Source organism: Castanea sativa, chromosome 4 (genome assembly GCF_040712315.1).
Source record: "Castanea sativa cultivar Marrone di Chiusa Pesio chromosome 4, ASM4071231v1".
Classification (NCBI taxonomy): domain Eukaryota; kingdom Viridiplantae; phylum Streptophyta; class Magnoliopsida; order Fagales; family Fagaceae; genus Castanea; species Castanea sativa.
The window spans coordinates 38,193,925-38,266,013 of record NC_134016.1 but is presented as its reverse complement, the minus strand read 5'-3'; the positions used below and the strand labels follow the sequence as shown (position 1 = coordinate 38,266,013).

At 35.5% G+C, this 72,089-nt stretch overlaps 1 protein-coding gene and 1 pseudogene across 1 annotated transcript; one reads left to right on the top strand and one right to left on the bottom strand.

Annotated features, from left to right (window-relative positions):
• Positions 1 to 36,473: 36,473 nt before the first annotated feature.
• LOC142632839 (ABC transporter A family member 7-like) lies at positions 36,474 to 46,928 on the bottom strand (annotated as a pseudogene).
• Positions 46,929 to 58,171: 11,243 nt separating this feature from the next.
• Positions 58,172 to 58,735, top strand: LOC142632837 (metalloendoproteinase 5-MMP-like). The gene has a single exon (XM_075807164.1). It carries the CDS (start codon positions 58,172 to 58,174, stop codon positions 58,733 to 58,735), a length of 564 nt encoding a protein of 187 aa, XP_075663279.1.
• Positions 58,736 to 72,089: the final 13,354 nt, after the last annotated feature.

Sequence of the window (72,089 nt, the reverse complement as noted above, 5' to 3'; positions counted from 1 at the left end):
GCTCATGAGCTAATGAATCACATCCACAGAAAAAGGAAAGGAAAGTATGGGGAGATGGCACTGAAGCTGGATATGAGCAAAGCTTACGACCGTGTGGAATGGGAATGCCTCCAACTTATCATGCGGAAACTTGGCTTTCATGAGCGGTGGATTCAGCTTGTCATGAGGTGTGTGTCGCCGGTCACCTATGCCATTCGGGTTAATGGGGTTCCTTGTGGTGCAATCAGGCCGACCAGGGGGCTGCGTCAAGGTGACCCTTTGTCGCCTTATCTCTTCATCCTCGTGGCAGAAGGATTGTCAGCTTTAATCCATAGGGCAGTCCAAAACAGAACCTTAAAGGGGCTGGCGGCATCAGCAAGGGGCCCAAAAGTGTCTCACTTGTTTTTTGCTGATGACAGCTTGATTTTCAGCCGGGCCACCACTAGGGAATGTCAGGAAATCCAAAGAATCTTGCACGTTTATGAAGTCTCATCGGGTCAGCAATTAAACCGTAGCAAAACCTCCCTGTTTTTCAGCCGGAACACTGATGACGCCACAAAAGAGTTAATCAAAACAATGTTTGGAGCCCAACTCATTAAGCCACACGAGTCCTACTTGGGTCTTCCGTCTTTGGTGGGTAGATCAAAAACGAATTCCTTTGCTCAACTAAAGGAACGGGTTGCAAACAAGCTGGTTGGGTGGAAGGAGAAACTGCTATCTAATGCTGGAAAGGAGATTTTAATTAAAGCAGTAGCACAAGCAGTACCGTCATATATAATGAGTTGCTTTCTGCTACCAAAGGCTCTGTGTAAGGAGCTTACAGGGATGGTGAGGCAATTTTGGTGGGGTCAAAAGAAAGATGAAAGGAGAATGGCATGGGTGAGTTGGGAGAGGATGTGCCTCCCGAAAGACCAAGGAGGCATGGGATTTAAGGACCTTGAGAAATTTAATCTGGCGTTGTTAGCAAAGCAGGGGTGGCGACTACAAACCAATTCTTCTTCTCTTTTCTACAGAGTCTATAAGGCAAAGTATTTTCTGAGGTGTGACTTTATGGATGCAGAAATGGGCAAAAATCCATCTTATGGGTGGAGAAGCATTATGGCTGCGCAGAACTTGATAAAAAAGGGAGTGAGGTGGCAGGTGGGAGATGGAGAGAAAATAAATATTTGGCGTGACAAGTGGCTACCCAGGCCATGCACATACACGGCCATCTCCCCAATGGGTGCGTTTCCATGTGGGTCGAGAGTGTCTGCACTAATTAATAGTGCAACCAAAGAGTGGAAGGTGGACCTCATAAAACAGTGGTTTATACCACAAGACGTGGAAGCCATTCTTAGCATCCCTCTGAGTGCACGTGAAGCTCGGGACAGGCTCATTTGGACAGGTTCAGGGAATGGCAAGTTCTCGGTTCGTAGTGCTTACCGCCTAGCTCAAACAATGCAGGAAGGAGGTGGCCAAGCGACTAGCTCTGATCAGTCTATGGTGCAGAAAATCTGGAGAGGTATTTGGAGCTTGAAGGTCCCTAACAAAGTGAAGCACTTTACGTGGAAGGCGTGTCGGAACGTCCTGGCCACAAAGGAAAATTTATGGAGAAGGAAGGTCACCCAAGATGGACTGTGCGAGGAGTGTGGAGATGCGATGGAATCGGCGCTCCATATCTTGTGGTTTTGCAAACAGGCGCAGGCTGTGTGGACTCACAGTAAGCTTGTCCTTCCTTTCACCATCTCACAGTCATGGGAGTTTATTGATTTAGTAGGCCAACTGTTGCAGTGGAAGGATGCTTACCCGGATATTATGGAAAGAGTCATGATGATATGCTGGGGGATTTGGAGGAATAGAAATGAAGTGAAGCATGGAGGGAGAAGAAAAACTGGTGAGGCGGTGGTAAAGTGTTCGTGCTACCTACTCGAGGAGTTCCAAACGGCGAATAAGGTCGGAAGCAAGCGAGAGACTCAAACTCAAGAGGGGGCACAATGGACAGCCCCGAAGCAAGGCCAATATAAGGTGAATTGCGATGCGGCGGTTTTTGCCAAGAGCAGGGAGGTGGGCTTTGGCGTAATCATCCGAGACTGTGCTGGCTTGGTCGTTGCTGCTTTGAGTAAGAAAGGTGTTGGTCTTACCGGAGTGGTGGAAGCAGAGGCAAAGGCGTTGGAAGTGGCTGTCCAGTTCGCGAAGGATGTGGGAATAAGGGAAGCGACCTTCGAAGGTGACTCTCTAATCGTGTGTAGAGCGATCCAAGGCGCTGGTGACGTTCCTGCTTCAATTCAAAACATTGTCTGCGGCATTACACAAGAATTTCGATGCTTTAGAACCGCAGAAGTGTCACATGTCAAAAGGCAGGGGAATGCCCCTGCCCATTTACTTGCCCAACATGCTGTGCATGTGGTGGACTTTTTCACATGGCTAGAGGAATGCCCTAGCTTTATTGAGCACGCGTGTGCCCATGATGTAATCCAAATTTCTACTGTTTAATTGAAATGTGTTTTCCTATCAAAAAAAAATGTGCATTTAAGTGTAGACTTATAATTTCAAAAACTTTAACAACAAACCAAAAAAAAAGAAAAAAAGGCACGACAATGGGGTCTCGAATGCAACCTCACTAAAAAAAACACCATCAAATCAACCACAAGAATAATATTTCTCCAATCCCATATATTATGATCGTAGCAGGAGGCTGGACTAATAGTGGGAGATAGTTTGACATGACCGTGGTCCTTGGATCTCTCTCTGCCATTGATAGAGAGCGCTCATGGGTTAGGGTTTTGGGGTTTTGAGAGTGGTTGAGAGAACGGCTTAGGCCATTGGGCTGCATCTAAACCCGTACAAAAAGAGAGATTCAATCTACCCTGAGAATAGGAGAGAAGAATAGCTTGCTTAGAGAAGAGGAACGTTTTATCTTTATCAGGTTTTAGAAAAGTTTAAATTGAGGAAGGAGTCCTAAAGGTGCTCATGTATTATTAGGTGTAGTCCATCAAATTTGGGTACCTGAATTCTCAATGCCCAATACCCTGAATTTCCTTATCTAGCTAGTTGGGTAAAACCCACACCCATTGAGTAGGGTTGGATTGGGTACTCATTGCTAGCAGATTTTGGTCATTTCTAAATACTACATCAATAACATTTTCACAATAATTTAATAGCAAATTTTAGATAGCAAATTGTTACTGGTTTTAATTTTGACCTACTACTAATATCATTATTTTACTCACCAACAATAGCTTGCTACATCAGATTTGTTATGAAATTTTTGTGGACATAACATATTAACATTTTTTTTTTTTGAGAATGATATTAACGTTATTCTTTAATGATAGATTCACCATTATTCTTTAATTAAAAATCAACATTGAGCCAAACCAGCTTCACTACCCCACATGAAATCCATGGCTCAAAATTACCAAAAGACCTCTACTCAAGCATCCTATAAAGACCTCTAAAGGATTTGAGGATTTTAAACATCCTTTAAATCATATTTGAGGATTTTAAACATCCATTAAAGTAGGAATGACAACAGGTCGAGTTCGGGACAGGTTTTTTTATACTCGAACCCGACCTGCGGGCCTGCACCCATGATCCGAACCCGGCTCGTTTAATAAACGGGTTTTTTTTAAACCCCAAACCCATTGCTTTTTGGAATTGAGATGGGGCATTTTTGAGTCAACTTCTGGATCTTCTGCTTCATATCTTTCTTTAAGAAGTTGCTGGGAAGACTTTTTCTTTCGTCTTTTCTGCTTTTCTTCAACAAATTCTTCTTCTTGGCAATCTGTACAGTCACAAACATCCCACCATATATGGCCAGTGGATGATTTTCCTTCATAGCAAGGTTTTCCATCTTCTCGAAATGCTTTGATTTGAAGACCTTCATATGAGACTGGTTGAATCATAGCCGTAGGAAAGACTGTCACTTCTTCTTTTCCTGGTGTGGCTGCCATAAACCTAACTTCAACATCACCAATTATGTGAGTAAAGGACGAAGACCAAACTTAAAGACGAAGAACAAACTAAAAGACTAAGAAGGAAGCTACGAGTAAAGATAAGAGAATAAGGACGAAGACACACAAACTATAAGTAATAACTAAAAGACGAACAAACTGTCTGGACAATGAGAGTGTAAGAAGATCATGGAAGCTTATTAATGGCATATATTATTAAAATACTATAGAAAATAACAGCAAAATATGGAATAGAACATAGAACAAGATACAACAAACTGAAGGATATTATTAGATTGAACAAGTTTTTTACAGGACTGAAAAACATAAACTGGGAAATATTACACAAGGTTTTCTAACTCTCTATTTCTCTCTAATTTTCTAACTCTGAAATTTTTTCAAGTCTGCTGAACTAAGGAAACAAGAGGCCTATTTATAGGCAATAATTTACAAAAAGACAAAAATATTTTACAGTAAGGAGATAAACTTGAAGATGTAAGTGCCGACTTGAGGGTGATAAAGACTGTTCCCGCATTGAGGGTGGTTTGGACAGTTTTTATAACTGCATTATGGTATTCCAAAAATCTAGAATCAAGAAGAGAAATTCTAGAAGCTATAGGGAGTCCTTTTCTGCCATGAAAAGTGAGTGCGAGTCTTACTGCACCAAAATGGAGGTGAGTGTAACCTTGTTTTTGCCATGGAATTACAAACTCTCGGGGAAGAGCAAGGGTGATAAAATTTTCTTTTTCAATAGCTGGAATGTTGAACTGGTCAAATTTAGAAGCTTGGACATATTCTTTTACACTATGTCTGGGAAGATTCCCTCGAGCCCTGCAGGCTCCACGGGCCCCATTGGGCCAGGGTACTTCAGGACCCATTCTGTGGCCCAATTAAAAAAAAAAAAGTTTGCCTGATACTGATTTTCTCAGCAACCAAACAATAGGGGAAAAAGAACACAAGAAAATTCAGATCTTAACAGATCAGAAACCAACAAAAACTATTATTTTCTCAGCAACCAACAGATTGGAACAAGAATTATATAAATAGCACTTAAACTAGAAAATACAAATTTGATTCTTTGAACAAAAAGAACAATTTTCATTGCAAAGGCTTGAGTTCACAACGAGGTAAGGGAGATGAGAGAGTTGCGGCCTTGTGAGGTGGAGGAGGGCCTGGCGAGGTGAGGGAGGAGCAGTGGCGTCTACAAGCTACGGCAAGGTGAGGGAGGCAGGGAGGAAAGACCGGCGAGGTGGAGAATGAAGCGGCGCCGGCAAGGTGAGGTATGCAAGGAGCAGCAACGCCGGCGAAGGGAGCAATAGTGGTCTTGTTCAAGTGAGAGTGAGAGTGAGGGTAAGGGGAGAATGGGAGGCAGCTTGGCAAGACAAAAAGAGGGTGAGAGTGAATGGGCCTGAGGGATTTAGGGTTGGAAAGGGAGTATTTATACTTAGGGTTTTTTTTAAATTTCTAATATTATATATACAAGTTGGGTTCGGGCCGGGTATGCCTAATACCCGAACCCAATTCGGGTTTTTTTAATTAAAACCCAGACCCGACCCTAATGTTAAACAGGCCGGGTAAAACCCGACCCATTAGGGTTGGGTCGGGTTGGGCCAGGTACCTGCAAGTCGGGTACATTTTTCCATCCCTACATTAAAGGCCTATATTCAAGCCAAGTGAGTAGAAATATTTAGGCAATTGGTACCTTCCTATGCAAAAAGTACTTGAGAGTCTAGAAAGAAAAAGACCAGAAGAGTTTAAATATGTTGTAACTATAAAAAAAAAAAAAAAAAAAAAAAAAAAAAAAAAAAAAAAAAAAAAACCCTTCATTTTTATAAATGTATATATTTCAATTCCCTTTTAAGAGTAATTTTTTACCTTATTTAAAGGGCCTCACATTAAGCTCTAAATAATTATTAGGAGAAATTTAAGGATGCAACGAAAGCACCTTAATACATAGAGTTTTCTCAACAAAAAAAAAAAGAAAGTAAAAGTAAAAAGAGGAGATAAATGTGATACATGCATGTCAAATTAGTACCTACCACCCATAGATGCAATGATTCCAAATGCACACAAATTGTGAGTTTCTACGTGGCATTAAAGTCCACATAGATATTTATGCATTAAAATCTCGAGTCCAAATATTCTGTCTCACTCTTCTTGCTCTATTATATACTCCACAAATAAAAACATAACACATGTCCATCTAATTTATTAAATGCTAAATTTATGCCTTATATTATTTCAATTACCTAAATATGATGGGTCATTTATTTATTTATTTTAAGAAATTGAAATAATAGAAGGCATAAATTTAGTATTTAATAAATTAGATGGACATGTGGCATGTTTTTATTTGTGGAGTATATAGTGGAGCAAGAAGAGTGGGATAGAAGATTTGAATTCTTAAAATCTCCACACGTGTCTATTTTCAAGTTAGATTTGGGGATGGTAATGGGAGGAGATGGATTTGAAATACATGCGCATGCAAGGCGGGTCGGGTCAGAATACATGCCTACTATAAAAAACATGTGCTCTTGTTTCTTCATCAGACAAGGCCAATACTCAAAGATTCAAAAAAAAAACTTTATTTCCCAAAATAATTTTCAATTATTGCTATTTATTAAGTGTTTTTTAAAGTATAATTCAACAAATATGGAAGTAATAATTGCAGTCGTGTGATATGTAATTTCAGATTTGATCCTTTCCATTAATTCAAATTTTGAGCATGATGTGAATAAATGTGCACATATATATGATACGTTCGTCTTAGCACTTTTTTGAAATGTACCATATAGATACGTCCTTGCATTATTTTAGAATTTCCTATAAATGTTTTCAACATTAAGTACCATGGAACTAAGATTACAAGCATATAAGACCCTTCCCCTGGGAAAATACTTAGGTGCTCCGGGAGCAATGCTCCTTCCTCTCACATGAGGGGTGGGTCCCACCATGGGACCCACCCCTCATGTGAGAGGAGGGAGCATTGCTCTTGAAGCATGTAAGAATTACCCCTTCCCCTGACCCCCTTAAAGTAGGCGAGAAAGTGGAGCAGGCTGACCCGTGTACTCAACACAAAGAGCCAAGTAGCCCCTTTGCATATTGATTCAGACCACAGAATTGAATCAGATGATGAATAAGGTGGCAAGAGGCAATGTATGGATATTTGTGAAGTTGAAGAGAAGGAAAATTTTTAAGTGGTGATTGGTCTCCAGCACCACCGCCAGCAATGAGTTGCTTAAGTTGAAACTGTCGAGGGTTTGGGAACCCTCAGACATAAGATAAACTAATTGCTTTGGTTAGCAATAAAGATACCAAATTTTTTTCTTAATGGAAACCAAAGTTGAGAAAACTTCGATGGAAAGAATAGGGTGTAGGATACGAATGACAATGGGACGGTGCGGGGCTGAAGGATGGGGTCTTCACTCCTACTCCGCTTGATTTTGTCTTGCCTCATTTGTGCCCCACCTCGCATGACGAGAAAAATTTTCATACCCCATCTTTGCCCCCCGGGGCTCTGCAAAACCCCGCCCCACCCCGTGAAACTCTACTTGTTGTTGACTTGCCAACAACTATTACAATTTTTTTTTAATGAAACATGTTTCATTGATAAAAATATACTTGAAGTTACAAATAAATTTATCCGATCAAATCAAACTAATTTTTAGCAAAAACTGAATAATATTATCCAAGTATTTTACAAGACAATATTACAATAAAAACAAAAATCTCTTAGTACAAAATCAATGATTCAATAGAATATAAATTTTTTTCTAATAAAGATGAAAGAAAATGTTAAAATTGGTACCTTATTTCCAACCTTGCTAGAGAGAAAAAAAAGGCAGAGAACCATGTTAGATAGAATAAAATAAATTGATAATATGTTTGTTTAAATAGAGGGTTTAAGGGTGTGAAAATTTTAAAATTTAACATTTATTAACTTAGGGTGGGGTAGGGATGGGGCGGGGTGGGTCTAAAAAGTCTATACCCATCCCTGCCCTGCCCAGTGATGTGAGGCTAAAATCTTGTCCCATCCCCACCCCACCACCTTTGTGAGGCAGGGAAAACCCGCATGGGGTGAAGTAGGGAGGGGCGAGTCAAGCGTGGCCGGGCAAAATTGCCATCCCCAATGTAGGATGTAGTTTAGTAATATTTTTGTGGTTCCACATGTTAACAGATGGGGAGGCCTAGCTTTGTTGTGGAGGGAGGAGATCAACTTGGATATTCAAACATATTCTAATAATCATTTTGACACATTTATAAACCATGGAATGAATGATGCCTAGCAGTTCATAGGTTTCTACAGAGATCCTAACACTGCCAGCTAGGAAAACTCTTGGTCTTTGCTTAGAGCTTTGAGTCAACGAAGTAACTATCCATGGGTGGCCATGGGGGATTTCAATGAAATATTGTTGGCAAAGGAGAAACAAGGGGGTTTGGATCAGCCAGAACTTTAGATGCAAAATTTCAGAGATGCCTTGGATTTTTGTAGGTTGAAGGACTTGGGTTTTAATGTATTTCCCTTTACATGGTGCAATAGGAGACCAGGGGATCACAATGTATAGGTTCGGCTTGACAAGGGTAATGCAACGATTGACTGGATTCTTTGCTTCCCTATAACCAAAATTCACCATTTGGATTGTTTTCATTCAAACCACAAATCGGTCCTGCTTTGCTTGGATTCTGAATTGAAAAGATTCTATAAGAAAGGGTGCCTGTTCCAGTTTAAAGCTCTGTGGCTTAAGGATAGCTCTTGTGAGAGTGTTATTCAAAATTCTTGAAAGCAATCCAAGCATTCAGGTTTGGTTTGGGGTTTTAACCGAAACATCAACTCTTTTCAAGAAGGTCTTAAGGTGTGGAACCGTAATACATTTCGGCATGTCTGAAACACTTTGTAACTTAGACTTAGAGAATTGGAGACTGCTAAGGAATCCGGTGAGTATCAAACCAATCCCGGGCAAATCCATGAGCTTCAGTCTAGAATTGAGAAGCTTAAAAAGAGGGAAGAATGCATGTGGAAGCAAAAATCTAGATCAGACTGGTTGAAAGAGAGGGATCAAAATATGAGGTATTTCCTTTGTAGGGCTTACCAACGAAATAAAAGAAATTACATTGTAGGTTTGGAGGATGACGCAGGTGCATGGTTGGAGGATGAAGGCCAAATGGGAGAGTTGATTGAGGCATATTTTGGTTTTTTGTTCTCTTCATCTCACCCATCAGGCTTTGATAATATTCTCTGTGGAATCCAACCCTCAGTCATGGAAGACATGAATGAAGTCCTTACCCGTGCGTTCACTGCTAAGGAGGTGCAACAAACTCTTAAACAAATGGCCCCCACCAATGCCCCTAGACCCGATGGTATAACTATAAAACCTTTTAAAATATTGTGGGTGATGATGTGACTAAAATTGTCCTTGATGCGCTTAATACAGGAAATTTTCATGAATCTCTTAATTCCACTTTTATTTCCCTTATCCCAAAAAAAAAAAAACCCATAAAAAAGGTTTCAGATTTTAGACCTATTAGCTTCTGTAATGTGATTTATAAATTAATTTCTAAAGTGTTGGTGAACCGTCTGAAATTAGTCTTACCCAATATTGTTTTTGATTCACAAGGTGCCTTCTTATCAGGGAGGTTGATTACGGATAATGTGCTAGTGGCTTTTGAGACGTTTCACTACCTTAAAAGAAAGACCCAAGGGAAACTAGGATATATGGTCCTAAAACTTGACATGAGTAAAGCATATGACAGGGTGGAATGAATTTTTTTGGAGAAAGTAATGAAGCATTTGGGATTTGCTAACAGTCTGGTTAAAATTGTTATGTCATGTATTTCATCTATTTCTTATGCTGTCCTTCTGAATGGTCAACCAGTGGGAAACATTAAACCCACCAAAATCCTACAACAAGGTGATCCTTTATCCCCTTACCTCTTTTTTAACTTTGTGTTCTTGGTCTACAGAGCTTGTTGAAAAAAGCTGAAGTCAATGGTGAGATTAGTGGGGTTTCCATTTGTCATAATGGTCCTAAAGTTTCCCACATGTTTTTTGCCAATGATAGTGTTTTATTTTGTTGAGCAAAGGAGGAGGAGTTTCAAACAATTATTGATTTGTTATTGTTGACACCCCATTTTGCAACCTGCATTTAACCTCACATGGAGGGTAAAAGGATAATTTTACCTTGAAAATATGCATCTTAATTCTGGCCATTCAATCCTTAATTTCATTTCACCAAAATGATCTTAATGTTGTAATGATCAAATCAACTGGTCATAAGCCCTTATCAGACCATCATATTGAAAGTTATCATTAAATTACATTTTAATGGCCGAAATGCAATATCACAAATTGAGTCTGACTATATGTGATTATAAAAAATTGATTCTAATTGGTTATAATTATAATCAATTTGAGATTAATGACGTGTCATAATTTGATTGATTAGGACTACATTTTATAGTAAGGTTGCACATAATTAATTAGATAGTCAAACATTAATTATTCAATGAGTAATTTGTGCAATTGTCTTTTTAATTAGGGTAAATTTGGAACTAATTAAGTTTGACATGGGAGTGATTGGAGCCTATTAATGTTAATTGGAAACTAATTTAGGAGCTATTAATGTTGGTTGTGCTGAAATTATTTTCTAACAAATGATCTTTGCTCACTATTTCGTTGATATCTCTTAGAATATTTTGAATTTGTGAATGAGGTTAATTTTTCTAGAAACTAGACATTTGGGGCTTCAATTTGAGTACAAAAATGAGATAATTCTAATTAGAATTGAGTAAGATATGATTTTTTGAATTTGGCTCTACAGGCTATTACAATAGCTATAGGAAAACCAATTTTGCTTGCTCCTTACTCCCACCAATCTCTACATTTAATGCACCAAATTTTTCCAAAGTCTAAAATAAGGTCTAGGTTCATGATTATTTTTGATCCTTTGTCAACCCTTATTAAATGACATTCCATTCATATATCCTCCACCACTACTATATAAATCCTCCATCTCTTCCATTCCAAAGCACACAAAAACCCCGTCACTTCTCCTCTCTTGAGTTCTAGTGAAGTAGAGTAGTCTTGTCATACCTTGGTCTTCTTGAGACTCAAGGTATTAAGTGAGACTCACTCTCCCTCTCCTATCTCTTCTTTTCCTCCACTCTTAGGACCTCCACCAAGAGTCTCCTCCCTCACCATATGGATTTTGTATGAAGGTATAATCCATTTCCCTAACTTGTTTTCTATGTTGCCATGATGAGAATTTAAGATTAAAGCATGATCGTAATTATTTAAATTCCCTTAAATATGTTTGAATGTTCTTAAATGTTCTTATGTGTTCTTCACATGTTCTTGATTGTTCATCACATGTTTATGCATAACACTAGTTTTGATCTTAAATCCCCATAAAAAATATGAAAAATATGTTTGTTTTATTATTCTTTCAAATCCTTGAATATAGGATAGCACCATCCACACACATTCCCTAGAATTTATTTTTCAATCCAAATTCAATGCTTAATAAATTGAATTAGGGCTTATCACATGCACACACATTAAATTCAACATGCAAATTGATTGACATATTGGATGATATGATATGAATGTTGACCACTATAGTCTAGAAAACCAGTTTCACTAAGTAAGGTGGGTGCCTAACACCTTCCCACCTTGTAACATAGCCTCCGAGCTTAGATCAAGGGTTATTAGATCAAATACTTATCCATGTAATTTTCAATTTCTAGATTGTAACTAAGAAATAAAGCCATGTACTTTATCTTAGATTGTATCTAGGACCAAAGTCATGTAATTTCTTATGATCAATGTAAATTCAATTTCAAATTAATTAAATGAGGAATTTTTTTTTTAAATTTTGGTTTTCTTATTTTTTCCAATAATTAAATAAGTGGCGACTCCATTATAAAACCCTTAATCTAAATGGGTAAACATAATTAATCAAAACTCCATTTTGAGAGGCAATAACACAACTCCACCCATTCACATGGGTTTGGCCCAACATCAAAAAACGGGCCGAGAGCATGGTCTCTCACAGTTATCTATTTATGAAAGAGAGTCGAGGCAGAAAATTAATAGAGACAAAACCAATATTTTCTTTAGCTCAAACACTCAACCTCAGGTTCAGACTAATATTCAGTAGCTTCTAAGTGTAGCTGCTATACGTCAATATGAAAAATACTTAGGGTTGTTTGGTTTAGTGAGGCAATCTAAGAAGCAGAGTTTCATTTACTTAAAAGAAAGGGTTTGGAGAAAGCTTCAAGAGTGGAAGGAAAAAATCCTTTCTCATGCAAGTAGAGAAGTGTTGATAAAATCAATCATCCAGGTCATTCCTACCTACACCATGAGTTGTTTCAAACTCTCCAAGGGTCTTGTAAAGGAGTTGGAGGTTTTGATAAGAAATTTTGGTGGGGGTATAATGGTGATAGCAAGAAGGTTCATTGGGAGAAGTGGGAGAAATTATGTAAGGCTAAAGAAGTAGGGTGTTTGGGATTCAAAGAGATAGATAAGTTTAATGACTCTTTATTGGCTAAGCAGGTGTGGCATATGATAAATAATCTGAATTCCATATGTCATAGTGTTTTCAAAGCTATATTTTTTCCAGACTGCTCAATCTTATAGGCAAAAGATTCAATGGTTGGTTCCTATGCTTGGAAAAGTATCCTCAGCACTAGAAATGTGATTCGAAAGGGTATGGTATGGAGGATAGGGAATGGTCAAGCAGTTAGAATTAAAGAAGACAAATGGCTACCGGTTAAGTCATATAGAAGTGCTATTTCACCCCTCACATCTATCCAAACCGAAACCAAGATGAGCTCCTTGATCAACCATGATCTTGGAGTTTGGGAAACAGAGATGGTTGAGAGGCTCTTCCTTCCCCATGAAGCTTCCATGATCCTAGGAATCCCGTTAAGTTACAGATTGCCTAAAAGTGCTTATAAGATGCTTGTAGCTCTTGATAACTCTGGTTCTGCAAATAGCTCTATTTCGAACTCCCAGCAGCAATTTTGGAAAAGGTTATGGAGCTTGAGAGTTCCTAACAAAATTCAACACTTTGCTTGGCGAGCCTGTAATAATGCCCTTCCCACAATGTCTAATCTCGCTCATTGGCATATTAGTTCCTCTGACATATGTGAGCAATGCAAGGTGGAACCCAAGGACACCCTTCATGCTTTGTGGGCATGTAGAGAGTTGGATGTAGTCTGGAGTTCATTATCCTAGGCTCATCTTGCTGCACAAGTTTGCCCACGAAGCTTTAACGATTTATTGGATTGTTTTCTAAAGGTACAAGAGGACTTCAAAAAGGAGATATTTATCATGGTGGCTCGGGCAGTTTGGAATTGTCGCAACGCTCTAAAGTTTGGCCACCTGACGCTTCCAGTGGACAACATCAGCTTAGGAGCAAGGTCGTTGCTTTAGGAGTACTTGTCGGTTCAAGATAGACCAGTCGAGGTCCCCTCCGCTGTTGTTCTTCATAAGTGGCGTCCCCCAGAGTCTCCATTCTATAAAGCCAACTTCGACATAGTGGTGTTCAAAACATGATCCTCGGCAGGTATTAGAGTGATTATCTGCAACAGTGTAGGAGAAGTAATTGGAGCTTTATCAATGCCAATCCCCTATCCACTTCAATTCTTGTTATGGAAGCATTAGCTTGTCGCAGAGTAGTTCTATTCACAAGAGAAATCGAGCTTAGAGAGGTGGTCTTCGAAGGAGACTCTGCTGTGGTTATCCAAGCAATCACCCTAGGCAATTCAGATTCACTAGAGTATGGAAACATTATTGACGACATCAGGATTTTAGTTGCTGATTTTAATTTTATCTAGTTTTGTCATGTGAAACGCAACTGTAATGTAGTTTCTGATGTTCTCACCAAGAAACCTAAAGATACTTTGAACTTAGCTGTTTGGCTAGAAGATGTGCTAGAGGATATTACTCATCTTCTTTTGTTTGATGTTCCTTAGGTAATGTTTTTTTTTTCTCGAGCCATTTTGGTCTAGATTCTCAACAAAAAAAAAAATTACAAACACACACACACACACAGATATATATATATATATATATATATATATATATATATATATATATATCATTTTATTTCACTTTATTCACATAGAGGAGAAAGGTTTATATGTGTGTGTTTCTTGGAGACAACTATAGCCATGGCTACAAATCTCTCTCTTCTATTATCAATTATACTTCTCCTTCTCGTAATACAGCCTATTAGAGGACACTCTTTCAAGTCCCTCCAACATCTTAAGGGATCTCACAAGGGCCAAACAGTGAAAGGACTGCATGAGGTCAAACACTATCTAAATTTATTCAGCTACTTAAAGTTAAACCACAACATTGGTTTAAGCAATGATCATGCTAGTGTAAAAGACAAGGATGAGTTTGATGAACATTTGGGATGCGCAATAAAATCTTTCCAAAAAAATTTTCTACTCAATGTTACGGGGAGGATCAAGTCTAGCACCCTTGATAAAATGATAACACCACGGTGTGGAGTAACTGATCATGATGACAACATGAGTCTGAATTATGCATTGTTCAATGGAAAGCCAAAATGGGAGAAGAACTATCTCACCCATACCTTTGATTCAAGTGTCAAGCCTGAGGTAATACAAAAGTTAGGACCTGCAGTGCAACAGGGTTTCAAGAATGGCTCAAAAGGACACAATTTACATTTGTGGAGGCACGACAAGGTTCCAAATCTGACATTGTGATAGGATATTATAGAGATTGCATGGAGATGACTAAGCATTTGATGGACCTGGTAAGGTTGTAGCTCAATATTTTCCACCAACTATGGGAAAAATGCACTTTGATGCCGATGAGAACTAGAGCATTGATAAACCAAATGGTGATCAAATTGACATGGTATCGGTGGCCACACACGAAATTGGACACATTCTTGGACTTCAACATAGTACATATGTAAATGTTGTTATGTACCCTTTTCTAAATTTTGGAATGACAAAAATAGAATTGAGCCATGATGATATTGATGGCATGCTTGCTTTGTATGGCACACTTTAAAGGTTGAATGGGAAAAGGGGTACCATGAGAAAGAATATTTGCCTTTTATTACAAGTATGGTTTAAAATATGCTGGTATAACTTGTGCCACAGTGTTGATAAGGATTTCTCACGCCGCTTTGGAAATAAACTTCTCCTTCCAACCCATCACATGCTTGGTTATTTTTTCTTGGAGCTCCTTGAAAGTATTCACCTTGGATTTGCCATAAGTCATCGGTAAACCAAGGTATTTTTCATAATCAGTCATTACTCTTGCCCCTATCATCTGTTGGATGGCATTTCTCACTTTCGGCTTGGTATTCTTGCTAAAGAAGAGAGATGTTTTTTGCCTATTAATGGCTTGGCCCAAAACGGCTTCATACATCCCCAAAAGATTAAGTAATCTCTGGCATTCCTCCATAGTTGCCCGACAAAATAAGAGGCTATCATCCACGAATAAGAGATGGGAGATGCACACCTCGTGTTGGCTAGACATAATGCCTTTTATATTGTGATTTGCGTCAGCTTTCCTTAAAAGAGCAAGTAGCCCTTCAACACAAAGTAAAATCAGGTATGAGGAGTGGATCCCCCTGTTTTATCCCTCGTGATGACTTGATGAAACCTTTGGCTCCCCATTGATCAAGACCGAATATGAAGCTGTAGTTAGCGTCTCCATAGCCATGTGAACCCATCTAGGATCCAAGCCAAGCTTCAGCATTATCCTACACAAAAACTCCAACTCCACCCAGTTATAAGCTTTGCTGATGTCCAGTTTAACCACCATTTGCCCCTTCTTACCCTTTCTTTGATTCCCTATCATGTGTAGTGGCTAATACGCTACAGTTGTATTATCTATAATCAGCCGTTCAGGCACAAAAGCACTCTAAGCATTAGATATCACTTTAGGTAACACAAGCTTCAACCGGTTAGCTAAAACTTTAGAGAGAACTCTAGATACAACATTTCTAAGGCTTATGGGCCTGTAGTTTGACAGCTTCTTGGGGTCTTGTTTTTTTAGGATAAGCACAATATGAGTATAATTCATCTTATGCAACATGTGACCTAAATGTAACACTGAAAGAACTGCTTCAATAACATCAGTCCCAACAATACGCTAGAATTTTTGAAAAAAAATGGGACATACCATCAAGTCCAGGAGACTTGGAGGGATGCATTTGGAAGAGTGCTTGTCTATGTTAGGGTGATCATATGTTCCACTGAGTCCAAGACTGTCTCCATATTCACAAGATTGGTCAAGGTAAATAATTCCTGGTAGTACTACTCAGCCACTTGGGCTATTCGATTCTCACAAGTACACCAATCACCATTTTGATATTCAAATCCGAATATATGGTTCTTACGACAGAGCTGACTAGCCCTTTGGTGAAAGTACTTAGTGTTCTTGTCTCCCGCCAGTAGCCAAATGGGCCTTGACCTCTGCCTCCAGAAGGGCTCATCTTGGTGGAGCAATTTATTGATGTTCGTTTTAATGGCCTTGATTGTAGGGAGTTGTTCAGGGTCATTCAGTAGTGATAGTTCCTCTAGGATCGTTTTGTTGCTCATGTAATTCAGTTTTGAGGCTACCAAAGGTAGTTCGACTCCACTCCACCAAGCAAGCTAACACCTTTTAATTTTTCCAAAAAGCCAAAACATCAGGCTCCCAGTGCTTGTCTCACTCACCCAGGCTTGACAGACAATGTTCTCACAATCAACATGAGAAACCCATTTTTCTTCAAATCTCTTAGGTACTTTTTTCCTTCTTCTCAGTTGGTCCGGTCTTGTTATGTTGATAAGAACAGGTACGTGATTGGAATAGGAGGCTTGGATATGAGACACTTTGGCGTGAGGAAATAGCTCTCTCCACTCTACTGATGCCCATGCCCCGTCTAGCCATTCCTACACAAATGCATCTCCTGGGCGATCATTGTTCCTTATGTATATATTCCCTTGGAATCCCAAATCTACAAGCCCACAAATTAACAAGGCACTGCAGAACTCTTGCATCCACTAAATAGGCTTTGGTAAACCTCTTTGTTTCTCCCCTAAGTGTAGTATTTCGTTAAAATCCCCACAGCATAGCCAAAGGACATGTTTTTTGTGCTCCTCTAGCCACCCATAAAACCCTGTCAACCTCCATGTGGGATGGCTACCATTGAGGATGAGGGCGTCTATATAGTGTGGTGAGTAGGTTTGGATGTGCCGGTCTTCCTTCCACAGTAATGCTAGTCCACCACTTTAGCGAACACTAGGTACAACAAACATGCAACAGTATGGTAAATCAGCTTGTATCTGCCACATCTCATCCACTAATTGTTTTGTCTCCATTAGAAACAAATCCTTGGGAGCTTTTTCCCTCACAACGTAGGAGAGAATATCAATAGCACATTGGCTCCCAAGCCCCCGGTAGTTCCATCTTAGGATACTCATTGGGATCGATAGGGCTGGTCTACAGCCTCCACTGTTGAATAAGGTTCTGTTACAATAGGTACTATGCAGTTAGCTATTGGCCAGTTGGTTACTATCCTCGGTCTCCATTCCATACTCAACAAGACCCTTTTTGTTTCAACATTGATGGAAACCTTGAGAGTATTGATGGTGTGTGTAGTGGACAGGCGGTCCACTTTTGTCCATTTAGCTTCTTTCTCATTGGCTCTTTGTATTTTATTTTTTAGTGAGTTATGTGTCTCCTCACATGACAGTCCCCCTAGTGTATGTGATGCATGTTCTTCACTTACGTAGTCTACTGGAATGCTGACCAGGTTTTCTTCTAGGTTTGGATGCTCTAGTCCATTTATAATTTTTGGCCCCACATTCCTCTCATTTTCGTATTGGGTAGCATTTACTATAGGGTTGGCCGTTATCTACTTTGATGAGACAAATCCCGAAATATTTGCTTCCAATTTAGTTCGTGTTGATGACTCTGAGAAATTGACTTCCTTGGACTCTGTGCGTATCTTTCCATTACCAAGGTTGGTATGGTTTCCATTGATATCACCTGTCTGACGTGGAGTAGTGTTGTGGGCTATTTGTGGCGGACCCCTAGTGTTGTCTGGAGTTGTTTCTGACCTTGGTGGTGGGCTAGATCTCCTCTCTGACCTAAAACTTCCTCCTGATGTCTCGATATCATCCTTCTGCCGAAACCCGCCTTAAGCCACTCCCCATAAGGTGTTTCTTTCTAGTGTGGGTCCCTCAGTGTGGAACACTCCTTTGCCTTGTGATCAAACCTGCAACACTAGAAGCAGAGGTCAACTAGCCTCTCATACTTGTAGCCAATTCAGATTCTATCCCATTCGGGGTTCAAGACAGAACCACCTCGGTGAATAGGTTTATCGAGGGGAATCTCCACCTTAACTCTAATGAAACGGGCTTGATCAGATGTGAATGCCTTGGTGTCGACCTTGACCACTTGCCGCAACCCGTTCCCTATTTCCCTACCAACCACCTCTGAAAGAAGATCGAAAGGTAAACCCTAAACTTGCACCTATAATGGAAGGGGTAGAAAGGTAACCGACTTCGCTGTCATGCCCATCTCCCATCTTCGAAGGGTAACCCACAGCAACTGGCTTTTCATTGTGAATTTAAACTGAAACAATCCCTCTTCCATGTCAACAATCTTCAGGTCAAATCTGAGTTCCATACTGACCTTAACAAACTCTTGGCAGCTCTCTAATTGTAGAGCCGAGTTGTGAGAAAACACCCAAGTAGGCTCAAGGAGCATTCCTCAAGTATTTTTCCCTGTTGAAACCTCCCAACCATGACAACTTCTCCCTCATCCTTCATCAAGTTTATTCTTTGAATCCTATCGATGACGTCTGAGTCTATGGTGATATCGAAAAATAGTACAGGAACAGAGATAGCAGATCTGTGGTTGAGAAAACAAAAGGTTTTAGGTCTCACTCAAAAGCAAGTGAGAAAGGAAGGCTCACCCTACGTGAGAAAAAAAAATGTTGTGAAGAACTACTTAATTGTAGCTTTGATGGATAGAACTAACAATAGGACTATAGTATGTACATCATTTGGACACTATTATTGAATAGCTGCAACTATACTTGAGGTTGCAATAGAAGTTAAGATAATCTTGATTCACAACAAAGAAAACTCCAAAATAATCATCATTTTTTTTATTTTTATGCTTAACACTCATACCAATACCACACTACATAGTAGTCAAAAATTACAAAGAAACTGATAAATTATTATGGCTAAAACAAAATAAAAAAACACCTAACATATGGCATGAAAACAAAAGGCTATAAGTAGGTGTATATGAAGTAGCAGAAGTGCAGGAGGTGAATGGTAAGTGGAAATACGAAAATTTTTGTGCTTTGTGGAGGGAGAAAAGTTTGGAAACAATGAACCCAAGATAATAAAGAGTCTTTATGCTTTAAGTTTTAATATGGTGCTTGAGAAATGTCCTAATACAGTGAATCTAAGAAAAAAAAAGAGTCCTTATCTTTTGAATGTTAATTAGTCCTTATCTATGATGTGAGTTTTAATAAGTTCTTATCTTTTGAGGTGAAAATGTTCTCCCACATGAGTTCTATGCTTTTATATATAAATATATATTGATTGATTTGGAAGATGATGAGAATAAATATGCACATATGATATGTACGTCTTTGCATTTTTTTTTTTTTTGGAATGTCCTATGAAGATACGTCCTTATTGAATTATTTCAGAATTTCCTATAAATATTTTCAACATTAAGAGCATGTTTGGTAGACTGTAACGGTAATTACATAGAAATATGAATAGATATTACAAGGAATACAAAATGTTGTAATGTAATGCCTATTACTATTCATTTGTTTGGTGACAACACAATAATAGAATTCTAAAGACAATGGAATGAAAGCATTTTAAATCAAACATTAGATATGAAAGCTCAGATTTGTGTTAAAAACACAAGAGCTGTTTAGACCCCAAATAAAAATTACGGCTCGGTTGATTTTACTCTAACTTATCTAAGTACGGAAACAAGAGTAAATGAAGCGCAATTAACCAATACTACTCTAGTGCAAAAACAAGAACAACAAACAATAAAAGTAAAGCTCAAGAGTAAGGGAAGAGAGATGCAAACACAAGATAACAAGGCGATGTGTTATCGAAGAGAAAACCAAAGAACTCAGAGAAAAACCTCTCCGCCGCCCTACAAGCAGTAAATCGATCCACTAGACAATAAGTTGGGATACAAGAATAGCAAAAGACATTCCAAGCCTAATCTACCCAATGTACCTAAGCCTTCCAAGCTCCTACTCCAACAAGGCTTCTCGAAATCGTGTCTTGTCTAGCTTTCCGGATCCTGCAATACACCTGATTGCATTCGTCAAGCCTCACCGGCTTCTTTTGGCAAATCCCCAAAGATTCCCAAGCTCCAAAACACTCTTTACACTCTGAAAAGGTGTTGGTTGTGCTTGGGTACAAATCTCTCAAGGTATGACAAATTTCTCAAGCCTAATCTACCCAATGTACCTAAACCCTCCAAGCTCCTACTCCAACAAGGCTTCTCGAAACCGTGTCTTGTCTAGTTTTTCGGATCCCGCAATACGCCCGATTGCATCCGCCAAGCCTCACTGGCTTCTTTTGGCAAATCCCCAAAGATTCCCAAGCTCCAAAACACTCTTTACACTCTGAAAAGGTGTTGGTTGTGTTTGGATACAAATCTCTCAAAGTATGACAATGGGAGAGGGAATGAGAAGAGGCTACAATGATTTCTCACTAAGGATAGGTAGCTCTCTCTCTAAAAGATGGGTGTGTGTGTGTGTATTGTTGAAAACCTATCTAAGGTTTTTCTCTCTGAATGACCCTCTCATACTTTTGTGGGTAATGAGGGTATATATAGTATGGGTGAAGGGTAAGAAAGTCACACTTAAAAATTCTCCAGGCAGAGAGTTTCACGGGTATCTCACGGGAAGACCTTACCCGCGAGACACTCGCGAAATTGACAATCTGGCACAACTTTTTAGCTACCAGTCATGTGCTTCTCACATGCCCTTTTCGCGGGAACCCTTCTCGCGAAGTTCTCGCAAGCTAGTCGCAAAATGTACTGATCTTCAGTGGCAATGCCACGTTCAACTTAGGATGTTCCTAGGAACACCCTAACTTGAAATTTTTTTTTATATATATAATAATTAATTTTTTTTTTTTTATATTTGATCTGTATCAGGAACACCCTCAACAAAATTAGGAACACCCTCAAATTTTTTTTAAAAAAAATTATTTGTTTTACTTTCAAGCAAAAAAAAAAAAAAATTGTAACAGAGACAGAGGCAAGCTCACAGATTCTCAAAATTTAAAAAAAAAAAAAACCCACAATCACGTTGCTCGCATAGCAAACCAAACCCCAATATAGACAGAGCAGACCAAACCCCAAACCCCAATACAGAGCAAACCAAACCCTATACAGACAAAGCAAACCAAACCCCAAACCCCAATACAAAGCAAACCAAACCCAAGGTCACGTCGCTCGCAGCTCGCTCGTCGTCGTCGTAGCTCACTCGTCTTCATTTTTGTCATCGTCGCTCATTGCAGATCGCAGATTTGGATCGCAAAGCTGCTTCGGTGCTCAGTGCTCGTGCTCCATCCCTCAAGGTATTTCTCTCTCTCTCTCTCTCTCTCTCTCTCTCTCTCTGAATATGAAATGAAATAAAATTAAGGAATGAGAGTCTATCTCTTTATTCTTTAAGAGTCTAACCTCTCACTCTTTTGAAGTGTGAGTCTGTAATTGGTAGCTTTATTATTATTTTGCTTTTGGCCTTTTTTTGACTTTTTAAATTTGGCTTTATCTTATTCTTATCCATTGGTGTTGGTCAGTGTGTGTTGGTGTTGGTGTTGGTGAGATATTGATTGTCTTTTAGTGTAATGTGTATTATGATTTGTGATTGTGAAATTTTCTGATTGACAGTTGGCTATTGTGATTGGGGGCATTAAGCATGAGGCTTGTACCAATGTGCTTCTTTATTGAGTACAATGGGGGTATATGGGCACATGGAGCCGGGTTACACTTCTTTAATTATTGTGTTGCACATGAGATGTGTAATGGCTGGCTCTTTTAGTGTAATATGCATATGAGGCTAAACAATATAACAAATTAAAACTGTATAATTAATGACAAACAAATTAAAGCAATATAGTTTATTGTTACGCTAAACAACAATAATTAAAGTATTATAATTAACCAATACATTGTAAAAGACAAACAAATTAAATTATGTTAAACTAAACAACAATTAATAATTTTATAATTAATGAAACAATAATATAACAAATTATAGTTTATAAAAGACAAACAAATTAATGAAACAACTAAACAACAATAATTAATAATTTTATTAATATTTCAAATGAACTTATAGTTTATTGTTTATTCTTTTGCTAGAATTATGGACAAATATTTGATAAGAAAACTACGTACCCAAAAAAAAAAAATTCTGGGAAAAATTTTTAGGAACACCCTAGGAAAAATTCCTGAAGCTGCCACTACTAATCTTCAATTAAGCTTGAGTCTTCACCAACTTAATACTAAACCCAATACAATAAAATCCCACAAAAATACAAGGAAACAAATTTATGCAATTATAACACTTTTTGTCATGGAATAAAGCCAACATAAAACATAGTTATAAATCATAACTTTACAAGATATATTTAAGGAAATATCTTACTCATATAATTATATTTCCTATAAAATAATATTTTTGTTTAAATTTGAAAAAGAGATTCCTTCTCAAAAAAAAAAAAGAGAGATTAGTTTTTTTTTTATTTTAATTTTCATAATTGTATTTGCATATGGAAAGTATGTTTATTTAGAAATATATTAATTGTTGAAATTAATACACCTACTAAGGAATAGTTATTACATCATTTTTTTTATTATATAAAGTAGAGATTCTACTCTTTTAGAAATGGATGGTTATTCCTCATTTTAAAGAATAACTATTATAAGAAATGACTATTCCCTGTAATAAAAACATAATCAAACTACTGAATAGTTAAACCATATGAATAATTATTATATTACAGTGCCTATTACAGTCTACCACATAAACCCTAGATACCATGGAACTAAGATTATGCTTATATATATATATATATATATATATATATATATATATATATATATAGATGAGTTCAAGTTACACTTGGTGTAACTTAACAAGAGTTACACTATTTCTAGACCATAGATTTTAATTGATCTAATGATTAAAAAAATAGTATTAAATGTTAATTGATTTACATCTCATTCTCTTAATTAATAGTAATTTTGTTTCTCTCTCCTTAATTATTATTTAAAACATTTTACAGATGTTCCTTTTTTTGGCCGAATGACTTTACAAATATATTTGCAATACTCTTTTTTATTTTTGTTGTTGAGTTTTTACTACTCTTTTTTTTTCTTCTTCTTTTAAGCCGGTCATATACTCTTATAGTCTTATCAATTGTGAATATATATATATATATATTTATTTATTTATTTATTTATTTATTGTCTCCTTAAAAATAAATAAATGGTTAAGTGTTGTTTAAAGAGGTTTTAAATAATAATTCTCTAAAAAGTTTTAAATAATAAATAAGGATAGAGAAACAAAACTAATATTAATTAAGTGAATAAGGTGTAAATTAATTAGCATTTAATGCTCTATTTTTAATCATTAGATCAATTAGAAATCTGCTGTTTAAAAATAGTGTTAACTCTTGTTAAGTTACACCTGTGTAACTTTAACTCATCTCATATATATATATAGCAATCATTTTGTTTCACTTTATTCACGTAGAGGAAAAAAGTTTATGTGTGTGTTTCTTGGACACAACTATAGCCATGGCTACAAATCTCTCTCTTCTTTTATCAATTATACTTCACCTTCTCGTAATACAGCCTATTAGAGGACACTCTTTCAAGTCCCTCCAACATCTTGAGGGATCTCACAAGGGCCAAACAGTGAAAGGGCTGCATGAGATCAAACGCTATCTCAGTGCATTCGGCTACTTAAAGTTAAACCACAGCATTGGTTTAAGCAGTGATCATGCTAGTGTAAAAGACAAGGATGAGTTCGATGAACATTTGGAACGTGCAATAAAATCTTTCCAAAAGAATTTTCATCTCAATGTTACGGGGAGGCTCGACTCTAGCACCCTCGATGTAATGATGACTCCACGGTGTGGACATGAGTCCAAATATGCATTTTTCCCTGGAAAGCCAAAATGGGATAAGAAATTTCTCACCTATACCTTTGATTCAAGTGTCACGCCTGAGGTACTGGATAAGCTAAGTTTTGCAATGCAAACGGGTTTTGAAGAATGGCACAAACATACACAATTTACATTTGCAAGGGGACGACCAAGTTCCACATCTGACATTGTAATAGGAATAAGGCACATAGACGGAGGTGGTAAGGTTTTAGCGAATTCTCTTCCACCAACGTCGGGAATATTGCACTTTGATGCCGATGAGAACTGGAGCATTAATGATAAACCAAATTCTGATCAAATTGACATGGTATCGATAGCCACACATGAAATTGGACACATTATTGGACTTCGACATAGTACACATCCAGATGCTGTTATGTACCCTTTTTTTAATTTTGGAATGACAAGAAGAAAATTGAGCCAAGATGATATTGATGGTGTGTTTGCTTTGTATGGCAAACCTTAAAGGATGCATAGGAAAAGGGGGCACCGCCTGAAAGAATATTTGCCTTTTATTACAAGTATGGTTTGAAATAAGAGCTATTGTACTATGTATCTTTTTCTATACTACTAATAAGCGGACTCCTCTGTTTTGTTTTCAACTTTTAGTTTACCAAAATATTCTCATACAAATTCTGAAATAGCATACCCTTTAGTTTAATTTTATTTCTTACAAAAAAACAAAAAAGGTTAGATGAGTAATACTATCTCACGTACAAAAGAAAAAAAAAATTCAAAAATCTAATTTCTATCTTTATTTGTTATCTATTTGAATTCAAATACTTCAATTATGTTTTATAAAAAATAAAAATAATAATAAAAATTCTATTAAAGAGAAATTCACAAGAAGAACCTTTAAGGTAGAGGACAAAGGATCAAATCTGGATATAATCCATTATTGACAACTTAATTCAACCCAATTAACAGCGCAAACTACATGATGAGTAACCAAGACCTATATGTCATTTCTTTAATGGTAGTGGTGGATTTGATGTGCTTGAGGCGAAGCTTACGCGGATTAGACCGAGATATTACAGTTGTGCTTGAGCTCGACCTCTAAATAGTTCTAGAGATAAATAGATCTAAAGGAACAAAATACAAATTCTAAAGTAGATCTAGAGTGATCTAACTTCCATGATTAAGAGTGTTTCATTTTTTTTAATTCATTTTATTTTTCCTCTAAAATTGAGAAATTAAAATTTTTAATTCGAATGCTGACCTGGGTTTTTAAAATATTAATTGAAACTTTTTTATTTTAATTTTATTAGCCACATCAGCTCAAGGGTGCCAATTGTGCAATGTGTTAGCGACGTAGGCATTTTTTTTAGTGAGTTAACGATAAGGACCAAATTGACTACAAGTTGAAAATAACGGAAACCAAATTGACTATGATCCTAAAATATAATGACCAAAATAGTGTTTTTGCCTATATTTTTTTGAGAGCAAATTTCCTTATTTTTGCACATTTAATAAATTTATTTGTGTTTTAACTAATATTAAATTAATTTTGATGTCATCACAGTTTGACCTCAATTGAACCTCAGTCTGACCTTAAAAACCTTGAACCTCTTCCTTCTATTGGGGATGGCAATTTTACCCGTCCTTGCTTGACCCACCCCTCCCCGCTTCACGCCACACAAGTTTTCTCACAAAAGTGATGAGGCGAAATTTTAGCCCTGCACCATAGGGCAGGGCGATGATGAGTTTAGACTTTTTAGACCCGCCCCGCCCCATCCCTGCCCTGCTCTGCATTGATAGGGGTTAAATTGTAAATTTCTCACACCCTAAAACCCTACTATTTAAACAAACATATTATCAATTTATTTTATTCTACCTAACGTGGTTATCTACGTCTTTTTTTTTCTCTAGCAATGTTGGAAATAAGGTACCAATTTTAATGTTTTCTTTTGTCTTTATTAGAAACAAATTTATATACTATTGAATCATTGATTTTGTACTAAGAGATTTTTGTTTTTATTGTGATATTGTCTTATAAAACACTTGGATAATATTATTCAATTTTTGCTAAAACTTAGTTTGATTTGATGAATAAATTTATTTGTAATTTCAAGTATATTTTTATTAATGAATCATGTTTTATTAAAAAGATTGTAATAGTCATGGGAAAATCAACAAGAAATAGAGTTTTACAGTGTGGGGCAAGGGGCGAGGATGGGGCAAGAAAATTTTTCCCGTCATGAGGAGCGGGGCAGGATTTGGACAAGATAAAATCATGCAGGGCAAGGATGGGGCATGAAAATTTTTCCCGTCATGAGGAGCGGGACGGGGATGGGGTAAGACAAAATTATGCGGGGTGGGGGTGGAGACCCCATCCTTCAGCCCCACCCCACCCCAAGATTTCCATCCCTAACTTCTATGGTTCTTTGAACGGTCTAGGTCTAAAACCATGCAAGAAGATCTAGAAACCCTTGTTTGTCAACAAAAAAAAAAAAAAAAAAAAAAAAAAAAAAAAAAAAGACAAAATCCCTAACCGAATTTGTTACCAAAAAGGTAAGATCACTTTTTTAGTAATAACTATACTCCCTCCATCTCATATTGTTAGTACTCTATTGCATTTTGGAAAGTCCTAAAATAAAGCCTCCTAAAATTAATAAATAAAATTTCTATCTTACCCTTTATTTTATTTAAAAAGTCAATGTCATTCTTTTATATAGTTTAAATTAATGAGGGTATTTCTCTAAAAAAAAATTAAGGAGGGTAATTTTGGAAACTTATTTCTTTTTATACAGCAGATAACACAATAAATGACGGTCCTTTAAAAAGATGGATTTTTGAAACATGACGAACAAAAAATTGAGATTTTGAAATAGGATAGACAAATTGAGACAGAGAGAATATTAACCCCAACAATGTTTATAAACATCAACTCAATAATACATGAGATTGATATTAGAACTTTATCTCAAAGTTCACATTAACAAGTTTGTTTCTTTTCCAAGAGGGAGCTTCACACATATACACTTAGATTAGGTTAGAGTAAAATTCTATCTTGTATAAAAAATAAAAAAAAATTGTTTCTTTTCCCGAGCAATAGTGGATACACTAATAGTGGAACAAGCGACTAAGACGAGGAAAAAAAAAGAGTAATAGGTTAGACTAAAAAGTTACCAAGTTTCAAGCTTCCAAAACCAAATTATTAGACAATTAGCAAAGAATTCTATGGTAACAGTAAAGGAATAGCAAAAGAATACTAATAATTAAATTTAATTGCAGAGGAATTGCAACCCAAAAAATAATAACAATAGTAACAATAATAATACGGGTTGGGTTGGGTTGTGTCGGGTAATCATACCATATCCATCAAATTTGGGTACCTGAATTCTCAATGCCCAATACCCCGAATTTCCTTATCTAGCTAGTTCGGTAAAACCCACATCCATCGAGTTGGGTCGGGTTGGGTACTCATTGCTAGCGGATTTTGGCCATCTCTAAATACTACGTCAACAACATTTTCACAATAATTTAATAGCAAATTTTAAATAACAAGTTATTACTGGTTTTAATCTTGAACTACTACAAATATCATTATTTTATTCACCAATAATAACTTGCTACACCAAAATTATTGTGAAATTTTGTGGACATAACATATTAACGTTATTCCTTTTTTTTTTTTTTTAATCTTGAGAGTCATATTAACGTTATCCTTTAATGTTAGATTCACCATTATTAAATATTGCTTATTGGCATGATCTTCTAAAATCAACATCATTTAGCAAAATATCTTTAAAATTAAAAATCGGCATCAAGCCAAACCAGCTTCACTACCTCACGTGAAATCCATGGCTCAAAATTACCGAAAGACCTCCATTCAGCATCCTGTAAAGACCACTAAAGGAATATTTAGGGATTTTAAACATCATTTAAAGACCTCTATTCAAGCCAAGTGAGTGGAAACATTTAGGCAATTGGCACCATCCCAAATATTTAGGAAATTGGTGCTTTCCTATGCAAAAAGTACTTGAGAGTTGAGAGTCTAGGAGGGAAAGACCGAAAGAGTTTGAATATACTGTACCTATCTCTAAAAAGGGTGAAAACATTATTTTAGTCCGTACATTTTAGGGTCATTGTTAATTTGGTCCCTATATTTTTTTGATACAAGATAAAATTCTATTTTAACTTAATCTAAGTGTAAATATGTGTGAAACTCCCTCCTGAAGACTTGAACCCCGGCCCTTGCCCCCCACACCCTACCCTACATTTTGATAACAATTAATTTGGTCTCTGTTATTTTGAACTTGCAATTAATTTGGTCCCTACTGTTAACTCACTAATGGAAACTGCCTACGTGGCAAACTATGTGTATTGTTGGCACAATTGGAGCCTATGTAGCAACTAGAATAATAGTAAATTTTTTTTATTAACTTCAAACAAATCCATGTTAGTAATTAATTTATCTATTTCTCTATATATAAAAAGAGCCAATAGGCTCATGAACAATGTTATAAACAGTATTTTTGGTTTAGTAAGTTGCCTTTGTCCTCTCTGTTTTTTTCTTCAAATTCACCTATTTGGTTTGAGCTTTTTTTAAAAAAATTTTAAATGATCTTATATGTTTATTTTGTACTTGTAATGTAAGCTTACATTGTATACACACAAAAAGTGGCAAATATTATATACATTTGCAACAACAAAAAAAGGTACAAATTTTGCAAATGTGTACAACATTTGCCAATTTTTTATGTGTTTACAAAATAAATTTACATTGTAAGTGCAATGTATATTTCTATATATAAAAAGAGTGAATGTGATAAGTTATAGTAATTTCACTTCAATAGTTTTGGTTTGTTTAATTTTCACTGTTTTGCTAGCCTTTTTTTTTTTTTTTTTTTTTGGGAATGCATAAAGCTGTAGCAAATTTGCTATATTATTTTTGATTTCTCAAATTCACACTATTTCACATTGTAATAAATATTAACACCACAAATTGACACAATATTTTCGCAATCGTTGAGGTGTTAATTCATTATAGGTCAAAATAAAATAATAAAATATCATACTAGAACCAACCATAACTAAAAATAAAAGTATTGTGAAAAAGAAGTGCTACATCCACAATAATTTTCACAACACTTTCATAACAAATCAAATGTGGTAAATTGTTATTGGTTCTAATTTAAACTTACCAATGAAACTAATTTTTTGCCCACTAATAACAACTTGTAGTAACCTACTACTTAGGACTTGTTGTGAAATGTCACGGATATAGCATTTTTTTGTGTGAAAAATGTTAAGGCATTTTGATGTCGTCATAATATTTTTAAAACTGCTGAGCTGTCAATTCTTTACAAGATAAAATAAAATATAACAAAATTATAAAGGTATTATGAAATTGTTGCATCATTCTGTTGTGTTTTTATAAATATTTTGTTGATTTAATCAACTTTGTTGAACCAAAATTCACTATTCTACACACAATTTTTTGGGTTGACTCTTTTTTTTTTTTTTTTATACACCATTTTAAGTTAAAACACATCATTTTACACATAAAAACAAAAACAAAAACTTTGGAAAAAAAAAAAAACACCTTTCATCCTTTATGTTTGGGGTAGTTTACAATTCTTTCTTAAACTTTAAAATCAATCAATTTTTCACTTAATATTTTGGAAAAGAACAAATATGTCATATTGTCATTCTCTCACTTAAACCCTAATGAAAACTTATGATTCTTAAAATATTTTATTTTGTAATGTCTAAAATACTCTCACTAAATTTTAGCATCCCAAAAATTTTCTTTATGTATTTTGAGTTTTAAAGTGTAAAAATTCTTAGAAAGTTGGAATAATGATATAAGGTGTTTTATTTGTTATCTAAAGAACGTTGATTTCTAGGTTTAAATTTTCAAAACTTATAATTTATCTAATGAAAAATTTAATGACACATGTCTTTTGTTATCCTTTTTTTTTTTTTTTAATTTTCTTAACAAAATCCAGTTGTTTATTGTTGGAAGATGATGATATTCATTATCATTTTTAGAAGTTTTTAGAGAGTAGATATATTGTCTTTAGCAAGTAGATACTAAAAACTATAATAGTAAAATAAATATTTGTATGTTAAATATCTACTCTAACTTTGTGGTTGATTAAAATTTTTATACTAATGAGATTAACTTTTTACGACATAATTAACAAAATTCTTAAAATTAATGTCTCTTTTGATTGGAAAATTATTAGGTACACCTGGAGTACCATAAATGCGTACTCCCTCCTCTCACATGAATGGTGGGTCCCACCATGAATTTAATTAGTGAGACTCACCATTCATGTGAGAGGAAAGAATACGCATTTATAGTACTGCAAGAATACACAATAATTTTCCCTTTTGATTAATGTAAATCTCTATATACTTTAAAAATCAAATGATTTACATCTTTCATTTATGATACAAATAAAATCTAGAATTGACCTTAATTACTACCTTTTTTCCACAGCAAGCACGTACCTTGCATGTGTTGCCCTAAGTAGTATATATAAAAGGCGAAAACATCATTTTGGTCCCTATATTTTAGGGTTACAATCAATTTAGTTCCTACATTTTAATGACAATCAATTGGTCCCCATTATTTTGAACTTGCAGTCAATTTAGTCCCTACCGTTAACTCATTAATGGAAAATACCTACGTGGCAAACTATGTGCATTGTTGGCACAATTGGAGCCTATGTAGCAACTAGAATAATAATAATAATAATTTTATTAACTTCAAACAAATCTACGTCAGTAATTAATTTATCAATTTTTAAAAATAAAAATCAGATCTGAAACATGATGATTTTAAACTTAACCCAGAAAATCAAACCCAAATCAATTTTCACAGGCTCAGTTCTTCAATTCTCGCCTAAACACACCACCGTGTGGCTCAACCCTCTACAATTTCTCTTTCCTTCAATGGTTCCAATCTCTATTTCCCATCTTCCTGTAGCTATACACAGTCCAAAATCAATTATCTATAATCCACAACTAAATAAACCCCAAATCCAAAAATATTCAATCAAGTAATCAATCGAAAGGCGTGGAGAGAGAGAAACTAGCATATGCCCATTACCCACTAATCTTCTTCTCCACAATTACAGAAAACCAAAGCCTCAACGTTGAAATCTAAACTTGCCCACTACTCTTTCTTTAAGATGTTGGACGGGTGGACTAGGATGATTCAAGGCATAGGTCTAAAACCCAACACAACACTGCCAAACGAGCCTCCATATGCAATCCACTTCATTTCCCACACACCTTCTTCTATTTATATAATAAAGTTTCAACTGGGTTGGTCGGCCTAGATTCATAAAGTGAAGAGCTGAGATTTGTAAAAATTGATATGGGTTTGATTTTCTGGGCTCAGTTTAAGATTAGCGTGTTTCAGATTTGAATTCAATTATTAATTTTTTTTGTAAATTGGTAAATTAATTAATGATGTGGAATTTTTCGAAGTTAATAAAAAAATTATTATTTTAGTTGCCACATAAACTCTAAATGTGCCAACAATGCATACAATTTGCTATGTATGCATTTTCTGTTAGTGAATTAATGGTAAGGATTATATTGACTGTAAATTCAAAATAACATGTATCAAATTGACTGTTATCAAAATGTAGGGCCAAATTGACTGTGACCTTAAAATATAATGACCAAAATAGTGTTTTCACCAAAAAAAAAAAACCTTCATTTTATAAATGTGTGTATTTCGATTCCTCTAAGATTAATTTTTTACCTTATTTAAAGGGCCTCACATTAAGCTCTAAATAATTATTAGGAGAAATTTAAGGATGCAATAAAAACACCTTAATACATGGAAAATAGTTTTCTCAAAAAAAAAAAATTACATGTAAAAAGAGGAGATAAATGTGATACATGCATGGCAAATTAGTACCTACCACCTATAGATGCAATGATTCCAAATGCACACAAACTGTGACTTTCTACGTGGTATTAAAGTCTACATGGATATTTAAGCAAATTAAGAACAAAAATTTATTTTGCTCATGCAAGCATTAAAGTCTTCACACGTCTATTTTCAGGTTAGATTTGGGGATGGTAATGGGAGGAAACGGATTTGAAATACATGAGCATGCAAGGCGGGTCGGGTCAGAATACATGCGTACTGTCAATAACACATGCATCTTGTTTCTTCATCAGACAAGGTCAATAGTCAAAGATTCAAAAAAAAAAAAAAACTTTATTTCCCAAAATAATTTTCAAATATTGCTATTTTATTAAGTGTTTTTTTTAAGTATAATTCAACAAATATGGAAGTAATAAATATTGCAGCCGTGTGATGTAATTTCAGATTTGATCCTTTCCATTAATTTCAAATTTTGAGCATGATGTGAATAAACATGCAAATATGATACGTACGTTTTTGCATTTTTTGGGAATGTCCCATAAAGATACGTCCTTGCATTATTTCAGAATTTCCTATAAATATTCTCAACATTAAATATCATGGAACTAAGATTACAAGCATATATATATATATATATATATATATATATATATATATATAGCAGTCATTTTGTTTCACTTTATTCACGTAGAGGAAAAAAGTTTATATGCGTGTGTTTCTTGGACACAACTATTCTATAGCCATGGCCACAAATCTCTCTCTGTTTTTTGTCAATTATACTTCTCCTTCTCGTAATACAGCCTAATAGAGGACACTCTTTCAAGTCCCTCCAACATCTTGAGGGAACTCACAAAGGCCAAACAGTGAAAGGACTGCATGAGATCAAACACTATCTCAGTGCATTCGGCTACTTAAAGTTAAACCACAGCATTGGATTAAGCAATGATCATGCTAGTGTAAAAGATAAGGATGAGTTCGATGAACATTTGGAACGTGCAATAAAATCTTTTCGGAAGAATTTTCATCTCAACGTTACGGGGAGGCTCGACTCCAGCACTCTCGATAATATGATGACTCCACGGTGTGGAATAACTGATAACAACATGAGTCCGAATTATGCTTTTTTGATGGAAAGCCAAAATGGAATAAGAACTATCTCAACTATACCTTTGATTCAAGTGTCACGCTAGAGGTACAAGAAAAGTTAAGACCTGCAGTGCAGAAGGGTTTCCTAGAATGGTTCCAATGGACAAAATTTACATTTGAAGAGGCACCACAAGGTTCCAAATCTAACATTGTGATAGGATATTATAGGGGTTGGCATGGAGATGATCAAGCATTTGATGGACCTGGTAATGTTTTAGCTCATGCTGCTCCACCAACTATAGGAAAAATGCACTTTGATGCCGATGAGAACTGGAGCATTGATAACCCAAATGGTGATCAACTTGACTTGGTATCGGTGGCCACACACGAAATCGGGCACATTCTTGGACTTCAACATAGTACAAACGTAGATGCTATTATGTATCCTTTTATGAACCGTGGAATGACAAAAAGAGAACTGACCGATGATGATATTGATGGGATAGCAGCTATGTATGCCCCGGCTCGCAAAACATGAATGGGAAATCTCTATCCATTTTTTCTGTTCAATTTTTTATTCCACTAATCATAGTATGCTATTTAGTTGATTTTTTACTATCTTAAACTTTGGAAAAGAGGGTTAATGTTTGCTACTTACTTCAAGTGGGATTCTAAATAAGATGTTGTAAAGGTGTAACCGTGCCAGTGTTGAAATGAAAAGGACTAGCATAATAATATGTAAAGCCCAATGATGGTCTTATCTTTTTCTAGCACTATGACAGTGACATCTTTCTTAAAGAGTATGTTTCTTTCCTAATAGATCGTCTTCTCTTCCGTCCATTTTATTTTCTAAAATTGGGTACCAAAGTTCAAATTAGAGATGGCCGTGAATTGGATATGGGTTGGGTATGCCAAACTTGATTCAATAATTTTACCTATGGATATCCAATTCACTTACCCGATTAGTATTCATACCTAATTGTTATCTAGCTCTTTTATTCATGGATATCCAAACTCGACCTTAACTTCTTCTTCTTCTTTTTTCAGTGATGAATTTTAAACTGACAAAAGGGGTGGGGGGGATTCTATATTGCCAATATTTTAATAGTTATATGCTAAATTATAGTGTTGGACTAAAACCTCTATTTCCTTTTCCCTTCAATGCAAGCCATAAGATTTGTTGCTTCCCTATGCACAACAATTTGTCATTCCCAAGCAATATCCAATAAACCTCTTATGTAGAGAAAATCATTCAGCCATTAGAGATTTCACAAAATCACGTTCATGGAATTTCCCCCTCTTTTTATATTAATTCCACTCCTTGTTATTGTTTGTTGCTCCTGAATTTAGTGGTGGAGTTACCTTAATAAATATTTTAAAATATATACATAACATCATATATAACTGCTCCTGTACAGGTTTTTTTTAACTGGTCGGATTCGGGTAATACTCAAACCCAACCCAATTAACTTTATCCATAACCTCCCGGGTAATACTCTGAAGTTTTGGGTCAAGTTAGGTAGGGTACTCATTACCTATTAGATATGGGCATTCGTAATTTGAATCATCATAGAGTTCAGTAGAAAGTTTTAGTGAGCTATCATAGATTACAATTTTTTTTTAAATATTTTTTAATGAAGTGATATCCCAATGCCCCTAAAAACTCCATAGACCAACAGTATGATGGCTTTGAATCTTGAACCTTATGGTTTACGTTGCAACCCAAACTAATGAACCACTACCCAAATACCCCGTGGTGTAGTTTATTTATATGACTTTAATCATCACATGATCATAAGGCACATTGATTGTAATGTTTGTGGCTTTTCTATATTTTGCTTAGTCCTAGAATAGTGACCAAAATTATCTTCCAATTTTTTTTTGATAAGATGAACTCTTTTTTTATTTATAAGAATATAACAACTTTATTAAGAAGAAGATAAACTCATTACATCGTGAGCCAAAAATAACTCAATCATATACGGCGTTCTCTCTATCCAAGTTACAAAATTATCAATATCCTTAGCAAACTAGGCTAGGGTATGAGCTAGTCGGTTTCCCTATTGCTTCACATGTGACACTCTTACCGCTGTAAACACCTTCATCGGTTGCTGGATCCCCTCAATAACATTAGCAATAGTTACCAGCGGGGTTACGTATACCAACCTCCCGGGCAAAACGAGTACTCCTGCTGCCAAGGACATTGATAAGATAGAACCTTTTTAATTTGATTACTTATATCTCCTTATTTGTGTTTCTTTCTCTCATGTAGTTATTAGTATTTTTGCAAACACTTGAGTAGGTTTAATTGTTCCTCACAATTAGGAAATTTTATTATTTGCAAATTTGAAAGAAGCATAATAAGCTTTGTAAGGACACAATTTGAGCCCGAACTCACAGTCAAAAGGGAATGAGCCTGAAAGGCTTTTTACAATAAAATTTGTAGAGAGTGGACTTAAAATCTAGGTTCTAATAATGTTAGATAACAACAATAATGGGCTTTGATCACAAAGATATACACAAGGAACTATTTATATGAAAGAATCTTCTCCTCAGACACAAGCCAAGGATGATTTATATTACTTCTTCCTAATACAGATTACAATTATGGATAATGAGGTCTACAATGTTTTTTCTCCCTTTCTTCCAATCTCCTCTCCTCAAGATCCCTTCTCCATTTTATATCCCCTCCTTCTCCTTTTCTTCATGCTCCACATCAGGGTTAGATTGCTGGTTTAGATACTTGTCACATCCACCTCTCCTAAAGTCTTTGGAGACATGAGTCAGGTTAAACTTTGATGCTTAGGTCTCACTTCACCATTAATGCGGCCAGAATAGCAGTTGCAGAGCATTCAATGCGGGGACGATAGTAATAGCTTTATCTTAGATATTCCACCGCCCTTCTTCTTATCTTCCATATTTACCATATTTTCCCTTACCTATAGGATTTTCTAGAACATAACTTGTGGATGTTAACCAGCCTTTCTCCTACCTATAGCCGAGGACATAATCTTCCTCGGACTCTCTTCTTGGACATACTTGCTCAGACATCATCTCTTTTTTATTTAGTATTGCTTTAGGAGTTAACAGTCATACATCCTCGGATCATTCAGTATCCTCGGATTGGGCTAAAAGCCCAAAGAATACTTTTGGGTCACCCCACACATATTCCCAGGCCTAATGACCCTACAAGCTTATTTCATTTGGACTGATTTTGCATCACTTTATTTCATTTTCAATATTTCTAAAGGGGGAAAAAATCCTACTTAACAAATTAACAATTTTATGTTGTCAGCATTTTTACTATTTTACTTAAAAACAATAAATGTTTATGTAACCATAATAGGAAAAAAGATAGAGATTTTAAAATTCTTAAAAAGCTCTAATCAATGTATTAGAAACTAAAGGAGATTTAAAGCTCTATACATTTCAAACAAGTCTTTTGAGCATGTATCACGAGTGATGCGCAGGTTTTTGTCCAGGCTTTCGTTAAAATAGTGCACCACCTCCTTAGGATTCCCAATGCACTGCAAACTTCCATTAATGAGAATCCCTACGCGATCACACAAGTTCTCTACCTCTTCTGTGGAATGACCTGGAACATGACAACAAGCTTTATCAGTAAATTGATGAGAAAAATAAATGTCACTCTACTGTTATAAAATAAGACCAAGGGAAGAATCAAACCCATAACACAAGGCTAGAACTATAATATGCTACAAGGAAGATGAGAACAGATTAATTAAGAACTTAAGATAGCCTATAAAGCCTATAGGAACAAGTTACTATGAGGAATTGCACCCACTACACTAGAACTGAGAAAATTATAGAATAAGTTAGGAGTATTATAAATGTGTATCTAAACTCTCATCTCACATGAATTATGAACCCCACCATGCATTTAATTAATGAGACTTACTATTATGAGATCAACATTAACTTCAATTTCATTTAGGTATTTTGTCATAAGGTCAACCATTTTTAAGCAAACAAAAACAGTTATGGGAATAAAGGAACCCATAATTCTAGATTAAATGGTGCATTATGGAAAATTCTCTCTCTATTTTATGACAATGCATTTAGCTACTGTTTGGTAATGCAAAGACAAAACAAAACAAAACAAATATATATATATATATATATATATATATATATAGAGAGAGAGAGAGAGAGAGAGAGAGAGAGAGAGAGAGAGAGAGAGAGAGCTTACTGGTGAGAATGATTGTTCGGTCTTGCTTTACAAGCTTTACTACACTCCATAAATTACGTCTGGAAATTAGATCCAATCCAATGCTAAGCTCATCAATAAAAATAACCTTGCAAAATGCAAGCGAATTACACTATAAGCAGGGTTAATAATACTAATAAAATTCTTCCGTCTCATTTTAGGTGTTTCACTCTATTTTCCACTAATATAGTTTGCCATTTATTAATTTTTCTTCCCTCATAAAGAATCCAAAGTTTTTCATAAAAAAGAAAAAATACATAACATATTAGAATCGGTAGAATATAAAGACTAATACCCAAAGTGAGATAGAGGATTTTGTTTGTTTTTTAGGAAGAGATAGAGGATTTTGTCTTGACCCACTTCTTCAGATGTGTCTTACAAAGCAAAGTAGAACCAATTATACCTTGGGATCCCCAATAAGTGCAATGGCAACACTGAGCCTCCTCTTCATACCTTTACTATATTTACCAACTTGCTTGTCAGAAACTTTACCATAAGATAGGTTGGTAGTCTTCAAACATTTTTCCACTGCCTACAGAATGGGAATAGAAAAAGGAACTCAAAAACTGCAAATTTTGGTCAGAGTAGATCCAACAAGTGCAGTTAATGTAACATGGACCAAAACCAAAAGTTTGATTTGAAATCCTTTATCTTTCCATTGACAAGCTTACAGTTGGCTATTCTGCTATTTGTAAATTTTATAACCAGGACAATCCTTCACTACACCTTGTATTACAACAAAACTAATTTGAGGGCAGTAATTTTTCAACTATACCACTAATGTCTTGTAATTTTTTTATAAAAAAAGATGTATATAAGAGCATCAGAACTTTCAAACAACAAATTGTTCCCACAAGTTTCATTTTCTGCAAATGCTACCAGACTTTCACTAAAACAATCTCATAGTGAACATATATTGACTTACTTGTGTCAAGGGCCGACCTCTTAGCTTCCTAAGTCTGCCATAGAAGAGTAGGTGCTCCCTTCCGGTAAGAGTTTCCCAGAGCAAGCTAGTCAAACAAACAAAAGGCAATAAGAAAATATATTTAAATAGAAAATGGAAAAAAGAAATGCTTTGTTTACAACAGAATTAAAGCTTACTCATGCTGTAGGCATACACCCATGCTAGTATACATTTGGTCCATTTGAGTTCGTATATCAAGGCCATGAATAAAAGCTTTTCCAGAGGTTGGATTTGTGAGACCAGTCACCTGTTCAAAGTTACAAATAAACTCCTAATTCTTACAAAAAATATAAATAATATTCTACTTAGACAAGAAAAAAGGCTTAGACTAAAAGATTAGCACCGATGAATAAACTCTATGAATGAAACAATTGCTTGGATGTCAAAATTTGTTTACATTATTTGAAGACCCAGAAAGTACAGTATACATACCATATTAATAAAAGCAGTCTTGCCAGAATCATTAAGACCAATCATACCAAAGCACTCTCCTAGAGGCAAAGCAAGAGATAAATTTCTCACTGCAAGTTTCTCAGGGTTACCATTCTTTGCTGGATACACCTTTTTGAGGTTGTAACAGATGACAGCATTACTTTTATCTTGTTGGAGTAGCAATTGCTCAACCTTCTCCCTCTGGAATGGAGTTAAAAAGAAATCAAATTACAAAAAATTGTTGCATTTATGGATAATTGAGACACATGAGTAGAATCAAACTCATAATAAATTCAAGATAAACATCCAAAAATTTCACGACCTTATCACGATTCACAAGCAACATTGTTTCAATATATTGACTCCACTAAGAAACTTCTAATGTAGTTAATGCATATGACCCTAGTCATCTATTCCATATCATGAAGAGAAGAGAAACATCCAAAAACATATATAATTTTTTTAATTAAAAAAAAAACTACATATTTTGATAAATGACAGATTATTCAATTAGTATATAATTCAACTTAAAAATTACCAAATAAGTAAAAGATTATGCCATCCCTTGCTAGTACACTAGATAAACAAGTAGCCCCCCTCTCACATGAATATCATAACAGATCACACTATGGATTTAATTACTAAATACTATTACGTGAGAGTAGGGAGTACGAATTTATAAACTAACTATTCAGTTTACATATTAACCTATCAAAACCAAGTCGATAAATGAAGAGACCGAGTATATAATCAGAAACTAGAAAATCTTACCTCATGCCTAACTTCGGGTTCCTCCATTTGGATTTGAACATTGGATTCTTCACTTTGAAAGCTTGGTTTCTTCCAATAATTTTGCAAGAAAGACCAAGGACTTTTTCCACATATTCTTGATTTTATTTGATCTATGTAATATGAAATGATAAAAACTGCAAACTACTCAACAAGCATAATAATTAAGACCTCTCTCATCCCCTTTGTGCTATCATTCAAATCCCTCCACTCTATACCACTGGTGTTTTGTATTTGAGCAAACTCCAATAAAAAACAGTATAAGGAGAATCCAGGATATAACTCCATCACAACAATCCAAAATTCTACAACAACAGAAAATAATCTCAGAATAATAGATAGTGTTTATGTGAAGTATAAAGGAATAACATAAACAAATATTAAATACTGACAATTTAAGTTAGAATTTGGCGCACAACTTGTTGGACTTAAAGTTAGATGACTTGCTTAGATTAGATGTATATCCTATACTTGGACAAGTGAAACCAAATTATATCCAACAAGCCTGGCAAATCCATGAAACTACAGTTGATTTTAATAATTTTTTTCACTTACTGGGGAATGATGTATTTTCAACTAGAATTTGGAAAAGAGAGTATCCTAAGAATCCAGTTCCAAATAGGCATATGTATGCCACAGCTGTAACCATCAGAATTCAAACATAACATTCACTTTAGTATACGTATCTTTAGGAGAAAGGTAAAATTAATACTCACTGTGAAAATGAAATACAACAACTAAATCCAACCTGTAACAGTCTGGACATTTGTAAACATTGCAGCAACTGGAAAGGCCACTGAAATTTGGAGGTTAATATGGATGAAATAAAATACAAATTGGATGCTGTAATCATTTAGAGTGAAGAATTTTAACCCTGCAGAGAAGTAAAATTCATTATAGCAACTTGAAGCAGATAAAAATCAGAAAAGAATGAACTAATTGTATAATACCAATGAGTGAGCCAAATATCACAAGACACATAATGTAAGCACAAAATATGGAAAGAAAATAAGCGTATGAAATTATCCGATATGGCTGGTCACGAAGCCCGTGCGTCTTCATAGTGATTCGGAGTTTCTGTTCTTTCTCGTAAACCAGAGATGTCACCATGACCTACATCAAATTGCAAAATATTTAGATTAATCAAAGACCAATGATCTTGAGGCATATACAGCAGCATATGGACCATTGTCCCTAATAAGGGTTACCATGGTTACACACATTCTATCCAATTTGGAAGCTGGATTGATGTTACGGATATGATATTGTAAGTATTAGTAATGATTCAACCCAAAAGTTTAAACAATTCTGAAAGGGTACATGCTTTCTACTTTCTGAAATAAAGGCAGAATCAAGATTCATGTCACTTATGCAAAACTAAATGTTGCCAAAGCTGTGGAGGAATTGATACCGCTTAAAAAATCCTTATGATGGTTCAAAATAATTAACTAGAAGGACAATACAAAGGTAAAATTATGAATTTCTTAAAAATTAGGTTTTCAAAGAAATGTGTACTTTAATTAAGGTATAACAAGAAAATTAGGATTTTTAAATAATTGTCTATGTATATATAGATATATAAATGTTTTTAACTACTAGACCGAAATGAAAGACTATACAGACTGTTAATAAAGACAATTCAAAAAATTCTAATACAAATGAAAGACTGCACAAACTTCTTATCACAAAAAAAGAACGCGGGGACAAACTTTCAAAGAATAGTTGTAGGATGACCCAAGTAAGAAGGGGCGGAGCAAGAACAAAAGCAAATTCCGACATCCACCGAGGGGTTTCAGGTTTAGGCATTTCTTTGACAAACTCAAATAGTATTTTTGTACCAGGCCCTCGCAAATACTTAAGGTAGGCATTAGTTACCTGCGAAAATATGGATTGTCACCTGATGCAGATGATTAGCAAATTTTAGAATATTCACAAGAAGACAGATATGATAGACTAATCTAGAGCATCTTGATTCTTAAGTTAACTTTCAGTACTCTTTTGTGGGACATAAAGATTGTGACCTAAGATGGGTGGTAGAATTTCCAAAATATTTTTGAATGGAACACATATGGTGATACAACCTTACAACCATTTCACAATTGTTTATGAATATACCGAGTGAAAATTTTCCATTACCAAGCCAAATAATTATAACACAATACATTAATCACCAGCGCCATATAATGAAAAACTCAATTAGTCTCTGGGTATGTATAGTTTCATACCAGATTCACTAAGCGTGGAACCCAACCTAGTTCAAAACGACCACCACTATTATTCCCATTGGATGAATTGTACCCTATGCTCACATTGAAATTACTCTCATTTGAGTTTAAGAGATCATATGCTGTGAGGAAAAAAGAAGAAGAAAAAATTAGTCCATAAAATTATTACAATGACATCAAATTATTAAGTCAAACATAGATCCTGCAACTATCTCATTAATCTTCCCCTCTGAATTTCCCTTTAGGTACCCTTTATATAGCTCATCATTAACCTTAGAAGACCTATTGCGCCACAAAGGTAAACCTTGTACACATCTGACCACTAGATTCAAGACAAAAAATCATAATTAAAAGAAAATAAGTATGTAAATGTAATGACAGAGAAAGATGAGAACATATCACAAAACAATAACCACACAACTACAATCAGAATGCACACACAAAATGGTCCATCCAATTTGGCTCTTTAACATGTTTAACAATTATCCATATACATACATTACTCAATCCATCTGACATTATTGGTCTTCTATTCTAATTTGAGCTGACTCAAAATATGACTCTCTTTCAAAAGTCAATGGACACAATTTTAATAACTCAGCAATTTTTTATTATTTAATTTGACATCTATTATTTCTCCACCCCCAAGAGTCACTCAACCGATTCCTCAGTCTTTCTCCCTTTTTCATATGCTTTATTTGAGCCCAAATTAAAAATGATTGTTTTGACATTTGAAAAACAAATAAAATAACATGCCCTTAAAAGGTAAGAATTCTAAACACGACCAAAGCATAAAACAGGAGTAAATTATAAGCTCTAATTTGATTGAATTTTATGTCGATGAATACGATGTTAAAAAAAAAAAAAGAGAGACATTCAAAGTTCAAGGCAGACAAATAATTCAACTAGCAAAGTTTGACCAGAAAAACCTCAAACTGAACTAGCACAAGGTATACTGATCAGTTATGAGTCCATCAACAGAACATACAACTGATACAAGAGCTATAGACATAGGTCACTCACCAAATCATGCTATAGTTAATTTTGACTCCGGTCCAGCATATTTAGGCACAGACAAGGTATAGTTGCATAATGTACATGCCTGACATGAATTTTTTTTTTTTTTTTAAACCTGCTTAAGGAAGCTTGGTCTTACTTTCATAGTTTGATAATTACTGCATGGAAAATGGAGAGCAGCTTCTTCTTTGCTCTTTCTTTTCAAATTCTGTCAATTGTTAATTGAATTTTTACAATTGACTGTGTTAGAGATGTTATGACCCAAGAGACCGAAGACTCTCGTTGGCCCATATACTTGTAGAACAACCAAATTAGGACACCATAATATCTCCAACAGATTGGTTGCTTTTCCATGTTCTTAAATGTAAATGTTTACCATGTGAAAAGCAAAGTAAATGAAATCATTTGTTTTTTAAAAAATGTATCTTCACTACTGTAAATTTGACAAAAGGACTTCTATAAAGGCATGGATGCAAACACATGAAATGTGATTGCCATTTACAGTAGGCACGAAATTTCTACAGAAACGATCTCAGAAACATAAATATAAGAAATATCATTGCATCTTTTGTCATGTTATCTATTAAAAAAAACACACAAAAAAAAAAAAGAACATGTTCATATTGTGTCAAATGCATATCTATTTTTTCATCCATGCAACATAGGCTTCACCTTATATTTTATTGGACAGGATTTAAGTATTTCTAAAGAAACCAAAAGTACTAAGCTAAAAACTTATACCTTTTTGCCCCTCAAAAAAGGAAACTTGAGTGTGAACACGAGATGTAGAGTCTAAAAAGCATTGAGGTTGCACATAATATATGGGACGACGCGTAAAGAAAGCAAGGTCAAGATAGTTGGGATTTCCAGGCATTGTCTCTGTGCCCTGAAGCATTTTGAGAGTTATATTAGCAGTAAAGTTAACATGATTTTCAAGGAACAAAATAAGCAAGCATTTACTAAAAGACAATGTTGTTAATGGTGATGAAGTAAAGGTGAAAGCAAAGGGAGATGAAAAAAAATTACCAGAACAGTATCCATGACATCAGAAAAATTTACTGCTGAAGAACTTGGGAACATGGACAAAACTTAGATACAGTACCTTACATACAGTACTTTAGGTACCCTTTTTAAAATTCAGCCATCTGTCTTATTAAAATAATTTAGCTAACGGTGTTAATACCCTCCCTCTAATTCTGTTAACTATATCCCTCCATCATCTCACTCTCATCTCAAACTTGAAGATCTCTCCACCACCGGATCTCCATGGCTGCTGTCAAGGGCGGCCACAGCAGGCCACCGTTAGCCACTCTCATGGTCTCTTTTGGGTTTTCTCTTCTCGCTGAAGTCTAGCCTAGGCCCCCAAGGCTAAAAGCCTGAAACCCATGAGCTCTGCAACCATCGGAAGCACACCAGTATGCGGTGGCCGCCGATCGTCCTCCTCCTCCTCCTCTCTTTCTTTGTTTGTTCTTTAGTTTTCCTTTAATTTATCTTTTCTCCTCTCCTCGTTTGATTTTATGTGGGTTTGGGGGTTGGGTTTGTTTTGGTTGTTAGGACATGATGGTTTTGGTTGGATTCCAAACATGGGGTTTTTGGGTATGGTCGTTCATAGATCTATGATTACATGAAATTGTTTATTGTCCGTTCAAGTTCTCTGCTTCTCTAACTATGTCCCTAGCCGTAGACAAGAAGCAAAAATCCTTTAGTTGACAACGCAATGCCTGGATAGCTTTTTCCTTTTCGTCTTGTTGTTTTGTTTGGGCAAGAACAGTTTGCAACTCTGCTGCACATTCTGCAGCAAAGTTTGCTCTTACTACCAAAGGCTCTTGTTTTTTTAATTCGGCCAATCTTCCTCCCTGGCTAGCTGAAGTTTGTATGGAAGTTGGCCCATCTTGTATTTTGTTTTTAGCTTAATATATTGAAGTTTATCAAATTTAAAAATAAAAAAAAAGGTCAGCCTTTTCGTTCTTCTAAAATCTTGATTTCTTTAAAAATTTAGAAGTCTGAGAGATTGAAAAGCTAAAGAGGTTGGGTTTTGCTCATGGGTTCTCTAACATCTTGGGAAACTGAAAACAAAATTGAAAAGAAAGAGACAGATAAACGGACTCTGTTAGCACTGTTAATTGAGTTATTTAGTTTGACAGGTGGCTGAATTTTAGAAGGGGTACCTAAGGTACTGCATCTAAGGAACTGTATCTAAGTTTTGCCCTTCTTTTCATATAGTTTAAATTAATGAGAGTATTTCTCTCCAAAAAAAAATTAAGGAGAGTAATTTTGGAAACTTATAGCTTTTTATACAACAGAGAAAACAATAAATGATGTTCCCTTAAAAAGTTGGATTTTTGAAACATGACAAATATAAAGTTGGGTTTTTGAAATAGGACAAACAAATTGGGATATAGAGAGTATTAATCCCAACAATGTTTATATATATATATAAACATCAACTCAATAATACATTAGATTGATATTAGAACTTTTTCTCAAAGTTCACATTAACAAGTTTGTTTGTTTCCCTGAGCAATAGTGGATATACTAACAGTTGAACAAGCGACTAAGACGAGAAAAAAAGAAAAAAAAGAAAAAAAAAAGAAAAAAGAAAAAAAAGAGTAATAGGTTAGACTAAAAAGTTACCAAGTTTCAAGCTTCCAAAACCAAATTATTAGACAATTAACAAAGAATTCTATGGTAACTGTAAAGGAATAGCAAAAGAATACTAATAATTAAATTTAATTGTAGAGGAATTGCAACCCAAAAAATAATAATAATAGTAACAACTAGTCGCTAACCCGTGCGATGCACAAGAAAGCTATTGAGTATGACTTATTATTTAATATGAATATTTTAAAAATATAACTTTTGTAACCCCTTAGATTACACATTTAAGATTCCAATTTTAAAATTTCAATATGAAACATTAAATAACTAATGTTCTTTTTCTTTTAGCATTAACGTTTTCTTGGAAAATATCAATCAAACAAAAAATTAAATAAAGATTAGTATTCACTAATCCAATAAATGTTGCGATGTTAAATAGTTGTCTAATTTCAACTATTGGCTCCAATGTAAAATAAAGAAAGTAATTAAACATTTCATATGAAAAATTGTCAAAAATTTACACATAAAATTGTTAAAAATGAGAGACATACAGATGCTCCATGGACCATAGTACATGCTTTGTAATTTCAGTCCATTGTTGATTTTTGGTCTCCACGCATTGCAGTGAAAATTTCTGCATCATTTGCTTTACTCAAGCATGAATTCGATTGCTCCCTTGAGAGATAAAAGAGTGAACCTCTCCTGAAGTGCAGCCCATAGTCTGAAGCTCTCCCAAATCTAACAGTATGTATAACATGCCGAAAAGATAACCAAGAATAGATTACTATAGAAACAACGTAAAGAATATGTGTATTAGTATAAAGAGAAAGCAACTATTCCATTGCAATTACCATCATTAACTTCTTCAACATATTTTTATACCTTTAAATTAAAAGCAACAAAATTAAATGAAACCTTGATTATATAAGGGAGTCAAGTCTATCATTAACACGTATTCGTCATGTGTAACATTGGAACTATCAGATGACATATTCATTTACTTTTCTTTGTGCGATGGCAGAGCATATTTTGATAGCTAATTAATAGCATAAAATTTGAGTGATGAGATCTAAGTTGAAGGTAAGGAAACATGTCTATGCAATAACAGGCAACATCTGAATTTAAATTAAACTATAATTATTACATGCGCAACTTGTCCAAGTAACAGACAAACAAATGTGCATTTAAGTGTAGACTTATAATTTCAAAAACTTTAACAACAAACCAAAAAAAAAAAGGCACGACAATGGGGTCTCGAATACAACCTCACTAAAAAAAACACCATCAAATCAACCACAAGAATAATATTTCTCCAATCCCATATATTATGATCGGAGCAGGAGGCTGGACTAATAGTGGGAGATAGTTTGACATGACTGTGGTCCTTGGATCTCTGTCTGCCATTGATAGAGAGCGCTCATGGGTTAGGGTTTTGGGGTTTTGAGAGTGGTTGAGAAAACGGCTTAGGCCATTGGGCTGCATCTAAACCCGTACGAAAAGAGAGATTCAATCTACCCTGAGAATAGGAGAGAAGAATAGCTTGCTTAGAGAAGAGGAACGTTTTATCTTTATTAGGTTTTAGAAAAGTTTAAATTGAGGAAGGAGTCCTAAAGGTGCTCATGTATTATCAGGTATAGTTAGAATTTAGGTTTTTGTATTATCGGGTTTTAGAAAAAAAAAATCAGAATTTTTTTAAAAATAATGCTAACGTGGAAAATTGTGAAAGTTTCAAAGGTTTCAGTTATATATATATATATATATAATAACACGGGTTGGATTGTGTTGGGTAACCGTGCCATATCCATCAAATTTGGGTACCTGAATTCTCAATGCCCAATACCCTGAATTTCCTTATCTAGCTAGTTGGGTAAAACCCACACCCATTGAGTAGGGTTGGATTGGGTACTCATTGCTAGCAAATTTTGGTCATCTCTAAATACTACATCAACAACATTTTCACAATAATTTAATAGCAAATTTTAGATAGCAAATTGTTACTGGTTTTAATCTTGACCTACTACTAATATCATTATTTTACTCACCAACAATAGCTTGCTACATCAGATTTGTTATGAAATCTTTGTGGACATAACATATTAACATTTTTGTTTTTGAGAATGATACTAACGTTATTCTTTAATGATAGATTCACCATTATTCTTTAATTAAAAATCAACATTGAGCCAAACCAGCTTCACTACCCCACATGAAATCCATGGCTCAAAATTACCAAAAGACCTTTACTCAAGCATCCTATAAAGACCTCTAAAGGATTTGAGGATTTTAAACATCCTTTAAATCATATTTGAGGATTTTAAACATCCATTAAAGTAGGAATGACAACGGGTCGAGTTCGAGACGGGTTTTTTTATACCTGAACCCGACCTGCGGGCTTGCACCCATGATCCGAACCCGGCTCGTTTAATAAACGGGCTTTTTTTTAAACCCCAAACCCATTGCTTTTTGGAATTGAGATAGGGCATTTTTGAGTCAACTTCTGGATCTCCTGCTTCATATCTTTCTTTAAGAAGTTGCTGGGAAGACTTTTTCTTTCATCTTTTCTACTTTTCTTCAACAAATTCTTCTTCTTGGCAATCTGTACAGTCACAAACATCCCACCATATATGGCCAGTGGATGATTTTCCTTCATAGCAAGTTTTTCCATCTTCTCGAAATGCTTTGATTTGAAGACCTTCAAGACCTTCATATGAGACTGGTTGGATCATAGCTGTAGGAAAGACTGTCACTTCTTCTTTTCCTGGTGTGGCTGCCATAAACCTAACTTCAACATCACCACTATGTGAGTAAAGGACGAAGACCAAACTAAAAGACGAAGAACAAACTAAAAGACTAAGAAGGAAGCTACGGGTAACGATAAGAGAATAAGGACGAAGACACGCAAACTATAAGTAATAACTAAAAGACGAACAAACTGTCTGGACAATGGGAGTGTAAGAAGATCATGGAAGCTTATTAATGGCATATATTACTAAAATACTATAGAAAATAACAGCAAAATATAGAATAGAACATAGAACAAGATACAACAAACTGAGGGATATTATTAGATTGAACAAGTTTTTTACAGGATTGGAAGACATAAACTGGGAAATATTACACAAGGTTTTCTAACTCTCTATTTCTCTCTAATTTTCTAACTCTGGAATTTTTTCAAGTCTGCTGAACTAAGGAAACAAGAGGCCTATTTATAGGCAATAATTTACGAAAAGACAAAAAATTTTACAGTCAGGAGATAAACTTGAAGATGTAAGTGCCAACTTGAGGGTGACAAAGACTATTCCCGCATTGAGGGTGGTTTGGACAGTTCCTATAACTACATTATGGTATTCCAAAAATCTAGAATCAAGAAGAGAAATTCTAGAAGCTATAGGGAGTCCTTTTCTGCCATGAAAAGTGAGTGCGAGTCTTACTGCACCAAAATAGAGGTGAGTGTAACCTTGTTTTTGCCATGGAATTACAAACTCTCGGGGAAGAGCAAGGGTGATAAAATTTTCGTTTTCACTAGCTGGAATGTTGAATTGGTCAAACTTAGAAGCTTGGACATATTCTTTTACACTATGTCTGGGAAGATTCCCTCAAGCCCTACGGGCTCCACGGGCCCCATTGGGCCTTGGTACTTCAGGACCCATTCTGTGGCCCAATTAAAAAAAAAAAAGTTTGCCTGATACTGATTTTCTCAGCAACCAAACAGTAGGGGAAAAAGAACATAAGAAAATTCAGATCTTAACAGATCAGAAACCAACACAAACTATTATTTTCTCAGCAACCAACAGATCGGAACAAGAATTATGAAAATAGCACTTAAACTAGAAAATACAAATTTGATTCTTTGAACAAAAAGAACAATTTTCATTGCAAAGGCTTGAGTTCACAACGAGGTGAGGGAGATGAGAGAGTTGCGGCCTTGTGAGGTGGAGGAGGGCCTGGCGAGGTGAGGGAGGAGCAGTGGCGTCTACAGGCTGCGGCAAGGTGAGGGAGGCAAGGAGGAAAGACCGGCGAGGTGGAGAATGAAGCGGTGCCAGCAAGGTGAGGTATGCAAGGAGCAGCAACGCCGGCGAAGGGAGCAACAGTGGTCTTGTTCAAGTGAGAGTAAGGGTGAGGGTAAGGGGGAGAATGGGAGGCGGCTTGGCAAGACAAAGAGAGGGTAAGAGTGAATGGGTCTGAGGGATTTAGGGTTGGAAAGGGAATATTTATACTTAGGGTTTTTTTTAAATTTCTAATATTATATATACGGGTTGGGTTCGGGCTGGGTATGCCTAATACCCGAACCCGATTCGGATTTTTTAATTAAAACCCAGACCCGACCCTAATGTTAAACGGGTTGGGTCGGGTCGGGCCAGGTACCTGCAAGTCAGGTACATTTTGCCATCCCTACATTAAAGGCCTCTATTCAAGCCAAGTGAGTAGAAATATTTAGGCAATTGGTACCTTCCCATGCAAAAAGTACTTGAGAGTCTAGAAAGAAAAAGACCAGAAGAGTTTAAATATGTTGTAACTATCAAACAAAAAAAAAACCTTCATTTTTATAAATGTATGTATTTCAATTCCCTTTTAAGAGTAATTTTTTACCTTATTTGAAGGGCCTCACATTAAGCTCTAAATAATTATTAGGAGAAATTTAAGGATGCAATGAAAGCACCTTAATGCATAGAGTTTTCTCAACAAAAAAAAAAAAAGTAAAAGTAAAAAGAGGAGATAAATGTGATACATGCATGTCAAATTAGTACCTACCACCCATAGATGCAATGATTCCAAATGCACACAAATTGTGAGTTTCTACGTGGCATTAAAGTCCACATAGATATTTACGCATTAAAATCTCGAGTCCAAATATTATGTCTCACTCTTCTTGCTCCATCATATACTCCACAAATAAAAACATGCCACATGTCCATCTAATTTATTAAATGCTATATTTATGCCTTATATTATTTCAATTACCTAAATATGATGGGTCATTTATTTATTTATTTTAGGAAATTGAAATAATAGAAGGCATAAATTTAGTATTTAATAAATTAGATGGACATGTGGCATGTTTTTATTTGTGGAGTATATAGTGGAGCAAGAAGAGTGGGATAGAAGATTTGGACTCTTAAAATCTCCACACGTGTCTATTTTCAAGTTAGATTTGGGGATGGTAATGGGAGGAGATGGATTTGAAATACATGCGCATGCAAGGTGGGTCGGGTCAGAATACATGCCTACTATAAAAAACACGTGCTCTTGTTTCTTCATCAGACAAGGCCAATACTCAAAGATTCAAAAAAAAAACTTTATTTCCCAAAATAATTTTCAATTATTGCTATTTATTAAGTGTTTTTTAAAGTATAATTCAACAAATATGGAAGTAATAATTGCAGTCGTGTGATATGTAATTTCAGATTTGATCCTTTCCATTAATTCAAATTTTGAGCATGATGTGAATAAATATGCACATATATATGATACGCTCGTCTTAGCACTTTTTTGAAATGTACCATATAGATACGTACTTGCATTATTTTAGAATTTCCTATAAATGTTTTCAACATTAAGTACCATGGAACTAAGATTACAAGCATATAAGACCCTTCCCCTGGGAAAAAACTTAGGTGCTCCAGGAGCATTGCTTTCGGAGCATGTAAGAATTACCCCTTCCCCTAACCCCCTTAAAGTAGGCAAGAAAGTGGAGCAGGCTGACCCGTGTACTCAACACAAAGAGCCAAGTAGCCCCTTTGCATATGGATTCGGACCACAGGCCTAGAATTGAATCAGATGATGAACAAGGTGGCAAGAGGCAGTGTATGGATATTTGTGAAGTTGAAGAGAAGGAAAATTTTTAAGTGGTGATTGGTCTCCAGCACCACCGCCAGCAATGAGTTGCTTAAGTTGAAATTGTCGAGGGTTTGGGAACCCTCAGACATAAGATAAACTAATTGCTTTGGTTAGCAATAAAGATACCAAATTTTTTTTCTTAATGGAAACCAAAGTTGAGAAAACTTCGATGGAAAGAATAGGGTGTAGGATACGGATGACAATGGGACGGTGCTGGGCTGAAGGATGGGGTCTTCACCCCCACTCCTCTTGATTTTGTCTTGCCTCATTCGTGCCCCGCCTCGCATGATGAAATTTTTTTTCATACCCCATCTTTGCCCCCTGGGGCTCTGCAAAACCCCGCCCCACCCCGTGAAACTCTACTTGTTGTTGACTTGCCAACAACTATTACAATTTTTTTTTTAATGAAACATGTTTCATTGATAAAAATATACTTGAGATTACAAATAAATTTATCCGACCAAATCAAACTAATTTTTAGCAAAAACTGAATAATATTATCCAAGTATTTTACAAGACAATATCACAATAAAAACAAAAATCTCTTAGTACAAAATCAATGATTCAATAGAATATAAATTTTTTTCTAATAAAGATGAAAGAAAATGTTAAAATTGGTACCTTATTTCCAACCTTGCTAGAGAGAAAAAAGAGGCAGAGAACCACGTTGGATAGAATAAAATAAATTGATAATATATTTTTTTAAATAGTAGGGTTTAAGGGTGTGAAAATTTTAAAATGTAACATTTATCAACGTAGGGCGTGGCAGGGATGGGGCGAGGTGGGTCTAAAAAGTCTATACCCATCCCTGCCCCGCCCAGTGATGTGAGGCTAAAATCTTGCCCCATCCCCACCCCACCACCTTTGTGAGGTGGGGAAAACCCGCATGGGGTGAAGTAGGGAGGGGCAAGTCAAGCGTGGCCGGGGCAAAATTGCCATCCCCAATGTAGGATGTAGTTTAATAATATTTTGTGGTTCCACATGTTAACAGATGGGGAGGCCTAGCTTTGTTGTGGAGGGAGGAGATCAACTTGGATATTCAAACATATTCTAATAATCATTTTGACACATTTATAAACCATGGAATGAATGATGCCTAGCGGTTCATAGGTTTCTACAGAGATCTTGACACTGCTAGCTGGGAAAACTCTTGGTATTTGCTTAGAGCTTTGAGTCAACGAAGTAACTATCCATGGGTGGCCATGGGGGATTTCAATGAAATATTGTTGGCAGAGGAGAAACAAGGGGGTTTGGATCAGCCAGAACTTTAGATGCAAAGTTTCAGAGATGCCTTGGATTTTTGTAGGTTGAAGGACTTGGGTTTTAATGTATTTCCCTTTACATGGTGCAATAGGAGACTGGGGGATCACAATGTATGGGTTCGGCTTGACAAGGGTATTGCAACGATTGACTGGATTCTTTGCTTCCCTATAACCAAAATTCACCATTTGGATTGTTTTCATTCAAACCACAAACTCTTGGATTCTGAATTGAAAAGACTCTATAGGAAAGGGTGCCTGTTCCAGTTTAAAGCTATGTGGCTTAAGGATAGCTCTTGTGAGAGTGTTATTCAAAATTCTTGAAAGCGATCCAAGCATTCAGGTTTGGTTTGGGGTTTTAACCGAAACATCAACTCTTTTCAGGAAGGTCTTAAGGTGTGGAACCGTAATACATTTCGGCATGTTTGAAACACTTTGTAACGTAGACTTAGAGAATTGGAGACTGCTGAGGAATCCGGTGAGTATCAAACCAATCCAGGCATATCCATGAGCTTCGGCCTAGAATTGAGAAGCTTAAAAATAGGGAAGAATGCATGTGGAAGCAAAAATCTAGATCAGATTGGTTGAAAGAGAGGGATCAAAATATGAGGTATTTCCATTGTAGGGCTTACCAACGAAATAAAAGAAATTACATTGTAGGTTTGGAGGACGACGCAGGTGCATGGTTGGAGGATGAAGGCCAAATGGGAGAGTTGATTGAGGCATATTTTGGGTCTTTGTTCTCTTCATCTCACCCATCGGGCTTTGATAATATTCTCTCGTGGAATCCAACCCTCAGTCATGGAAGACATGAATGAAGTCCTTACCCGTGCGTTCACTGCTAAGGAGGTGCAACAAACTCTTAAACAAATGGCCCCCACCACTGCCCCTAGACCCGATGGTATAACTATAAAACCTTTTAAAATATTGTGGGTGATGATGTGACTAAAATTGTCCTTGATGCGCTTAATACAGGAAATGTTCATGAATCTCTTAATTCTACTTTTATTTCCCTTATCCCAAAAATAAAAAACCCATAAAAAAGGTTTTATATTTTAGACCTATTAGCCTCTGTAATGTGATTTATGAATTAATTTCTAAAGTGTTGGTGAACCGTCTGAAATTAGTCTTACCCAATATTGTTTTTGATTCATAAAGTGCCTTCTTATCAAGGAGGTTGATTATGGATAATGTGCTAGTGGCTTTTGAGACATTTCACTACCTTGAAAGAAAGACCCAAGGGAAACTAGGATATATGGTCCTAAAACTTGACATGAGTAAAGCATATGACATGGTGGAATGAATTTTTTTGGAGAAAGTAATGAAGCATTTGGGATTTGCTAACAGTCTGGTTAAAATTGTTATGTCATGTATGTCATCTATTTCTTATGTTGTCCTTTTGAATGGTCAACCAGTGGGAAACATTAAACCCACCAAAATCCTACAACAAGGTGATCCTTTATCCCCTTACCTCTTTTTTACTTTGTGCTCTTGGTCTACAGAGCTTGTTGAAAAAAGCTGAAGTCAATGGTGAGATTAGTGGGGTTTCCATTTGTCATAATGGTCCTAAAGTTTCCCACATGTTTTTTGCCAATGATAGTGTTTTATTTTGTTGAGCAAAGGAGGAGGAGTTTCAAACAATTATTGATTTGTTATTGTTGACACCCCATTTTGCAACCTGCATTTAACCTCACATGGAGGGTAAAAGTGTAATTTTACCTTGAAAATATGCATCTTAATTCTGGCCATTCAATCCTTAATTTCATTTCACCAAAATGATCTTGATGTTGTAATGATCAAATCAACTGGTCATAAGCCCTTATCAGACCATCATATTGAAAGTTATCATTAAATTACATTTTAATGGCCGAAATGCAATATCACAAATTAAGTCTGACTATATGTGATTATAAAAAATTGATTCTAATTGGTTATAATTATAATCAATTTGAGATTAATGACGTGTCATTATTTGATTGGCTAAGACTACATTTTATAGTAAGGTTGCACATAATTAATTAGATAGTCAAATATTAATTATTCAATGAGTAATTTGTGCAATTGTCTTTTTAATTAGGGTAAATTTGGAACTAATTAAGTTTGACATGGGAGTGATTGGAGCCTATTAATGTTAATTGGAAACTAATTTAGGAGCTATTAATGTTGGTTGTCCTGAAATTATTTTCTAACAAATGATCTTTGCTCACTATTTCGTTGATATTTCTCAGAATATTTTGAATTTGTGAATAAGGTTAATTTTCCTAGAAACTAGACATCTGGGGCTTCAATTTGAGTACAAGAATGAGATAATTCTAATTAGAATTGAGTAAGATATGATTTTTTGAATTTGGCTCTACAGGCAATTACAATAGCTATAGGAAAACCAATTTTGCTTGCTTCTTACTCCCACCAATCTCTACATTTAATGCACCAGATTTCTCCAAAGTCTAAAATAAGGTCTAGGTTCATGATTCTTTTTGATCCTTTGTCAACCCTAATGACATTCCATTCGTATATTCTCCACCACTACTATATAAATCCTCCATCTCTTCCATTCCAAAGCACACAAAAACCCCGTCACTTCTCCTCTCTTGAGTTCTAGTGAAGTAGAGTAGTCTTGTCATATCTTGGTCAACCTGAGACTCAAGGTATTGAGTGAGACTCACTCTCCCTCTCCTATCTATTCTTTTCCTCCACTCTTAGGACCTCCACCAAGAGTCTCCTCCCCCACCATATGGATTTTGTATGAAAGTATAATCCCTTTCCCTTACTTGTTTTCTATGTTGCCATGATGAGAATTTAAGATTAAAGCATGATCGTAATTATTTAAATTCCCTTAAATATGTTTGAATGTTCTTAAATTTTCTTATGTGTGCTTCACATGTTCTTGGTTGTTCATCACATGTTCATGCATAACACTAGTTTTGATCTTAAATCCCCATAAAAAATATGAAAAAGATATTTGTTTTATTATTCTTTCAAATCCTTGAATCTAGGATAGCACCATCCACACACATTCCCTAAAATTTATTTTTCAATCCAAATTCAATGCTTAATAAATTGAATTAGGGCTTATCACATGCACACACATTAAATTCAACATGCAAATTGATTGACATATTGGATGATATGATATGAATGTTGACCACTATAGTCTAGAAGACCGGTTTCACCAAGCAAGGTGGGTGCCTAACACCTTCCCACCTTGTAACATAGCCTCCGAGCTTAGATCAAGGGTTCTTAGATCAAATACTTATCCATGTAATTTTCAATTTCTAGATTGTAACTAAGAAATAAAGCCATGTACTTTATCTTAGATTGTATCTAGGACCAAAGTCATGTAATTTCCTATGATCAATGTAAATTCAATTTCAAATTAATTACATGAGGAATTTTTTTTTTTAATTTTGGTTTTCTTATTTTTTTTAAATAATTAAATAAGTGGCGACTCTATTGTAAAACCCTTAATCTAAAGGGGTAAACATAATTAATCAAAACTCCATTTTGAGAGGCAATAACACAACTTCAGCCATTCACATGGGTTTGGCCCAACATCAAAAAACGGGCCGAGGGCATGGTCTCTCACAGTTATCTATTTATGAAAGAGAGTCAGGGCAGAAAATTAATAGAGACAAAACCAATATTTTCTTTAGCTCAAACACTCAACCTCAGGTTCAGACTAATATTCAGTAGCTTCTAAGTGTAGCTGCTATACATCAATATGAAAAATACTTAGGGTTGTTTGGTTTAGTGGGGCGATCTAAGAAGCAGAGTTTCATTTACTTAAAAGAAAGGGTTTGGAGGAAGCTTCAAGAGTGGAAGGAAAAAATCCTTTCTCATGCAAGTAGAGAAGTGTTGATAAAATCAGTAATCCAGGTCATTCCTACCTACACCATGAGTTGTTTCAAACTCTCCAAGGGTCTTGTAAAGGAGTTGGAGGTTTTGATAAGAAATTTTGGTGGGGGTATAATGGTGATAGCAAGAAGGTTCATTGGGAGAAGTGGGAGAAATTATGTAAGGCTAAAGAAGTAGGGTGTTTGGGATTCAAAGAGATAGATAAGTTTAATGACTCTTTACTGGCTAAGTAGGTGTGGCGTATGATAAATAATCTGAATTCCATATGTCATAGTGTTTTCAAAGCTATATTTTTTCCAGACTGCTCAATCTTATAGGCAAAAGATTCAACGGTTGGTTCCTGTGCTTGGAAAAGTATCCTCAGCACTAGAAATGTGATTCGAAAGGGTATGGTATGGAGGATAGGGAATGGTCAAGCAGTTAGAATTAAAGAAGACAAACGGCTACCGGTTAAGTCATATAGAAGTGCTATTTCACCCCTCACATCTATCCAAACCGAAACCAAGATGAGCTCCTTGATCAACCATGATCTTGGAGTTTGGAAAATAGAGATGGTTGAGAGGCTCTTCCTTCCCCATCAAGCTTCCATGATCCTAGGAATCCCCTTAAGTTACAGATTGCCTCCTGTCCATATCACTTGGGGTCCAACTCCAAATGGCATGTTTTCAACTAAAAGTGCTTATAAGATGCTTGTAGCTCTTGATAACTCTGGTTCTGCAAATAGCTCTATTTCGAACTCCCAGCAGCAATTTTGGAAAAGGTTGTGGAGCTTGAGAGTTCCTAACAAAATTCAACACTTTGCTTGGCGAGCCTGTAATAATGCCCTTCCCACAATGTCTAATCTCGCTCATTGGCATATTAGTTCCTCTGACATATGTGAGCAGTGCAAGGTGGAACCCAAGGACACCCTTCATGCTTTGTGGCGTGTAAAGAGTTGGATGTAGTCTGGAGTTCATTATCCTGGGCTCATCTTGCTGCACAAGTTTGCCCACGAAGCTTTAACGATTTATTGGATTGTTTTCTAAAAGTACAGGAGGACTTCAAAAAGGAGATATTTATCATGGTGGCTTGGACAGTTTGGAATTGTCACAACGCTCTAAAGTTTGGCCACCTAACGCTTCCAGTGGACAACATTAGCTTAGGAGCAAGGTTGTTGCTTTAGGAGTACTTGTCAGTTCAAGATAGTCGAGGTCCCCTCCGCTGTTGTTCTTCATAAGTGGCGTCCCCCAGAGTCTCCATTCTATAAAGCCAACTTTGACATAGTGGTGTTCAAAACATGATCCTCGGCAGGTATTGGAGTGATTATCTACAACAGTGTAGGAGAGAGAAGTAATTGGAGCTTTATCAATGCCAATCCCCTATCCACTTCAATTCCTGTTATGGAAGCATTAGCTTGTCACAGAGCAGTTCTATTCACAAGAGAAATCGAGCTTAGAGAGGTGGTCTTCGAAGGAGACTCTGCTGTGGTTATCCAAGCAATCACCCTAGGCAATTCAGATTCACTAGAGTATGGAAACATTATTGACGACATCAGGATTTTAGCTGCTGATTTTAATTTTATCTAGTTTTGTCATGTGAAACGCAATTGTAATGTAGTTTCTGATGTTCTCGCCAAAAAACCTAAAGATACTTTGAACTTAGCTGTTTGGCTAGAAGATGTGCTAGAGGATATTGCTTATCTTCTTTTGTTTGATGTTCCTTAGGTAATGTTTTTTTTTTTCCCGAGCCGTTTTGGTCTAGATTCTCAAAAAAAAAAAAAAAAAAAATTACAAACACACACACACACACACACACACACACACACACATATATATATATATATCATTTTATTTCACTTTATTCACATAGAGGAGAAAGGTTTATATGTGTGTGTTTCTTGGAGACAACTATAGCCATGGCTACAAATCTCTCTCTTCTTTTATCAATTATACTTCTCCTTCTCGTAATACAGCCTATTAGAGGACGCTCTTTCAAGTCCCTCCAACATCTTAAGGGATCTCACAAGGGCCAAACAGTGAAAGGACTGCATGAGGTCAAACACTATCTAAATTTATTCAACTACTTAAAGTTAAACCACAACATTGGTTTAAGCAATGATCATGCTAGTGTAAAAGACAAGGATGAGTTTGATGAACATTTGGGATGCGCAATAAAATCTTTCCAGAAGAATTTTCTACTCAATGTTACGGGGAGGATCAAGTCTAGCACCCTTGATAAAATGATAACACCACGGTGTGGAGTAACTGATCATGATGACAACATGAGTCTGAATTATGCATTGTTCAATGGAAAGCCAAAATGGGAGAAGAACTATCTCACCCATACCTTTGATTCAAGTGTCAAGCCTGAGGTAATACAAAAGTTAGGACCTGCAGTGCAACAGGGTTTCAAGAATGGCTCAAAAGGACACAATTTACATTTGTGGAGGCACGACACGGTTCCAAATCTAACATTGTGATAGGATATTATAGAGATTTCATGGAGATGACTAAGCATTTGATGGACTCCGGAAAGGTTTTAGCTCAATATTTTCCACCAACTATGGGAAAAATGCACTTTGATGCCAATGAGAAAAGGGGTACCATGAGAAAGAATATTTGCCTTTTATTACAAGTATGGTTTAAAATATGCTGGTATAACTTGTGCCACAGTCTTGATAAGGATTTATCACGCCGCTTTGGAAATAAACTTCTCCTTCCAACCCATCACATGCTTAGTTATTTTTTCATGGAGCTCCTTGAAAGTATTCACCTTGGATTTGCCATAAGTCATCGGTAAACCAAGGTATTTTTCATAATCAGTCATTACTCTTGCCCCTATCATCTGTTAGATGGCATTTCTCACTTTCGGCTTGGTATTCTTGCTAAACAAGAGAGATGTTTTTTGTCTATTAATGGCTTGGCCCAAAACAGCTTCATACATCCACAAAAGATTAAGTAATCTCTGGCATTCCTCCATAGTTGCTCGACAAAATAAGAGGCTATCATCCATGAATAAGAGATGGGAGATGCACACCCCGTGTTGGCTAGACATAATGCCTTTTATATTGTGATTTGCGTCAGCTTTCCTTAAAAGAGCAAGTAGCCCTTCAACACAAAGTAAAATCAGGTATGAGGAGTGGATCCCCCTGTTTTTTCCCTCGTGATGACTTGATGAAACCTTTTGGCTCCCCATTGATCAAGACCGAATATGAAGTTGTAGTTAGCGTCTCTATAGCCATGTGAACCCATCTAGGATCCAAGCCAAGCTTCAGCATTATCCTACACAAAAACTCCCACTCCATCCAGTCATAAGCTTTGCTGATGTCCAGTTTAACCACCATTTGCCCCTTCTTACCCTTTCTTTGATTCCCTATCATGTGTAGTAGCTAATACGCTACAGTTGTATTATTTATAATCAGCCGTTCAGGCACAAAAGCGCTCTAAGCATTAGATATCACTTTAGGTAACACAAGCTTCAACCGGTTAGCTAAAACTTTAGAAAGAACTCTAGATACAACATTTCTAAGGCTTATGGGCCTGTAGTTTGACAACTTCTTGGGGTCTTGTTTTTTTAGGATAAGCACAATATGAGTATAATTCATCTTATGCAACATGTGACCTAAATGTAACACTGAAAGAACTACTTCAATAACATCAGTCCCAATAATACGCTAGAATTTTTGAAAAAAAATGGGACATACCATCAAGTCCAGGAGACTTGGAGGGATGCATTTGGAAGAGTGCTTGTCTATGTTGGGGTGATCATGTGTTCCACTGAGTCCAAGACTGTCTCCATATTCACAGGATTGGTCGAGGTAAATAATTCCTAGTAGTACTACTCAGCCACTTGGGCTATTCGATTCTCACAGGTACACCAATCACCATTTTGATATTCGACTCCAAATATATGGTTCTTACGGCAGAGCTGACTAGCTCTTTGGTGAAAGTACTTAGTGTTCTTGTCTCTCGCCAGTAGCCAAATGGACCTTGACCTCTGCCTCCAAAAGAGCTCATCTTGGTGGAGCAGTTTATTAATGTTCGTTTTAATGGCCTTGATTGTAGGGAGTTGTTCAGGGTCATTCAGTAGTGATAGTTCCTCTAGGATCGTTTTGTTGCTCATGTAATTCAGTTTTGAGGCTACCAAAGGTAGTTGACTCCACTCCACCAAAGCAAGCTAACACCTTTTAATTTTTTCAAAAAGCCAAAACATCAAGCTCCCAGTGCTTGTCTCACTCACCCAGGCTTAACGGACAATGTTCTCACAATCAACATGAGAAACCCATTTTTCTTCAAACCTCTTAGGTACTTTTTTCCTTCTTCTCAGTTGGTCCGGTCTTGTTATGTTGATAAGAACAAGTACGTGATCGAAATAGGAGGCTTGGATATGAGACACTTTAGCGTGAGGAAATAGCTCTCTCCACTCTACTGATGCCCATGCCCCGTCTAGCCATTCCTACACAAATGCATCTCCTGGGCGATCATTGTTCCTTATGTATATATTCCCTTGGAATCCCAAATCTACAAGCCCACAAATTAACAAGGCACTGCAGAACTCTTGCATCCATTAAATAGGCTTTGGTAAACCTCTTTGTTTCTCCCTTAAGTGTAGTATTTCGTTAAAATCCCCACAGCATAGCCAAGGGACATGTTTTTTGTGCTCCTCTGGCCACCCATAAAACCCTGTCAACCTCCATGTGGGATGGCTACCATTGAGGATGAGGGCGTCTATATAGTGTAGCGAGTAGGTTTGGATGTGCCGGTCTTCCTTCCACAGTAATGCTAGTCCACCACTTTAGCGAACACTAGGTACAACAAACATGCAGCAGTATGGTAAATCAGCTTGTATCTGCCACATCTCTTCCACTAATTGTTTTGTCTCCATTAGAAACAAATCCTTGGGAGCTTTTTCCCTCACAACGTAGGAGAGAACATCAATAGCACATTGGTTCCCAAGCCCCTGGTAGTTCCATCTTAGGATACTCATTGGGATCGATAGGGCTGGTCTACAACCTTCACTGTTGAATAAGGTTCTGTTACAATAGGTACTATGCAGTTAACTACTGGCCAGTTGGTTACTATCCTCGGTCTCCGTTCCATACTTAACAAGACCCTTTTTGTTTCTACATTGATGGAAACCTTGAGAGTATTGGTGGTGTGTGTAGTGGACAGGCGGTCCACTTTTGTCCATTTAGCTTCTTTCTCATTGGCTCTTTGTATTTTATTTTTTAGTGAGTTATGTGTCTCCTCACATGACAGTCCCCCTAGTGTATGTGATGCATGTTCTTCACTAACATAGTCTACTGGGATGCTAACCAGGTTTTCTTCTAGGTTTGGATGCTCTAGTCCATTTATAATTTTTGGTCCCACATTCCTCTCATTTTCGTATTGAGTAGCATTTACTACAGGGTTGGTCGTTATCTACTTTGATGAGACAAATCCTGAAATATTTGCTTCCAATTTAGTTCGTGTTGATGACTCTAAGAAATTGACTTCCTTGGAATCTGTGTGTATCTTTCCATTACCAAGGTTGGTATGGTTTCCATTGATATCACCTGTCTGACGTGGAGTAGTGTTGTGGGCTATTTGTGGTGGACCCCTAGTGTTGTTTGGAGTTGTTTCTGACCTTGGTGGTGGGCTAGATCTCCTCTCTGACCTAAAACTTCCTCCCGATGTCCCAATATCATCCTTCTACCGAAACCTGCCTTAAGCCACTCCCCATAAGGTGTTTCTTTCTGGTGTGGGTCCCTCAGTGTGGAACACTCCTTTGCCTCGGGATCGAACCTGCCGCACTAGAAGCAGAGGTCAACTAGCCTCTTATACTTGTAGCCAATTCGGATTCTATCCCATTCGGGGTTCAAGATAGAACCACCTCGGCGAATAGGTTTATCAAGGGGAATCTCCACCATAACTCTAATGAAATAGGCTTGATCAGATGTGAATGCCTTGGTGTCGACCTTGACCACTTGCCCCAACCCGTTCCCTATTTCCCTACCAACCACCTCTGAAAGAAGATCGAAAGGTAAACCCTAAACTTGCACCTATAATGGAAGGGGTAGAAAGGTAACCGACTTCGCTGTTATGCCCATCTCCCATCTTCGAAGGGTAACCCACAACAACTGGCTTTTCATTGTGAATTTAAGCTGAAACAATCCCTCTTCCATGTCAACAATCTTCAGGTCAAATCCGAGTTCCATACTGACCTTAACAAACTCTTGGCAGCTCTCTAATTGTAAAGTCGGGTTGTGAGAAAACACCCAAGTAGGCTCAAGGAGCATTCCTCAAGTATTTTTCCCTGTTGAAACCTCCCAACCATGACAACTTCTCCCTCATCCTTCGTCAAGTTTATTCTTTGAATCCTATCGATGACGTCTGAGTCTATGGTGATATCGAAAAATAGTACAGGAACAGAGATAGCAGATCTGTGGTTGAGCAAACAAAAGGTTTTAGGTCTCACTCAAAAGCAAGTGAGAAAGGAAGGCTCACCCTACGTGAGAAAAAAAAATGTTGTGAAGAACTACTTAATTGTAGCTTTGATGGATAGAACTAACAATAGGACTATAGTATGTACATCATTTGGACACTATTATTGAATAGCTGCAACTATACTTGAGGTTGCAATAGAAGTTAAGATAATCTTGATTCACAACAAAGAAAACTCCAAAATTATCATCATTTTTTTATTTTTATGCTCAACGCTCATACCAATACCACACTACATAGTAGTCAGAAATTACAAAGAAACCGATAAATTATTATGGCTAAAACAAAATAAAAAAACACCTAACCTATGGCATGAAAACAAAAGGCTATAAGTAGGTGTATATGAAGTAGCAGAAGTGCAGGAGGTGAATGGTAAGTGGAAATACGAAAATTTTTGTGCTTTGTGGAGGGAGAAAAGTTTGGAAACAATGAACCCAAGATAATAAAGAGTCTTTATGCTTTAAGTTTTAATATGGTGCTTCAGAAATGTTCTAATACAATGAATCTAAGGAAAAAAAAAAGAGTTCTTATCTTTTGAATGTTAATTAGTCCTTATCTATGATGTGAATTTTAATAAGTTCTTATCTTTTAAGGTGAAAATGTTCTCCCACATGAGTTCTATGCTTTTATATATAAATATATATTGATTGATTTGGAGGATGATGAGAATAAATATGCACAAATGATATGTACGTCTTTGCATTTTTTTTTTTTTGGGAATTTCCTATGAAGATACGTCCTTATTGAATTATTTCAGAATTTCCTATATAAGTATTTTCAACATTAAGAACACGTTTGGTAGACTGTAACGGTAATTACATAAAAATATGAATAGATATTACAAGGAATACAAAATGTTGTAATGTAATGCCTATTACTATTCATTTGTTTGGTAACAACACAATAATAGAATTCTAAAGACAATGGAATGAAAGAATTTTAAATCAAACATTAGATATGAAAGCTTAGATTTGTGTTAAAAACACAAGAGCTGTTTAGACCCCAAATAAAAATTACGGCTCGGTTGATTTTACTCTAACTTATCTAAGTGCAGAAACAAGAGTAAATGAAGCGCAATAAATCAATACTACTCTAGTGCAAAAACAAGAACAACAAACAATAAAAGTAAAGCACAAGAGTAAGGGAAGAGAGATGCAAACACAAGATAACAAGTCGATGTATTATCGAAGAAAAAACCAAAGAACTTAGAGAAAAACCTCTCCGCCGCCCTACAAGCGGTAAATCGATCCACTAGACAATAAGTTGGGATACAAGAATAGCAAGAGACATTCCAAGTTTAATCTACCCAATGTACCTAAGCCCTCCAAGCTCCTACTCCAACAAGGCTTCTCGAAATCGTGTCTTGTCTAGCTTTCCGGATCCTGCAATACGCCTGATTACATCCGTCAAGCCTCATCGGCTTCTTTTGGCAAATCCCCAAAGATTCCTAAGCTCCAAAACACTCTTTACACTCTGAAAATGTGTTGGTTGTGTTTGGGTACAAATCTCTCAAGGTATGACAAATCTCTTAAGCCTAATCTACCCAATGTACCTAAGCCCTCCAAGCTCCTACTCCAACAAGGCTTCTCGAAACCGTGTCTTGTCTAGCTTTCCGGATCCCGCAATACGCCCGATTGCATCCGCCAAGCCTCACTGGCTTCTTTTGGCAAATCCCCAAAGATTCCCAAGCTCCAAAACACTCATTACACTCTGAAAAGGTGTTGGTTGCATTTGGGTACAAATCTCTCAAGGTATGACAATGGGAGAGGGAATGAGAAGAGGCTACAATGATTTCTCACTAAGGATAGGTAGCTCTCTCTCTAAAAGATGGGTGTGTGTGTGTATTGTTGAAAACCTATCTAGGGTTTTTCTCTCTGAATGACCCTCTCATACTTTTGTGGGTAATGAGGGTATATATAGTATGGGTGAAGGGTAAAAAAGTCACACTTAAAAATCCTCTAGGCAGAGAGTTTCACGGGTATCTCGCGGGAAGGCCTTACCCGCGAGACACTCGCGAAATTGACAATCTGGCACAACTCTCTAGCTTCCAGTCATGTGCTTCTCACATGCCCTTTTCGTGGGAACCCTTCTCGTGAACTTCTCGCAAGCTAGTCGCAAAATGCACTGATCTTCAGTGGCAACGCCACGTACAACTTAGGATGTTCTCAGGAACACCCTAACTTGAAATTTTTTTTAATATATATAATAATTAAAAAAAAATTTATATTTGATCTGTATCAGGAACACCTTCAACAAAATTAGGAACACCCTCAAATTTAAAAAAAAAATTTATTTGTTCTACTTTCAAGCAAAAATAAATAAATAAATAAATAAATTTGTAACAGAGACAGAGGCAAGCTCACAGATTCTCAAAATAATAATAAAAAAAAACCCACGATCACATTGCTCGCATAGCAAACCAAACCCCAATATAGATAGAGCAGACCAAACCCCAAACCCCAATACAGAGCAAACCAAACCCTATACAGACAAAGCAAACCAAACCTAAGGTCACGTCGCTCGCAGCTCGCTCGTCTTCATTGTTGTCATCGTCGCTCATCACAGATCGCAGACTGAGATCGCAAAGCTGCTTTAGTGCTCGGTGCTCGTGCTCCATCCCTTAAGGTATTTCTCTCTCTCTGACTCTCTCTCTCTCTCTCTCTCTCTCTCTCTCTCTCTCTCTCTCTCTCTCTCTTTATTTGAATATGAAATGAAATGTATGAAATGAAATAAAATTAAGGAATGAGAGTCTATCTCTTTATTCTTTAAGAGTCTAACCTCTCACTCTTTTGAAGTGTGAGTCTGTAATTGGTAGCTTTATTATTATTTTGCTTTTGGCCTTTTTTTGACTTTTTAAATTTGGCTTTATCTTATTCTTATCCATTGGTGTTGGTCAGTGTGTGTTGGTGTTGGTGTTGGTAAGATATTGATTGTCTTTTAGTGTCATGTGTATTATGATTTGTGATTGTGAAATTTTCTGATTGACAGTTGGCTATTGTGATTGGGGGCATTAGGCATGAGGCTTGTACCAATGTGCTTCTCTATTGAGTGGGGTGGGGGTAGATGGGCACATGGAGCCGGGTTACACTTCTTTAATTATTGTGCTGCACATGAGATGTGTAATGGCTGGCTCTTTTAGTGTAATATGCATATGAGGCTAAACAATATAACAAATTAAAACAGTATAATTAATGACAAACAAATTAAAGCAATATAGTTTATTGTTACGCTAAACAACAATAATTAAAGCAGTATAATTAACCAATACATTGTAAAAGACAAACAAATTAAATTATGTTAAACTAAACAACAATTAATAATTTTATAATTAATGAAACAATAATATAACAAATTATAGTTTATAAAAGACAAACAAATTAATGAAACAACTAAACAACAATAATTAATAATTTTATTAATATTTCAAATGAACTTATAGTTTATTGTTTATTCTTTTGCTAGAATTATGGACAAATATTTGATAAGAAAACCACGTACCCAAAAAAAAAAAAAATCTGGGAAAAATTTTTAGGAACACCCTAGGAAAAATTCCTGAAGCTACCACTACTGATCTTCAATTAAGCTTGAGTCTTCACCAACTTAATACTAAACCCAATACAATAAAGCCCCACAAAAATACAAGGAAACAAATTTATGCAATTACAACACTTTTTGTCATGGAATAAAGCCAACATAAAACATAATTGTAAATCATAACTTTACAAGATATATTTAAGGAAATATCTTACTCATATAATTATATTTCCTATAAAATAATATTTTTGTTTAAATTTGAAAAAGAGATTCCTTCTCAAAAAAAAAAAAAAAAAGAGATTAGTTTTTTTTTATTTTAATTTTCATAATTGTATTTGCATATGGAAAGTATGTTTATTTAGAAATATATTAATTGCTGAAATTAATACAACTACTAAGGAATAGCTATTACATCATTTTTTTTATTATATAAGGTAGAGATTTTACTCTTTTAGAAATGGATGGTTATTCCTCATCTTAAAGAATAACTATTATAAGGAATGACTATTCCCTGTAATAAAAACATAACCAAACTACTGAATAGTTAAACCATATGAATAATTATTATATTACAGTGCCTATTACAGTTTACCACATAAACCCTAGATACCATGGAACTAAGATTATGCTTATATATATATATATATATATATATATATATATATATATATATATATATATATATATAGATGAGTTCAAGTTACACTTGGTGTAACTTGACAAGAGTTACACTATTTCTAGACCATAGATTTTTAATTGATCTAATGGTTAAAAAAATAGTATTAAATGTTAATTGATTTACATCTCATTCACTTAATTAATAGTAATTTTATTTCTCTCTCCTTAATTATTATTTAAAACATTTTACAGATGTTCCTAATTTTGGCCGAATGACTTTACAAATATATTTGCAATACTCTTTTTTATTTTTGTTGTTGAGTTTTTACTACTCTTTTTTTTTTCTTCTTCTTTTAAGCCGGTCATATACTCTTATAGTTTTATCAATTGTGAGGTTTTAAATAATAAGTTTCTCAAAAAATAAATAACAGAGATACTTTTTTTTTTGTTTAATGACTTTATAATTATATTTGCAATTCTCTCCTTTTGTGGGGGGGGGGGGGTGCCTGAGTTTGTAATAGTCATGTCATTTTCTTTTCTTCTTTAAGCCAGTAATACAATCTATTAATTGTGAATATTTTATTTGCCTTCTTATAAAATAAATAAATAAATAAATTTGTCAGGTGCTGTTTAATGAGGTTTTAAATAATAATTCTCCAAAAAGTTTTAAATAATAAATAAGGATAGAGAAACAAAACTAATATTAATTAAGTGAATAAGGTGTAAATCAATTAGCATTTAATGCTCTATTTTTACTCATTAGATTAATTAGAAATTTGCAGTTTAAAAATAGTGTTAACTCTTGTTAAGTTATACTTGTGTAACTTTAACTCATCTCATATATATATATAGCAATCATTTTGTTTCACTTTATTCACGTAGAGGAAAAAAGCTTATGTGTGTGTTTCTTTAACACAACTATAATCTATTAATTGTGAATATTTTATTTGCCTTCTTATAAAATAAATAAATAAATAAATTTGTCAGGTGCTGTTTAATGAGGTTTTAAATAATAATTTTCCAAAAAGTTTTAAATAATAAATAAGGATAGAGAAACAAAACTAATATTAATTAAGTGAATAAGGTGTAAATCAATTAGCATTTAATGCTCTATTTTTACTCATTAGATCAATTAGAAATTTGCAGTTTAAAAATAGTGTTAACTTTTGTTAAGTTATACTTGTGTAACTTTAACTCATCTCATATATATATAGCAATCATTTTATTTCACTTTATTCACGTAGAGGAAAAAAGTTTATGTGTGTGTTTCTTGGACACAACTATAGCCATGGCTACAAATCTCTCTCTTCTTTTATCAATTATACTTCACCTTCTCGTAATACAGCCTATTAGAGGACACTCTTTCAAGTCCCTCCAACATCTTGAGGGATCTCACAAGGGCCAAACAGTGAAAGGGCTGCATGAGATCAAACGCTATCTCAGTGCATTCGGCTACTTAAAGTTAAACCACAGCATTGGTTTAAGCAGTGATCATGCTAGTGTAAAAGACAAGGATGAGTTCGATGAACATTTGGAACGTGCAATAAAATCTTTCCAAAAGAATTTTCATCTCAATGTTACGGGGAGGCTCGACTCTAGCACCCTCGATGTAATGATGACTCCACGGTGTGGACATGAGTCCAAATATGCATTTTTCCCTGGAAAGCCAAAATGGAATAAGAAATTTCTCACCTATACCTTTGATTCAAGTGTCACGCCTGAGGTACTGGATAAGTTAAGTTTTGCAATGAAAACGGGTTTCGAAGAATGGCTCAAACATACACAATTTACATTTGCAAGGGGACGACCAAGTTCCACATCTGACATTGTAATAGGAATAGGGCACATAGACGGACGTGGTAAGGTTTTAGCGAATTCTCTTCCACCAACTTGGGGAAAATTGCGCTTTGATGCCGATGAGAACTGGAGCATTAATGATAAACCAAATGCTGATCAAATTGACATGGTATCGATAGCCACACATGAAATTGGACACATTATTGGACTTCAACATAGTACACATCCAGATGCTGTTATGTACCCTTTTTTTTTATGCTGGAAAGACAAGAAGAAAATTGAGCCAAGATGATATTGATGGTGTGTTTGCCTTGTATGGCAAACCTTAAAGGATGCACAGGAAAAGGGGGCACCGCCAGAAAGAATATTTGCCTTTTATTACAAGTATGGTTTGAAATAAGAGCTATTGTACTATGTATCTTTTTCTATACTACTAATAAGCGGACTCCTCTGTTTTGTTTTCAACTTTTAGTTTACCAAAATATTCTCATATAAATTCTGAAATAGCATACCCTTTAGTTTAATTTTATTTCTTACAAAAAAACAAAAAAGGTTAGATGAGTAATACTATCTCACATACAAAAGAAAAAAAAAATCAAAAATCTAATTTCTATCTTTATTTGTTATCTATTTGAATTCAAATACTTCAATTATGTTTTATAAAAAAAAAAAATTCTATTAAAGAGAAATTCACAAGAAGAACCTTTAAGGTACAGGACAAAGGATCAAATCTGGATATAATCCATTATTGACAACTTAATTCAACCCAATTAACAGCGCAAACTACATGATGAGTAACCAAGACCTATATGTCATTTCTTTAATGGTAGTGGTGGATTTGATGTGCTTGAGGCGAAGCTTACGCGGATTAGACCGAGATATTACAGTTGTGCTTGAGCTCGACCTCTAAATAGTTCTAGAGATAAATAGATCTAAAGGAACAAAATACAAATTCTAAAGTAGATCTAGAGTGATCTAACTTCCATGATTAAGAGTGTTTCATTTTTTTAATTCATTTTATTTTTCCTCTAAAATTGAGAAATTAAAATTTTTAATTCGAATGCTGACCTGGGTTTTTAAAATATTAATTGAAATTTTTTTATTTTAATTTTATTGGCCACATCAGCTCAAGGGTGCCAATTGTGCAATGTGTTAGCGACGTAGGTATTTTGTTTAGTGAGTTAACAATAAGGACCAGATTGACTACAAGTTGAAAATAACGGAAACCAAATTGACTATGATCCTAAAATATAATGACCAAAATAGTGTTTTTGCCTATATTTTTTTGAGAGCAAATTTCTTTATTTTTGCACATTTAATAAATTTATTTGTGTTTTAACTAATATTAAATTAATTTTGATGTCATCACAGTTTGACCTCAATTGAACCTCAGTCTGATCTTAAAAACCTTAAACTTCTCCCTTCTATTAGGGATGGCAATTTTACCCGTCCTTGCTTGACCCCACACAAGTTTTCTCGCAAAGGTGATGAGGCGAAATTTTAGCCCTGCACCATAGGGCGGGGCAAGGATGAGTTTAGAGTTTTTAGACCCGCCCCGTCCCATCCCTGCCCCGCTCTGCATTGATAAGGGTTAAATTGTAAATTTCTCACACCCTAAAACCCTACTATTTAAACAAACATATTATCAATTTATTTTATTCTACCTAACGTGGTTATCTACGTCTTTTTTTTCTCTAGCAAGGTTGGAAATAAGGTACCAATTTTAATGTTTTCTTTTGTCTTTATTAGAAACAAATTTATATACTATTGAATCATTGATTTTGTACTAAGAGATTTTTTTTTATTGTGATATTGTCTTATAAAACACTTGGATAATATTATTCAGTTTTTGCTAAAACTTAGTTTGATTTGATGAATAAATTTATTTGTAATTTCAAGTATATTTTTATTAATGAATCATGTTTTATTAAAAAGATTGTAATAGTTATGGGAAAATCAACAAGAAATAGAGTTTTACGGTGTAGGGCAAGGGGCGAGGATGGGGCAAGAAAATTTTTCTCGTCATGAGAAGCGAGGCAGGATTTGGACAAGATAAAATCATGCAGGGCAAGGATGGGGCATGAAAATTTTTCCCGTCATGAGGAGCGGGACGGGGATGGGGTAAGACAAAATTATGCAGGGTGGGGGTGGAGACCCCATCCTTTAGCCCCACCCCGCCCCAAGATTTCCATCCCTAACTTCTATGGTTCTTTGAACGGTCTAGGTCTAAAACCATGCAAGAAGATCTAGAAACCCTTGTTTGTCAACCAAAAAAAAAAAAAAAGACAAAATCCCTAACCGAATTTGTTATCAAAAAGGTAAGATCACTTTTTTAGTAATAATTATACTCCCTCCATCTCATATTGTTAGTACTCTATTGCATTTTGGAAAGTCCTAAAATAAAGCCTCCTAAAATTAATAAATAAAATTTCTATCTTACCCTTTATTTTATTTAAAAAGTCAATGTCATTCTTTTTATATAGTTTAAATTAATGAGGGTATTTCTCTATAAAAAAAAATTGAGGGTAATTTTGGAAACTTATTTCTTTTTATACAGCAGATAACACAATAAATGACAGTCCTTTAAAAAGATGGATTTTTGAAACATGACGAACAAAAAATTGAGATTTTGAAATAGGACAGACAAATTGAGACGGAGAGAATATTAACCCCAACAATGTTTATAAACATCAACTCAATAATACATTAGATTGATATTAGAACTTTATCTCAAAGTTCACATTAACAAGTTTGTTTCTTTTCCAAGAGGGAGCTTCACACATATACACTTAGATTAGGTTAGAGTAAAATTCTATCTTGTATATAAAAAAATAAAAATAAAAAATTTCTTTTCCCGAGCAATAGAGGATACACTAATAGTGGAACAAGCGACTAAGAAGAGGAAAAAAAAAAAAGAGTAATAGGTTAGACTAAAAAGTTACCAAGTTTCAAGCTTCCAAAACCAAATTATTAGACAATTAGCAAAGAATTATATGGTAACAGTAAAGGAATAGCAAAAGAATACTAATAATTAAATTTAATTGCAGAGGAATTACAACCCAAAAAATAATAACAATAGTAACAATAATAATACGGGTTGGGTTGGGTTGTGTCTGGTAATCGTACCATATCCATCAAATTTGGGTACCTGAATTCTCAATGCCCAATACCTCGAATTTCCTTATCTAGCTAGTTCGATAAAACTCACATCCATCGAGTTGGGTCGGGTTGGGTACTCATTGCTCGTGGATTTTGGCCATCTCTAAATACTACGTCAATAACATTTTCACAATAATTTAATAGCAAATTTTAAATAACAAGTTATTACTAGTTTTAATCTTGAACTACTACAAATATCATTATTTTATTCACCAATAATAACTTGCTACACCAAAATTATTG

Excerpts from the sequence above, each read along its gene's own strand:
- LOC142632837 (XM_075807164.1), top strand. The coding sequence starts at position 58,172 with ATGGCTACAAATCTCTCTCTTCTTTTATCAATTATACTTCTCCTTCTC.